General features: G+C 46.4%; 6 protein-coding genes, 1 long non-coding RNA gene and 2 pseudogenes across 7 annotated transcripts in view; 4 read left to right on the forward strand and 5 right to left on the reverse strand.

Annotated features, from left to right (window-relative positions):
- Positions 1–2,270: 2,270 nt before the first annotated feature.
- Positions 2,271–5,452, reverse strand: LOC123170791 (disease resistance protein RGA2-like; annotated as a pseudogene).
- Positions 5,453–24,465: 19,013 nt separating this feature from the next.
- Positions 24,466–29,397, reverse strand: LOC123164201 (uncharacterized; annotated as a pseudogene).
- A 330-nt stretch (positions 29,398–29,727) lies between these two features.
- Positions 29,728–31,020, forward strand: LOC123164202 (uncharacterized). The gene is made up of 3 exons (XR_006482207.1): positions 29,728–30,072; positions 30,158–30,275; positions 30,788–31,020. It is a non-coding gene; the product is annotated as an uncharacterized lncRNA (long non-coding RNA).
- A 705-nt stretch (positions 31,021–31,725) lies between these two features.
- On the forward strand, positions 31,726–33,038 carry LOC123164200 (xyloglucan endotransglycosylase/hydrolase protein 8). Its single transcript, XM_044581621.1, has 2 exons — positions 31,726–32,140; positions 32,239–33,038. The coding sequence occupies exons 1-2, from the start codon at positions 31,874–31,876 to the stop codon at positions 32,815–32,817; spliced, it is 846 nt and encodes a 281-aa protein (XP_044437556.1). The 5' UTR covers positions 31,726–31,873; the 3' UTR covers positions 32,818–33,038.
- Positions 33,039–43,935: 10,897 nt separating this feature from the next.
- On the reverse strand, positions 43,936–45,515 carry LOC123166075 (xyloglucan endotransglycosylase/hydrolase protein 8). The gene is made up of 2 exons (XM_044583838.1): positions 45,022–45,515; positions 43,936–44,941 (listed from the first exon to the last, which is right to left on the reverse strand). The coding sequence occupies exons 1-2, from the start codon at positions 45,286–45,288 to the stop codon at positions 44,363–44,365; spliced, it is 846 nt and encodes a 281-aa protein (XP_044439773.1). The 5' UTR covers positions 45,289–45,515; the 3' UTR covers positions 43,936–44,362.
- Positions 45,516–56,679: 11,164 nt separating this feature from the next.
- Positions 56,680–62,049, forward strand: LOC123165655 (uncharacterized). The gene is made up of 4 exons (XM_044583346.1): positions 56,680–58,205; positions 58,458–58,541; positions 59,538–59,640; positions 60,209–62,049. The coding sequence occupies exons 1-4, from the start codon at positions 56,773–56,775 to the stop codon at positions 61,760–61,762; spliced, it is 3,174 nt and encodes a 1,057-aa protein (XP_044439281.1). The 5' UTR covers positions 56,680–56,772; the 3' UTR covers positions 61,763–62,049.
- A 2,682-nt stretch (positions 62,050–64,731) lies between these two features.
- LOC123165654 (histone H3.2) lies at positions 64,732–65,362 on the reverse strand. The gene has a single exon (XM_044583345.1). It carries the CDS (start codon positions 65,287–65,289, stop codon positions 64,879–64,881), a length of 411 nt encoding a protein of 136 aa, XP_044439280.1. The 5' UTR covers positions 65,290–65,362; the 3' UTR covers positions 64,732–64,878.
- Positions 65,363–69,009: 3,647 nt separating this feature from the next.
- Positions 69,010–70,368, forward strand: LOC543126 (uncharacterized). Its single transcript, XM_044585033.1, has 2 exons — positions 69,010–69,775; positions 69,886–70,368. Exons 1-2 carry the CDS (start codon positions 69,303–69,305, stop codon positions 70,076–70,078), a joined length of 666 nt encoding a protein of 221 aa, XP_044440968.1. The 5' UTR covers positions 69,010–69,302; the 3' UTR covers positions 70,079–70,368.
- A 137-nt stretch (positions 70,369–70,505) lies between these two features.
- The window catches only part of LOC123167200 (uncharacterized), a 2,703-nt gene continuing 2,519 nt past the window's right edge, over positions 70,506–70,689 (reverse strand). Inside the window, exon 3 of the mRNA XM_044585031.1 lies at positions 70,506–70,689. This exon is cut by the window's right edge and continues 419 nt beyond it. The gene's annotated coding sequence lies outside the window, so the exon portion shown is untranslated.

The following is a 70,689-nucleotide window of genomic DNA, read 5'->3' on the forward strand; positions in this document are numbered from 1 at the left end:
TCTCAAGCAAATGACGATGCTTACGTTCGGCAACGCCATTCTGAGCATGAGCACCAGGACATGAGAACTAGGCAAGAGTACCCTGTTCCGCGAGAAAACCACGCAACAGCTGAGAGATATACTCTCCAGCAGAGTCAGCACGAAAAGTACGAATGGGCGTGGAAAACTGGGTACGAACCATGGCAGCAAAATGTTTGTATATAAAGAGAACCTCGCTACGAGATTTTATGAAGTAGAGCCAAGTGTGGCGAGAGAAATCATCAATAAACAAAACATAGTAGCGATGACCACCTTTCGAATCAAAGGGAGCAGGACCCCAGACATCAGAATGAACTAAGTCAAAAGGACGCTGAGATACAGACTCACTAGTAGGATAAGGTAACTGAGTCTGTTTGCCAAGTCTGCAACCATTACAATGTAAGGAGACATCTCCAGATACAGACCCTAAGAGGCCCTGACGAACTAACGAAGACAAGCGAGAGCCACAGATGTGACCAAGACGATGATGCCACTGCTGGAATGACGCAGACGAAGAGGCAGCAAGAGCATGGGAGTAGGCAGAAGTGGTGGCAGCGGAAGGAACACAAAGCCAGTCAACCTCCCAAAGGCCCTCTGACTCACGACGCCAGGGGCCAGCACCAACCAAAGCCTTGGTGCGACGATCCTGAATGGAGCAAGAGTCGGTATCAAGAATGACACGACAACCAGAATCAGTGAGTTGGGCAGCAGAAAAAAGATTCATGGTAAGGCGAGGAACATGGGAAACACTAGGAACAGAAAAGGATGGAGTGGAAAGAAGACCATGACTAGCAACAGGAAGAGGTGTGCCATCGGCGGTAAGAACATTAACAGGTGAATCAAGAGGTCGGAGAGAAGACAACATAGAAGAATCAGAAGACATATGAAAGGAGGCTCCAGAATCCAGAACCCACGAGGATGTACCTGACTGTGTAGAGGCCTGCGGTGATGTAGAAGGGGATGCAGTCATAGCAGCAGCTGAACCAGTCGACGAGGAGCCAGAGGAGGCAAGTAGACGCTTGAGGCGTACAATTTCCTGGTCAGTGAGTGACTGAGTCGAGGAAGACGCAGGAGGGCCACTGGAAGGGGAGCGTCTCTGGTCTCGCTTCTTTTGGCGACAATCAGATTCTGGGTGACCTGACCGGGAGCAGTAACCACAGAAAGTGTCACGGCGCGACGTACTCTTCTCAGCATAAAGAGGACGGCTCACCCCCCGTGAAGGAGTGGGCAAGAGTGGTGGAGCAGTGAGGCGAGCAGATGACACAGGAGCCCGGGTGGCCAACACTGAAGGAACCACAAGTAACCCAGCAGAGCGAAGACGGGTCTCCTCAGCACGAAGCTCAGCAAGTACCTCCGATATAGGAACACGACCACAAGCAAGTAAGTGAGCCCGTCGGGGCTCAAACTCGGAGCGGAGACGAGATAAGAACTCATGAACCCTCTGAAACTCCAAGTCAGACCGCGTAGTCTGACAGCAACGGCAAGTGCCACAAACAACTGTCCTCAGTGAGTCAAGCTGACGCCAGATGGCAGAGCACTGTGAATAGAACTCATCAACAGACGAGTCACCCTGCTGAAGAGCATGCTCCTGACGCACCACAGAGAGGTATAGAGCATCGCCAGAGGGCTGATAGCGCTGACAAAGATAGGACCACATTGCTGCAACTGTGCCGAGGCCCATAAACTCCGAAGCAAACTGAGGAAGGACACTCGCAGTGAGAACAGCAGCAGCCCGAGCATCATCATTGCACCACTGAGTGTAAGCAGACAGATCATCCCGGTAGACAGAAAGAGCATCAGAATATGCGGATACCTGCTGATCATAGGCATCAACTGCAGTGTCATCAAGAGCCTTGGCTGCATCCCGATCAGCCTGAGAAGCATCAGCAGCAAGCACCGGCGGTACCGGTGGAACAGGAGCCACCGGAGCAATAGGGCAGGGCGGACACAGAACCTCGCCGGAGAGAACGCCCCACAGCAGAAGGCCCCGCATATGGATACGCATGAAACCCACAAACTCAGCATAGTTGGTGCCATTGAAGATCACCGAGCACCGAGGAACGGTGACATAGCCCGAAGAAGACATGATGAAGTCTTCCTTCTGCTTCTCTTTTTTTTTGGTCAACGGACGAAAAAGACTGGATCTAGATTGGGCGAGATCGAGGCAAAGGAGCACTCGCTTGCTCCTGCGGCCAGACCAATCGAGCGCCGCCCGCTCGCACCTGCGGCCAGGCCAACCGAGGGCCGCTCGCTCAGGGCGAAGCGGACGAGAGGAGCCCCGCGTGCGCCTGCGGGAACTCCCCAGTAGCAAACCGCGGCGACGACGGGGCCTGGACAGGCGGCTGCCGGACGGGAAAGGGGCAGCGACGGCGGGGCTTGGGGAGGCGGCAGCCGGACGGGAAAAGGGGCGGCGACGGCGCGGCAACTGGGCCGGGTTGACGGCGGCGACGGGGCAGAACAGCTGCTACCGGGGCAGCAGCAGGAAGAAGGCTCGGACGAGCCGGAGACAGCTCCTGCCTGACGGAGAAGGCAACGAAGGAGCGATTCCGGGCCGGGGACTGGAGGAGAGACGGCCGAAGACAGTCCACGGCAGCCAAAGATGGGCAGGCTAGAGACAAGGCGCACCGAGTTGCAGCGTGCGGGAGGAGGAAGAGGCTAGCCTGGCATCTGATACCATGTTGGATAATCAGCAACTAGCTTTACTGAGGGCCAAAGGCCAATACATATACATGTGTGGTAAAGTGCAGGAAACCCCTTATACAATGGGGATAAACAAAAAGAAACTATACACATCTAACAAAATAGAGATATTCTATGGACAATCATCTCCTTTTCAGTTCAGGCATCTATGAGAGTTTTCAGAAACCATTGCTTGTTCATATCTTTACTAACAGTACATTGATTTGGGTCCCAGGTATAGCTATTCGCTAGTCTAATCAACAGAAGTTGAAAATATTTATCCTCAGTACCACCCATCTTTCCCATGCTATATTTGCAATGATGGCTTACAGGTTGCTATGATTTGTTTTTCTAGTAAGCTGTTACAGCTTATTGTGCTGATCCTACAAGAGAGCAATAGTAAACCGATTAGCTTCAACCAACTTACTTTGTTGAAGTGGCAATGTAGAAGAGTTTATGTACTCCCTCTGATCCATTGTACTAAATCAGCGACAATTAATACGGATCAGAGGGAGTACATATTCTGTGCACACTAATTCATTTCAGATGTGTGAAAAGTGAAGACTGACCCCTGATGCCTCCGTAGCACAACCACGTCTCCAGGGCTGTCCAGGTCAACGTATCCCCCACCCATATGCACCTAAAGGGCATCCGAGTGGATGGCAGGACGTGTCTGATCCTCAGGGAGGGGTTGTCTAGGAAGTACTGGCAGCAGCACAATCAAACTAAGCTCATAATGGAATTCTAACCGGATTTTCATCGTTGATTCCCAAATGTTTTCCCGCAGAACAGTACTCTTAATAAAGTTTATAACTGAACAATCAAGTTACTGTCAAAGTTGTGGGCACCAGATTAGAGACTCACTAGTCATTCTAGACACCAGGGGCCACATTGGAGTTATCTGAGCCAGTTTCATGTATATATACCAGGGAAGCAAGACAAGCAAGCAAAGAAAAACAACAACAATACAACTGAAAACAGAGCTTTCAGCTCTGCACGGACCAGTCAATTCCACGGGAACTATTGCATCAGATTCCATGTAAACAAGCGTAATTCCTGTCTGTCTTCACACACATAGATTGGCAAATCTTTTCTTGAGGGGAGTATTATGGGCAAATCTACTTCCTTCAAGTTTGATGTTCTCTGGTGAATAGTCCGGCCTGCGCACACTGCAATGAGCTGTGTAGTACAAAACACTGACTTGCACAACAAGACTTTTGTAAGCTGGATTTCACCATGCGGGGAAGCAGCACTAGCATCAGGACTTGTCTGATACAGATTCTCCAACCTAGGCAGTTCTTTCTGAGAGGGATATGGACTCTTAGAAATGGTCACCATACACATTTCTGTGTGAATCGGTAGCAAATTCTCTGCCAAATCTGCAATGTACCCAATTCCATCGCCCAACAGAGACAAACCCCCTATATTGCTTCTCAGCACCTTGTGCCAGAACCGGGTATTCGGATGAGCCCTCAGCACTCCGCCGACGATTTTTGCTCCGAAGAAATATCCATTTAGCTTCTTCGCAATCGCTCTGCCTTCTGCTAGCATCCTTGGGTCCTCCTCGACATCTCCGCTGGCAAAAGCAGGCGCTTTGGAACCAGTACTCCTGGCGCGGCATAACCTTCAGACTGATCGGCTGCACCGTTCCCATGCTCGCCGCAACGGCCCTGCTGTTTGGGGTGATTATGATCCTGCTTCCATGTTTGCCATGTCTTAAGATCAGCAGTAACTCTTCTAGCATCTGCTTCTTGCCGACATCAACGTCTTCACATACCATCAAGAACCTCTTGGTGAGGTATTTCTCCTTGAGTACATGCAGCAATGAATTCTTTAGCATCTCTAGCTGCGTGTTTGGATCCTATAACAAATGCTGCCTCACCCTGTGCCATTGCTCTGGTGTACGAGACATTGGAATACAAAATTATTGGAAAGTGGTTGCACACCCTCTCATCATCGGAGACATGCTGCACAAGGGTGGTCTTCCCGACTCCCATGTCTCCGACAATGGGAACCATACCCACTTTCCGTCCAGTTGAAGGACCACCATCGTGCAGCAGGAAGTTGATCCTCTCTTTCTCGACATGTCAGCCGAACAACTGCCCCTCGACAAAGATATTACTCCCTCTGTTCCTAAATATTTGTCTTTCTAGAGATTTCAAATGATCACCACATACGGATGTATATAGATATATTTTAGACTGTAGATTCACTCATTTTGTTCCGTATGTAGTCACCATTTGAAACCTCTAGAAAGACACATATTTAGGAACGGAGGGAGTAGTAGCCAAAGGACGATGGATGGGCTGGCAGTTCTGTAGGAGCATCATGAACTCCTTGAGATCCACCGGATATGGTTTCCAAGATCCCCACCACTCTATCTATCTCCTCACCAACACTAACATCATGGCCAGACAATAGGCTCTTGATGGCACACGCCGCTACGCGCACACGCTTTGCAGAATTAACAAGGATAAAGAGAGAGACTATCCAACTACCTTGTCAGCATGCTCATCTTCAAGCTCCTGCTCTCTGGATCAGACCGCGTTGAGCAAGTAGCGGCCCTGGTACACCGTTGTTGAGCTCCGAAAGCCATTCGAGGGTGCCGTAGTTTGTGATCTGCCTCCCTTTGGCCTCCTCTACTGCACTATGAACCTTCATGAGCATACGACAAACCCTTCAGAGCTTTGCTTCGTTGCCCATTGAACTGGTCAACGAGAAGCATGTCTCCAGCCGAGAAGATCACCTCTGCCATGATAAATTCCTCTAGCAACTATGTGAATGTGATGTTCGCAAGTTACGGATTCCCCCCCCCCCTCCCATGTCGCTCCTGCGCGGGCGGCCGGGGAGAAACCCTAGCCGCCGCGGCTCCTCCCACCCTCATACTCCTCCCGTCGCCGCCGGAGGGCGTCGCCCGGCGAAGCCCGTGTGGTGCTGACGGCGGCGGGGACGGTTATTCCTCCTCTCGTATGGGCGTGGCGTGTTTGGTGGCGGGGACTTGCGTGCGACCGCACGCGTACGCCGGTGGGGTTGCGCTATGCAGCGACGTTGGCGGCGCGGAGGCATGGATGGCCGGTCATCGTGGAATCCACCGCTGCTCTGTCCAGGGGTGCTCCTGCGCGAGATTTGGCTCCCTTGGGTCGGCGGCTTCCTCGGCCAGTGGTTCGTGGTCGCGCACGGGAGACGGCAGGTCGACGTGGAGGTGCTGGGAAACGTTGTGCTCTTGCGACGGTGGTCCAGGTTCGCTGCATGGCTCGGTCTGGGGGAACTCTGCTCCTAGATCTGGCTAGCTCTTGGGCGGCGGCTCGCATGGCCATTCGTCATCGGGGCAGCGGCTGGGGGGTCGGCGGGGTCTACTGTGGTGTAGGTGGGGGTGTGGTGGTTGGCGGCGAGGGATTGGATGTTGGTTGTAGCTGGGTCCGACCTGACTCCGGTATGTACAGGTGCTCGAGGTGAGCAACTGTGGCTTCGAACGCCTCCTTCGGTCCTAGCGGGGACGCTCGCCATGGCTTGATTGGAGGGGGTCAATAGCTCCTGTGCGACACATTTCACGTGAATTGGAAGGAGTGGGGCGTGGTTGATGAAAATAGTTGTAGTGCAACACTTCAGAAGCCCAAATAGCCAAAGCCCACTCGGGCGATTAAAATGGTCGTCAACGGGAGTGAGATTATGTTTAAGACATGTGGGTCCCACTTGACAGAGCATCTAGTTACGGCCCCACTTGGCAGTGCATCAGGTGAGATGTGGCTCCATGCTTGTCTGAATCAGGTGAGCAGTGACCTGTTGCTCCCTCCTGTTCGTTCTCGGCGGTGAGCCGGTGACGGCGCCGGAACTTTTTTTCTCGGTGACAGCAGCGGTGGAACTGTCGTTCTCGGCGACGGCGGCGGCTGTGGTGAGTAAATCCTAAACCCTTGTCATGTTCCCCTCCTTGTCGAGTTAGATCTCACCGCATCGCCTTTGTTTCCTCTGTTTTTGGTCGATTTGATCCAGATTTTGGGTGCGGGGGAGGGGGGCTGACCGCGATGGAGCCGCCAGAGACAACAACGTCGACTAGGTATGTGCATCCTTTCCAACCTATGCGATTTGTGCGTCGTCTGCTTCTGCTAGCTCACACTGCCCGCCATTGACAAACAGGGGTAGGACATTCGAATTCACTATCGAATTCTTTCCTTCTAAGGTGAAGCTAGGTGATGGTAGCGTGCGAGACATAGAGAGAGATACAATTGTGAAATGGGAGGTTGAATGTGCAGAGATTAATCCTCAGGAAATACAGAGCATGGAAGAGAGGGCCGTGAGAAATGTCGTGGAGAAAATTGGGGAGAGCATTTTTTGGGGTCCAGAGCAGGAGGTAGCATTGTTACGGTTTGATAATTGGAAGGGTGAGTATGTGAGAATTGAGAATGGTGAAGAGATGGTTGATGAAATCGATCGGCAAGACGGTTGGGCAAGCAAACAGACTACCTTTCATGCAGAGCTCGTTGATCTGAAATCAGATTCTAAGGTTGGATATGTGCCCTCAAAGTTGGCTTCACAGATGGTAGATGATGATTGGGCCTCACAGAGACAGATAACGCCCATGTTTACAGGTGAAGTGACAGTAATAGGGGTTGTTGATCAAGATGTAGAAGAGGGTTGTGATGGTGCTGCAAGGGTTGTTTGTGTTGATTGGAATTCAGTACAATTAGAAGACACTACTGATTTGGTCATTGCACCAATGGCTGACACTGAGATGGCCAAATTTTTTGGCATTCCAGAGATGATCAAGATGAGGAGGGGTGAATCTAGTTTGCCTAATGATGCTAACAGAGATGCTTGTGAAGATGTGGATGGACAGCTGATGAAAGATGCTGCAGATGATGTAGATGATGCACATGAAGATGAGCTTGTAAGTGTGCATGACAAAGAAAATCCTGTTATTGAAGTAGGCAAGTTGTTCCCAAGCATGAAGGAGTTTATGATGTGTTTCAAGACTTATGCAGTCAAACATGAGTTTAATGCCAAGACTATGTGGACTGACAGAAAGAAATTTTATGCAAGGTGCAGAGGTTTCGATGGAAGCGTCAGGCCTTGCAAGTGGTACATATCTGCTAGAATTCAACCTGATGGAGGTACCATTAGGGTTAATCAAATCCCAAATCCACATACTTGTATTACAAGTTCATAGAGAGTATCAACCATGACATCACAGCTTTGGATTGCAAAAAAGATCACTCCAATTTTAGCCAAGAAACCAAACACTACAGCAAAGAAACTTAAAGTGGACTTGGAAAAGCAGTACCCCATTAAGGTGAAGTATACCACAGTGTGGAAAGCAAAACAAAGGGCAATGAAAGAATTATATGGTGAATTGGCAAATACTTTTAGGATGCTTTATAACTTCAAAGCAGAGGTGGAAAAGAGGTCACCTGGCAGTGTTGTGGAGATAGATACTGAGGTAACAGAGGATGGTAGAGTTCTTTTCTCCAAGTTCTTTATGGCTTTAAAGCCTTGCATAGATGGCTTCAAAGCAGGGTGCCGTCCATATTTGAGCATAGACTCATCTTTTTTGACAGGCAAATGGAATGGTCAATTGGCAGCATGCAATGCTTTAGATGGACACAACTGGATGTTCCCTGTTGCTATTGGTTTGTTTCAGTCAGAGACAGAGGTTTCATGGACATGGTTCATGATGCAGTTGAAAAGATGCATAGGGCTAGTATCACCTTTGGCAGTACACACATATGCATGTAAAGGACTAGAAAATGCAGTGAAGAATGTTTTTCCTCATTGTGAGCAGAGGGAGTGCTTTGGCCATATGTGGATGAATTTGATCAAAAAATTCAGAGGGGGAGAATTTGGGAGAATGTGGCCAGCAACAAGATCTTACACCAAACAAACACATTCACATCATCTTGATAAGATAAAAGCATGCAGTGAGTTTGGTCCATGGTTGAACACCTATCATTCTCTATTGTGGTACAGGTCAGGATTTAACGGTGCCATCAAGTGTGATCATATCAACAATAACTTGGCAGAAAGTTTTAACAATAAGATAAAGCAGTTAAAGAACTTGCCTGTGCATGACATGGTTGACCAGATCAGGATCATGATCATGCGCATGTGGGAATTGATAAGAAGCATTGGTGATTGTTTGCAAGGGGATAAGCTTCCTGCAGTGGTACAACAGGTGGTGAACAGGAGCAGGAATCTTACACATTTGTCTGTTGAAAAATCTTCATTGTGCGGTGCTGAAATTAGAGATACCAAGACTGGAAGGAGGCATGTTGTTAACACTGAGTTGCATGAGTGCACTTGCCTCGAGTGGAAACACACTGGGAAACCTTGTGACCATGCCATACTTTTCTTGGCCTCCCAACCCAAGATAAACATGCACCCATACTTGCATGAATACTACTCAGTGGCAAGATTCAAGGCTGCATATGCAACTCCAATTTCAGCACTTACAGATCAGTCTCAGTGGCCTGAAGTGGAAATTGAATTTTCCATGTGTCTCATGTCTGGGTTGGAGCGGTTGTTGGGTGGTCGGTTTGTTAGGTGGTGGCGATGGATGTGACCAGTGGAGGCGACTGGTGCCTTGGTCATCCTGGCAGTAGTAGAAAACTGGGCTTTGGTCACAGGGCAATATTCACATTAGTCCCGGTTCAGTCACGAACCGGGACTAATGTGAGCATTGGTCCCGGTTCGTGCGGCCAGGGGCCTGCCGGGCCTCGTGGGGGCATTGGTCCCGGTTCGTCCGGCCCCTTTGGTCCCGGTTGGTGGGACAAACCGGGACCAATGGGCCTCGCTCCTGGCCCACAACCATTGGTCCCGGGTGGTGGCTTGAACCGGGACCAGAGGCTCACCCTTTAGTCCCGGTTCATACCACAAAACGGGACTAAAGGGTTGGTCCTAGTAGCGGTCAGAGTTTAGTCCCACCTTGCCAACCGAAGGGCGCTCACACCGGTTTATAAGCCCGTCCCTCTCTGCCTTGTTGAGCTCCTCTCAAAGTGAAAATAGATGCCCTTATACAGGGAATTTGACCTAAATTCACAGTAAATTTCTTTGAATTGCATAGAAATTTATTATGAATTTAGGTTGAATTTTCTCTATAGGTGCATCTATGTTCATTTTTTAATAGTAAATAAAATAAATAAACCTTAATAAAATAAATAAAAATAAATAAACCTTAATAAGATAAAATAAAATAAACTATAGTAACTAAAATAAATAAACCTTAATAAATTAAATAAAAATAGCAGCAGTAAAATAAATAAAAATAGCAGCAGTAAAATAAATAAAAATAAAATAAATAAAGTAAAATACATAAGTAATTAGAAACAAAATGGAATAAAATAAATAAGTTTTTTGTTGTAAGTAGAAACAAAACAAAATAAATAAAGCAAAAGAGAAAACAAAAAACAGAGAAAAAAAATTATGCCACCTACTGGGCCACCATGGCCTGAATACGACTTGAAACCCATCCATGGGCCAGGATTCAGGCCCGCAGAAGGCCCAGTAGGCCCCACAGGCAAAGAGAACGGCTAGGCCCGAAAGCCTCCAGTTGAGAGGAGCTCGAGAGGGTGGGCGCAACAGCGCTTATAAACCACTCTCGAGCTCTCTCAACTAGCGAGGTGGGACTAAACTTTTGACGCGGGGCAGCACAAGGCCTTTGGTCCCGGTTGGTGCCACCAACCGGGACTAAAGGGGGGCATTGGTCCTGGTTCGTGGCACCAACCGGGACCAAAGGCCTTTAGTCCCGGTTGGTGCCACGAACCGGGACCAATGAGTTGCCTATATATACCCCATCGCCACAACAGAGCACTCCACAGTGCTCTGTTTTTTCTGGCCGGCGAGGGGAGGGCATTTGGGTGCTCTAGCTCACCTCCTAAGCACATGAGGTGTTCGATGAAATGTCTGAGCCACACTAGTTAATCTTTCTCCTCTCGAAACTCGACCTTCGAGCTCCATTTTCCCCGAGATTTGTCTAGGTTTAGCGGTCCGTCACGTCCCGTCCCCGTCTTCACCGCCGTCGATCGCCCGCGCCGATCTCGTCGCCAGCACCACCGTGGTGAGCCTCTTGTTCTTATCTTCTTTCTGAAAGAAAAAAAATTCTTACTTTAGATAGATACTTGTCTAATTTTGTTATTTTTATTATTCCTTCTTATTACATAGTGCGATGGTTTTGGTATCCGCCCCCGTCGGCCCTCGTCCTGTCTATGATTCGGATGTGGTATATATTATCTTTTTATAACTATTTGGTTCATTTATTGTTTATGAAAAATATGCCGACCAACGTGACATAGATTTTATTTATCTAGGAGGTGGTTGAACCGGAAATTCTACCGACCCTATTGTCGAGAGGTTAAATTTAGTTGAAGAAGAAAACAATTACTTGAAGGAAAAAATAAAAAAAATTGAGGAGGAGAAGATGATATTGGAGTTGCATGTTGCGGATGTCGTTGATGATCACAAGATCAAGATGGATGCAATGCGCTTGAAGATTAGAAAGATTAGAAAATATTCCATTCATACCGAGGCTTGGTATCATTATGCCGTTGGATCAATTGTTACCTTGGTTGTGATTATGATCGCATTTGTTTTCGCATTGAAATGTTTTACATAGTTTCAATGTATGGTTTAATTAATTAGATGCTCTGGAGAGCTATATATATGTTGTTAGATGAGAACTATGTATGTACTTTGGTTTTAATGTGATGATGAACTTCTATTAATTTGGTCACTTAATTATCTATTCATGATGTTCTGTAATGGTTTTTGACACACTTAATTATATGTAATGCACGCAGATGAACCGGCAATGCATGTACGGTGACAGACACACCTCCGAGTACATTAAGGGCGTGCATGATTTTCTCGAATTGCCTGAGGCAAACAAGCAGAATGGTTTTATGTGTTGTCCATGCCCTATATGTGGGAATACGAAGTCTTACTCTGATCGAAAAATCCTTCACACCCACCTGCTTTACAAGGGTTTCATGCCACACTATAATGTTTGGACGAGGCACGGAGAAATAGGGGTTATGATGGAAGACGGCGAAGAAGAAGAGGACGATGACAACTATGTGCCCCCTGAATACGGTGATGCTGCAACGGGGGAAGCTGCTGAAGATCAACAGGAACTAGACGATGTGCCCAATGATGCTGCAAGGGGGGAAGCTGCTGAAGATCAAGAGGAACCAGTGCCCGATGATGACGATCTCCGCCGGGTCATTGTCGATGCAAGGACGCAATGCGAAAGTCAAAAGGAGAAGCTGAAGTTCGATCGCATGTTAGAGAATCACAAAAAAGGGTTGTACCCCAATTGCGAAGATGGCAACACAAAGCTCGGTACCATACTGGAATTGCTGCAGTGGAAGGCAGAGAATGTTGTGCCTGACAAAGGATTTGAGAAGCTATTGAAAATATTGAAGAAGAAGCTTCCAAAGGATAACGAATTGCCCGATAGTACATACGCAACAAAGAAGGTCGTATGCCCTCTAGGATTGGAGGTGCAGAAGATACATGCATGCCCTAATGACTTCATCCTCTACCGCGGTGCGTACAAAGATCTGAACGCATGCCCGGTATGCGGTGCATTGCGGTATAAGATCAGACGAGATGACCCTGGTGATGTTGACGGCCAGCCCCCGAGGAAGAGGGTTCCTGCGAAGGTGATGTGGTATGCTCCTATAATACCACGGTTGAAACGTCTGTTCAGAAACGAAGAGCATGCCAAGTTGATGCGATGGCACAGTGAGGACCGTAAGAAAGACGGGAAGTTGAGAGCACCCGCTGACGGGTCGCAGTGGAGAAAAATCGAGAGAAAGTACTGGGCTGAGTTTGCAGCTGACCCAAGGAACGTATGGTTTGGTTTAAGCGCGGATGGCATTAATCCTTTCGGGGAGCAGAGCAGCAATCACAACACCTGGCCCGTGACTCTATGTATGTATAACCTTCCTCCTTGGATGTGCATGAAGCGGAAGTTCATTATGATGCCAGTTCTCATCCAAGGCCCTAAGCAACCCGGCAACGACATTGATGTGTACCTAAGGCCATTAGTTGAAGAACTTTTACAGCTGTGGAATGGAAACGGTGTACGTACGTGGGATGAGCACAAACAGGAGGAATTTAACCTGCACGCGTTGCTGTTTGTAACCATCAACGATTGGCCCGCTCTCAGTAACCTTTCAGGACAGACAAACAAGGGATACCACGCATGCACGCACTGTTTAGATGACACTGAAAGTATATACTTGGACAAATGCAGGAAGAATGTGTACCTGGGCCATCATCGATTTCTTCCGACCAACCATCAATGTCGAAAGAAAGGCAAGCATTTCAAAGGCGAGGCAGATCACCGGAAGAAGCCCGCCATGCGTACCGGTGATCACGTACTTGCTATGGTCAATGATTTACACGTAATCTTTGGAAAGGGTCCCGGCGGACTAGCTGTTCCGAATGACGCTGAGGGACACGCACCCATGTGGAAGAAGAAATCTATATTTTGGGACCTACCCTAGTGGAAAGAGCTAGAGGTCCGCTCTTCAATCGACGTGATGCACGTGACGAAGAACCTTTGCGTGAACCTGCTAGGCTTCTTGGGCGTGTATGGGAAGACAAAAGATACACCTGAGGCACGAGAGGACCTGCAACATTTGCACGAAAAAGACGGCATGCCTCCGAAGCAGTATGAAGGTCCTGCCAGCTACGCTCTTACGAAAGAAGAGAAAGAAATCTTCTTGCCTGCTCAGTATGAAGGTCCCGATTGGCTTCTCGTCGAATATAAAGGGAATAATAAATATGCCAGAGAAAAAGTTCCAGAACCTAAAGTCTCATGACTGCCACGTGATTATGACGCAACTGCTTCCGGTTGCATTGAGGGGGCTTCTACCGGAAAACGTCCGATTAGCCATTGTGAAGCTATGTGCATTCCTCAATGCAATCTCTCAGAAGGTGATCGATCCAGAAATCATACCAAGGCTAAGGAGTGATGTGGCGCAATGTCTTGTTAGTTTCGAGCTGGTGTTCCCACCATCCTTCTTCAATATCATGACGCACGTCCTAGTTCATCTAGTCGACGAGATTGTCATTCTGGGCCCGTATTTCTACACAATATGTTCCCCTTTGAGAGGTTCATGCGAGTCCTAAAGAAATATGTCCGTAACCGCGCTAGGCCAGAAGGAAGCATCTCCATGGGCCATCAAACAGAGGATGTCATTGGGTTTTGTGTTGACTTCATTCCTGGCCTTAAGAAGATAGGTCTCCCTAAATCGCGGTATGAGGGGAGACTGACTGGAAAAGGCACACTTGGAGGGGACTCAATAATATGCAGGGACGGATACACAGTTCTACAGAACTCTACCTTGGTGACCCCGTATGTCGATGAACACAAGAACAGTCTGCGCTCCAAACACCCGGAGCAGTGTGACGCTGGATTACATGTGAACACATCAGGACTTTCAGCAGTTGGTTGGAAACACGTCTCAGAGGTGACACCACTGTTTGTGATGAGTTGTACTCGTTGTCTAGGGGACCATCTTCGACTGTATTGACTTACAAAGGATACGAGATAAATGGGAATACATTTTACACGATCGCCCAAGATCAAAAGAGCACCAACCAAAACAGCGGTGTCCGCTTTGATGCAGCAACCGAGAGGGGAAAGGACACATATTATGGTTACATAATGGACATATGGGAACTTGACTACGGACATGATTTTAAGGTTCCTTTGTTTAAGTGTAAATGGGTCAATCTGTCAGGAGGCGGGGTACAGGTAGACCCACAGTACGGAATGACAACAGTGGATCTGAACAATCTTGGGTACACTGACGAACCGTTCGTCCTAGCCAATGATGTGGCACAGGTTATCTATGTGAAGGACATGTCTACCAGACCGAGAAAAAAAAGATAAGGAAGCGAATACATCATACGATGAGCCAAAGCGCCACATAGTTCTTTCAGGAAAAAGGGACATTGTGGGAGTGGAGGGCAAGACAGACATGTCTGAAGATTATGAAAAGTTTTATGAAATTCCTCCCTTCAAAGTCAAGGCTGACCCAAGCATCCTGATAAACGATGAAGATTATCCATGGTTACGGCGCAATAAGCAAATGACACAAGCGAAGAAAAAGTGAAGACTTTCTTCCGCAACTATTATGATGATACCATGCCAACTTTGTAACAGACGAGTATGATACCATTGTCCGTTTTGTACACGAAGTGCATCTAGTTTTTGCCGTAACCCTCTCAACTTTCTTTCACATGCTATGTGGATGAAATGATGATACCATGCCAACTTTCAACCTTTTCAGAGTTCATTTGAAATGTTTTTCAATTTTAGGGTCTTATAGCTCAAAATAATTAGTAAATGCATGAAAAATAACAAATGAAGTCAGAAAGGGTTGAAAATTGATGAGATGTGGCTTTGAATGGTGCATTTTGAACACACAAAAAGTCAGGAGTTCAAATAAGTTTTAAAAAATGAAATCCCTTTGTAACAGACGAGTTTCCGTATGAAATCCTGATACTTCGAAAAAGATTGTCCGTTTTGTACACAAAGTGCATCCAGTTTTTACCGTAACCCTCTCAAATTTCTTGCACATGCTATGTGGATGAAATGATGATACCATGCCAACTTTCAACCTTTTCAGAGTTCATTTGAAATGCTTTTCAATTTTAGGGTCTTATAGCTCAAAATAATCAGTAAATGCATGAAAAATGGTGCATGAAAAATAACAAATAAAATAAATAAGTAATTAGAAACAAAATAATATAAACTTTAATAAAATATATAAGTAGAAACAAAATAAAATAAACTTCAATAACATAAATAAAATTTATGAAACTAAAATTATCAAAGTATTTTCTGTTCAAAACATTATAAGCAACCTCTAGTATTATTGAAACTAAAATTATATAAAATTGATGCAACTAAAATTATCGAAGTATTTTGTGTTCAAAATCATTGAAAGCAAAAATAATTTTCATAAAGAACTTTTTTTGTTAGAAACTTTAATAGCAAAAAGAATTATCATAAAGTAAAATAAATAAGTAATTAGAAACAAAATAAAATAAAATAAATAAGTTTTTTGTTGTAAGTAGAAACAAAACAAAATAAATAAAGCAAAAAAGAAAACAAAAAACAGGGAAAAATAAAAATTATGCCACCTACTGGGCCTCCACGGCCTGAATACAACTAGAAACCCATCCATGGGTCAGGATTCAGGCCCGCAGAAGGCTCAGTAGGCCCACAGGCATGTACAGAGAGGTTAGGCCCGTAAGCCTGCTTTAGAGAGGAGCTCGACAGCTCAGGCGCACCGCACCTTATAAACAGGTGCGGCTCTCTCTCAGCTAGCGAGGGGGGACTAAACTCCCACCACCACGCCGCTGTGCAAGGCCATTGGTCCCGGTTGGTGGCACCAACCGGGACCAATGCCCCCTTTAGTCCCGGTTCGTGGCACCAACCGGGACCAATGCCCCCCTTTAGTCCCGGTTGGTGCCACCAACCGGGACCAAAAGCCGCCGCTTCCCGCCCTTTGGGCTGCTGAAAAGAGGCCTTTGGTCCTAAAGGGGGCATTAGTCCCGGTTGGTGCCACGAACCGAGACTAATGCTTGGACTATATATCAAACACTTGTGAAAATTTTCAGTTTTCATCGCCAGTTGCCTCCCCCGCCGTCAGGCTGCTCCACCTCGCCGTCTATGCCGCCGCCAACGCCGTCGCCTCCTCGAGCCCGCGCCGTCCTCGTCGCTGGCATCCCTGAGCCCGCCGTCCTCGTCGCCGCGTGCCTCCCCGAGCCCACCCCTCCACGTCCCTGTCGCCACCTGCCGTCCCGAGACGGCCGTCCCCGTCACCGCGCGCCGCCCCGAGCCCGCCGTCCTCGTCGCCGGACTCCTGCCATCGTCGCCCCCCTCGAAGTGAGCCCCCCTTTCCCATGGTCCCGATCGAGCGCCGCTCTTGCGCCCGAGTGCCCCTTGCTCTCTGCCACCCCTGCTCCATGGTCGCCGCCGGCCCCGACGCATTGAAGAGCAGAAGGAGAGGAGAAGGAGAGGAGAGGAGAAGGAGTGGAGCAGCAGCAAGACACCGTCCAATTTTCTGATTTTTTTACAGATATGAACAGTGCATATAGAGGGTGTTTGATCAAATGCTAGATGGCTTTGGGCATTTTTAGAATTTATGATATTTTTAGAATGTGCTAAATATGTCAAAAAATGTTTTTTTGTTCATATACAGAAAGTTTTTATATATGACTATGGATATATGAGCAATGATGATCCATGGATGTATGCACTGATATATATGAGAAACGATGTTCATAGAATATTTACCAAGTATATATGTATTTTTGTTCATAACATTTTTTTCCATTTATATATGTATGTGGCTATAGATGGATATATATGAGAAATGATGATCCATGGAAAAGTTTTATATATGCAAAAGTTACATTTTTAGAAAAGTTTTATATATCTAGCTAGGAAAGGAAGAAGAAGAAAAAGAAGGAGAGGAAAAAGGAAAATAAGAAGAGGAAGAAAGGAGAAGAAGAGGAGAGGAAGAAGAGGAGAAATAAATAAGAAGAGGAAAAAAGAAGAAAAAGAAGAGGAGAAGAAGAAAGGAATAGAAGAGAAGAAGAAAAGATAGAAAAAATTCTATTTTTTCTTCTTCTCTCCTCTGTTCCTTTCTTCTCCTCTTTTTTTTCTTCGATCTTCTCCTCTATTCCTTTCTTCTTCTCCTCTTTTTATTTCTTCTTCGTTTTCTTATGTTTTATCGGGTCTGTCGTCGTCGATATACCCCTCTCCCGATAACTTCAACACGGGGGGGGGGGGGTCGATATACCCCCTCCCCGATAATATTATTTTCCCATGTACGTATGTTGTCGTTGTCGATATAACCCCCTCCCGATAACTTCAACACGTGGGGGGGGGGGTCGATATACCCCCTCCCCGATAACATTATTTTCCCATGTATGTATGTCGTCATTGTCGATATATATAACTCCCTCCCAGAGAACTTCGACATGATGGACGGTCGATATTTATACCCCCTCCCGCCGCGCCCCTACCCTTGAAGCGTTGTTGAGGCCACCCCAAACTCGGAATAAGCTAGGTCTACGTTTGCACTAATATATCCACCTGCTGTCATGTTTGTGTAATAATTGCCATGTTGTAATATTTGCAGAAACAATGGAGCACGGACGAGACGAGCAAGCAGAAGAGGTGTTGGGGGACATAATCTTAGCCGGAGGTGATATCTTGTCGTATCTTAACGACAATGATGGTCTGGAAGAACAGGGTGAAGAAGCAGGCTACGGTGATCGAAGAATGGAGGAGGAAAGACATGATTATGATGGCTCCGGTGACCCAATGCTGGTGCAAGAAGGAGCCCGTGGTGACGGCTCCGGTGACTGAACAGAGTCCGGCCAGGTAAATATATTAGTTAAGCCTGTGCTGACTAGCTAATTGATGCATTCATTGTTTTGGTATGTACACATATTAATTAACACTCGTCTTTCTTCTTTTTTCTAGCCCTTCGGATCGAGCACAACTTCGGTAAAGAGACGAGGCCCAAAGAGAAAGTTGCGCTCGGATGAAAGGTTTGAGATCACAGCAATCGCGCGCGACGGCCAACCGATTGAACCCCTCCGGACAAAGGATGCATTTGCTGCTCAGTGCGGGGTTCTAGTTAGGGACAAGATCCCGATCAGCATCCATCAATGGTATAAGCCTAAGAAGGAAGACCCTGAGGTGTCTTATGTCAATGATATGTAGAAAGATGATCTTTGGACTGAGCTGAAGGCAAATTTCACCCTACCGCCAGAGGAGGATCCGGAGAAGCCAGTTAAAGAGCAATTAATCAAGTCTCGTGCTCTTAAGAAGATGGCAGACCTATTCAGGAGGTGGAAGAATGAGCTGAAAACGTTTGTCGACAAAGAAGAGACACCAGAATTCATCGGCCGGTATGAGAAGATCAGAGATCACTGGCCCGCATTTGTGGCCCACAAGACATCGGAAAAGAGTAAGAAGATGTCAGCGACAAACAAGAAGAATGCTGCGAAGAAGCTTCACCATCGCACGGGGTCAGGTGGCTACCTCAAAGCCCGGCCTAAGTGGGCCAAGGCTGAGAATGATCTGCTTGAAAAAGGGATCGAACCACAGACAATGAACTAGACAGACCGTTGCCGGACTTGGTTCTTCGGGGCTGGCGGAACATTGGACCCTGTATCAGGGAGGTGCGTTTGGACGAACGAGCTTTTGAGAATACCAGTCAAGAAGATTCAGCAATATATCGATGCAGCGCAGGAAGGGACGTTTGTTCCAGACAGATAGAATGACGAGCTCACAATGGCCCTCGGGAATCCTGAGCACCCTGGACGGAGAGAACACGAGGCACGCCAGGCTCCGTTCCGTGGAAGGCTGGTTTTCCGGACGCAGGCGGTTACAAAAGCAAGGAGAGGAGAAAAAAAATGGAGCAGACCCAGATTCAGAAGCTGCACGAAAGGGTTCAAACGCTAGAGGAACGAGACGGCAATCGACATGCCGAAACTACCCCCGAAGCTACCCCGCCATCTCAGCGGAGAAGCAGCGTGGCTTCCATCGAGCTGCTTCAGCCGGAGCATGTCTTGACGGCTCCTGCTAGCTACCCCGTGGATGCTATCACGGAGTCTCAACATTGCCACCTTATGGAGGAATGGCAGAACTTCAAAGTCAAGGTGGCTGTTGGCTCTATTTTACCTCTTGAACCCGGCGCAACCTACCATTGCCGGCCGATTCCAGAAGGATATGCTAGGGTGATGGTGGATGAAATAACGGAGGGATTTGAGGACCTCCAGCTTGACCACCCTACTGGTGAAGGGGAGACTCGGCTGGGTTTAGCTCTGAAGACTCCATGCCTATGGCGGAAGGAGCTCATTAACCTTCCGAACTGGACGCCTCCGGCGAGTAAGGGCACTTCGCCGCCGCCTCCTCCTCCGGCGAGTGATCAGGGCACTCAGCCTCCTTCTCCGGCGCGTGGCGGCACTCCGCCTCCTCCTCCGGCGAGTGATCAGGCTACTCATCAGCCTCCTTCTCCGGGGCGTGGCGGCACTCCGCCTCCTTCTCCGCCCGCGCCGGCGTGCCTGAGCAGCCAGCCTCCTCCTTCTCCGCCTCGTCAGCAAGGGCGGAAGAGACCCGCCGCCGTTCCGGCTGCTCCGGCGCGTCGTAGTCCTTCTCCTCCGCCTCATAAGCAAGGAAAGAAGACAGCCGCAACTGCTCCATCTGCTCTGCCGGCGTCTAGCAGTACAGCTGCCAGAGGTGGGAGGCAATACAGATTCGGTCCTTCTCTGAAGACTCCAGAGAAGTTATCATACGAGAGGACCGAGGAGGAGAACGCGAAGATCGTGCGAGCCGAAGTGAAGAACTTCTTTGAAGGGGTGAAAGCAAAGAAATATCCACCTCCGGAGGAGAAGGTAGATCCGGTGAAAGCGAAGCGCACTCTGGATGCCCTGACAAAACCACCAAAGTCTCCGCCGAAAGGCAACTATGAGCGCATTATTGCAAAGACATTTGTCGAAGCGGAGCGGTCGGGAAGTACTGTCAGTGATCAAAGGTTAAAAGAACGACGAGCTGGGAAAAAAATTGCCCAGCTCGGCGAACAAGCGAACCAATCGTGCCCCCCGCTCAAGGTGTCTAAAGACATCGTCGCTAATGATCCGAGGATGGTGGCCGGTTATAGCAATCTTGGAGATTACCTGCCCGACGATGTACATTATGAAATCATGGAGGTGGATGAACACAAATACCATTACGGGAAGCCTCTCGTCAAAGATGAAAGATCTCTAACAACGATGATGCGAAGATTACATGATTGGTACATGAAAACCTACAGAGAGTCTGATGGGATGAATACTTTGACGCTGAGAGTTAAACCGGAGCATGACCTCGTTGGAATTGAACTGCTGAATGTTCCATTTGAGGAGTTCTTCCAGTTTTTCAATCAAAAGGCCCTCGATAAATCAACGATCACTTGCTACTGTCTGTAAGTAGTACTACTTCTGTCATTAAGTCTCTCTATATAGGTCAGCTCTTTCATTGCATGTATTTATAATTATCCTCACTATATTATGCAGATTGAAGATCGCCGAATTGAAGAAAAGACAAATCGGTGATATTGGGTTCATTAACACAAATCTCATAGATGCATATACGGTTGAAAAACATGCCAAAGAAGCCGAGGCCAACTTGCTACGATCGTTGGTATTAAATCAAAACAAAGATATAATACTCTTTCCTTACAACTTCAAGTGAGTGTTACTGTCTTGTGCATATTCGGTTTCCCTTAGTAGTCCAGATTATGGTAATGTAATTGATGACTTATGCATGCATGCGCAGCTTCCACTATATTCTCCTAGAGATTAAGCTTGAGCAGGGAGTAGTAACCGTCTTAGACTCGAGACGAAAAGATCCCCAGGACTATGCGGACATGACTCAAATGCTCGAGAAGTAAGTTAAATCGATCATTATCCACCATATCAGCAACTTTGTTCATTTCCTGATATCAAGTAATTGTTTTCTTTGTCTGGCAGGGTTTGGAGAAAATTCACCACAAAAGCTCCGGGACTGCCGAAGAAGCTGCAATTTAGACACCCGAAAGTAAGTACTATAGTAGCATGTTCCGCACATCTCCTAGTGATTCAAACGCTAGTTTCATCAATAACATTTAGCATGCTTGCTTATCAGTTAGATTGATCTCTATTTCTTGTAAAGTGGTTGTGGCAGGAACAAGGGAATGATTTCTGTGGATACTACGTTTGCGAGTCTATCCGCCACACGACCTGTGAGCGGGGCTACTCTGACGAACAATATGAAGTGCGTAAGCAATAATATTCACAATTTTATTTTACTACCATCATTTGTGTCGAGTTTCATTTATTCATATATATATGTATTGACCCCCTTCTTCAAATTAGATGTTTCGGATGCGGGATGAACTCCTAGCAGAAGATCGTATGCGAGCAATTCAAGAGGCATTGGCGGCATTCTTCCTTGACCACATGATCGCTGAAAATGGAGAATACTATGTGGACCCTGTGTTCTTACAATTTAATTAGGAGATTATATTGTAAGAGATAATTATTGTATATATGTAGCTGGTAGTGTCAGATAGATATACGAGAACTTGCTGTTCGACCAATCTCTCGGAGAAGGAGAGGTGGTTGATATCACTTCTCTCTGTATGCATATGTTCATGACGATCTTCTGTTTCCTTCATTTGCTTACTAGCTAGCGTGTCTAGTCCTCTCCATACGTATATAGTACGTAGCGTCGACCAAGCACGGAGATAAGAGAGGACACTTCTCTCTATTAATTAGCTAGCTAACACAATATATGAAACACCTAAATTAACCCCCCAAAACCCCCCAACCCCCCCCTTTAAAAAAAAAACAAAAACCCCAGCCCCTGAAATGCTGACGCGTGGATGCCTATTGGTCCCGGTTGGTGACACCAACCGGGACAAAAGGCCCTGCCTATTGGTCCCGGTTGGTGGCACCAACCGGGACCAAAGGCCCCCCCTGCCTGGGCTGGCAGCAGTGGCCACGTGGAGGGCCTTCTGTCCCGGTTCGTGTAAGAACCGAGACTAAAGGGTTAGGGCTTTAGTAACGACCCTTTAGTCCCGGTTCGAAAACCGGGACAAAAGGCCCTTACAAACCGGGGTAAAAGCCCCTTTTCCTACTAGTGTGGTTCTTAGTGTTGATCTATCTCTTGGGGGCCTGTGGCGGCGGTGAGGTCTCGGGTTTCGGTACACTTTGACGGCGCCTGAGGTTTTGTTGCCTTACATAGTGCTTTGGATCTCCCTATTTGTGATGGTGGCCAGGTGTGGCCTAGAGGAGGTGTAGAGCTGTCTTGGCGGATCTTTGCCCTTCGGCACGGTCTATGGCTCTCTCTGTCGTGACGTGCCTAGGCAGTGGGATGCCCTACGACGGTGTCTGCGACTCTCCTAGCTCTTCAAGTGCAGAGTGACCGCAAAGCAGCTGGTGACTTCTTCTCTTCGTCTTCTCGGTGGCGGATCTCCTTTTGACTGATCCGACAAAGCTAGCTCCCGCTCTTCTCGGTCTATCTAGTGTTGATGGGTGCTAAGTTCTCGGTGTTGGCTGTTTGTCGCGACTCACTCCTAGTTCTCTTTCTGTCGTCTCTGTTGTTCTCTGTATCTTGTGTGAGTTGGGTGCTATCTTTATATCCGATGTGTTGTATCTCATTCTTATTTATAATGAAAATGGTTCAGGCTGGCGCAAGCCCGCTGTAGCACCGTAAAAAAAAAGTTCACAAGTTACCTGGTACCCCAGCCTTTCTAACAATTTTCTAAGGTTCTCACTGAAACCAGAAGTTAAGGTGAGCACCAATGGTTTGTGTGGTGGAGATATATGAATATTAACACGAGAGTGACACGGAAGACTTCAGTTCTCTGACTACTAATTACACTGCAAGTCTACAAAGCGTGTTTTCCATCTATGAAAAAGACTGTCGACAGAGGCTGCAAAAATAGTTATTGCGGTTACGAGTGTTGTACAGACACATTTGAACGAAAAAATTAACAGGGAAATTTTTTCTTTTGGCCATCACTTATTGGTTGTACAATACTAGATAGAAAAATATGTTCTTGGTTCGTCTGATGACTTATGCAGTGAATGGGTCAAATATTATCCTTATGGGTACCAAAAACGAAGGGATTATGTTCTGAGGTCTAGTATTTGTCTTAGAGCATCCACATCCCTAGAAGCTAAGGAGGTGCTACCTGTCTGTATTGTTGCCATAGATTCTAATCACTGGTGCTTGCAGTGCAATGTCATGTCAATTTGTGTTCTGTGTTATCTTCCATTGCCACAATTACTGAGTTGGGTTTCTTTGCTATGATTTCTTACATGTACTCCCGCCGTTCCTAAATATAAGTCTTTGTAGAGATTTCACTATAGACCACATACGGAGCAAAATGAGTGGATCTACACTCTAAAATGCATCCATAGTGAAATCTTTACAAAGACTTATATTTAGGAACGGAGGGAGTACAATTCAAGCTGTCATATGGCATCTGACGTTGCAAAGTACCTGAAAATGCGAAATCCATCAATGAAGATCATCTGTGTGCGGCTGCAGAGAGTGCTCTTGTGTCAGATAAATTTAGGACACTCTCACCTCACCTTGCAAAACAAGTACCTGACAAGTTGGAAGACCAACTGACGGTCCATTTTCTACCTGTGAGAAGCCAGGAACAGGAGAGCTTCCAGGCAGGAAGAGAAGGAGAGGCATTGCCGGGCGGATGCGGAACTGAGCAGGTGCGCATTCCTCTGATATCACGTCACCAGTGTGACCTTGTATTCACTTTTGTTGGTCCTTGCTGTGCAACATGTGCTTCTTTGCGCTAGCGGTTCTATTGAGATATATAGTGGACAATTAACACATTTTTTAAGTAGAAACAACCAGCACTCTTTCAGTTCAGGCAGCTATGGAAATTTTCAGAATCCATTTTTCTGTTCATAACTTTACTAGCAGTGCATGGATTTGTGTCTTTGTTATGGGTACTGGCGATAGATATTTGTGGCTGTTGATCTAGTTGTAGGGATGTGCTTGCTGCTTTGCTTGGTGGTGTTGATATGGGATGTCATCTGCTCGCTTCCGTAACCTTTTTATCATCTGATCCTGCATTTTGTGCTACCAGCTTTCTACATGTTGATCTAGCAAGGGAAAAGAGCTCATGTCCATCCTTTGCGAACACTATTCTCTTTAAATGGGTCACAATTACACTATCCATGGATAATATATTTTGCCCCTGCTTTATGAACGATAATACAAAAAAAATTCTGTACAAATGTAATCATCTATCCATTCCCTCCTGCTTCTTTGCAGGTTTCATGCATAATATCATGATGTTTCTTATGTCTTATCTGATACATAAGACCTGGGCACCAGGGACACCGCTGGCAAGATAAGCGAACATGTTTGCGGCCAGTTGAAGCTGAGGAGGAACGTTATCAGCATCAGGTGTAGAGTGCAGACACAAGCTCCTGAAACGGCAGAACCCAGCAGTGAAGATTATTTGTCTGTTTGTCTGGAGCTGTGAAGAGGTCCCATCATTAGTGTGTTGTTATCGTTTCTTGACGAGTATATGGGCAAATCTACTTCCTTCCATTTTGATGAATTGTGGTGAATAGTCCGGCCGGCGCACACTGCAATGAGCAGTGTAGTACAAGAGTTCGAGTGGCAACATTGACCTGCATAACAAACCTTTTGCAAACCGGATATCAGTTGCCAAACAGGCATGCGGGGCACCAGGTCTTGCCTGATACAGACCCTCCAACAGAGATAAGCCCCTTATATTGCTCCTCAGCACCTTGCACCAGAACCGGGGATTTGAGTGAGCTTTCAGCACCCCGCCGACGATTTTTGCTCCGAAGAATGACCCATTTAGCTTCCTCGCAATCGCGTTGCCTGCTGCTAACATTATTGGGTCTTCCTCGACATCTCTGCCAGCAAACGCGTGCGCCTTGAAGAAGAACCAGTACTCCTGATGCGGCATAACCTTCAGATTGATCGGCTGCACCGTTCCCATGCTCGCTATAGCCCTGTTGTTTGTGGTGATTACGATCCTGCTTCCATGTTTGCCATGTCTTAAGATTGGCAGTAACTCTTCTAGCGTCTGTTTCTTGCCCACATCAACATCTTCGAAGACCATCAGGAACCTCTTGGTGGGGTAACTCCCCTTGAGTATGTGCAGTGACTCAATGAAAGTTTGAGCATCTCTAACTGCATCACTGGATCCTAGAACAAACTCTGCCTCACCCTGGGCCATTGCCCTGGTATATGAGAAATTGGAATACAAGATTATTGGAAAGTGGCTGCGCACCCTCTCATCATCGCAGACATGCTGCGCAAGGGTGGTCTTCCCAACTCCTATGTCACCGACGATGGGAAGCACACCCAGTTTTCCAGCTGACACACCACCATCGTGCAGCAGGAAGTTTATGATCCTCTCTTTTTCGACATGTCGGCCAAACATCTGCCCCTCCATGAATATATTAGAAGCCAAAGAACGATGGATAGGCTGACAGTTCTGTAGGAGCATCAGGAACTCCTTGAGATCACTGGATATCATTTCCAAGGTCTCTACCACTCGATCTATCGCCTCAGGAACACCAACATCATGGCGAGACAATAGGCTCTTCATGGCACATGCCGCTACGCGCACACGCTTTGCAGGATTAAACAAGGAGAAAGAAAAAGGTTGCACCATTACCTTGTCAGCATGGACATCTTCAAGCTCCTGCTCCCTGCATCCGACTGTGTCGAGTAGGTAGTGGCCCTGGTACACGCCGTCGTTGAGCTCCGAAAGCCACTCGAGGGTGCCACAGTTTGTGATCTGCCTCCCTTTGGCTTCCTCTACTGCACTGTGAACCTTGATAAGCATATGGAAAATCCTCCGTAGCTTGGCTTCGGTGCACCCTTGTCCTTTGAACCTGCCAGCGAGAAGCGATATCACCCTGCTGACCATGTCTCCGACAACTGCCGAGAAGATGGCCTCCGCCATGATTAATTGTTCTAGCTACTGTCTGGATGCTGTAGCAATTCTAAGGTTCTGAATGAAATCAGAAGTCAAGGTGAGCACCAATGGTTTTTGAGGTGGAGATATTGGAATATTAGCTTGACAGCGACACGAAAGACTTCATTGCTCTGACTCGATATTAACACTGCAAGTCTACAACATGTGTTTTCCTTCTTTGAAAGGGGCTGCCGATTGAGATTGCACGACCAGTTAATGTGGTTATATTTATAAGTGTCACACGGCAGAACAAAAAATTAACAGGAATAAGTCTCCTTTTGCCATCACTCATTGGTTGAACACTAGATAGAAAAGTATTTTTTAATGGTCAGAAAAGTATATTCTGAGTTTTTCTGTTGACTTATGCAGTAAATTCGCCCAATATTATCCTTACAGGTACCAAAAATGAAGTGATTTTGTTCTGAGAGCTACTCCTTGTCTTGTTGCATCCATATCTAGAAGCCAAGGAGGTGCTACCTGTCTATATTGGAGCTTCCACATCCTTAGCCTAATTGACACGTCGATTATGTCGTGTAATGTACTCATCTTCCATAGCCACTTATGCACAATTGGGTTTCTTACAGGTGTAACACGTGGAGTACATACAATTCAAGCTCAGGTGGTGCAGCATCTTGTCTTGTGAAGTATCTGAAACTGAAAATCCACCAGTGAAGATCATCAGCGTGTGGCTGCAGAGAGTGCTATTCTGTCAGGCAAATTTAGGACACCCTCATCCTCGACAATTTTTTGCAAGACCAATTGACAGTGTCCATCTTGTACCTGTGAGAAGCGAGAACTGAAACCATCAGCGGGCAAATGCGGCCCTGAGCAGGAGCATATTTCCTCGTGTATCACCAAGGTGAAGGCCTCTTCTCTGATACATTTGAGCTTTGCATTGTATTATGCGCAACAAGTGTTCCTGTTTATTTCGATAAAGGCAACAAGTGTTTCTATGTGCTAGCAGTTATATTATAGAGATATGCAGTGGACAATCAGCTCTGTTTCAGTTCAGGCATCTATGGGAGTTTGCAGAAACCTTGTACGGTTTATAACTTTACTACCAGTCTATGGATTTGGGTCCAGGGTATAGGTATCGCTAGTCTAATCAATAGAAAATTGAAAAATGTTTTTTTTCTTAGCATTATCCATCTTTCCCTTGCCATATTTTGCAATGATGGCTTACAGGCTGCAAATGTTCTCCCGCAGAACACTACTCTGGATAATCAAGCTACTGTCACAACTCTGGGAACCAAATAAGATAGTCTCTACTTTTTATTCCACACATCAAGGGCCACGTTACAGTTATCCAAGCTTGCTTACTGTATATACCAGGGAAGCAACAACACAAGCAAGCAAAGAAAAAAGAAATAAACAAGAACTAGTACAACGCAACTCAAAACAGAGTATTCAACTCTGTACTGACGTCAATTCCATGTAAATAGGCATAATTCCTGTCTGATCTTCACACACATATATTACTAATATTAGGAAATCTTTTCTTGAGGGGAGTAAGATGCGCAAATCTACTCCCTTCAAGTTTGGTGAACTCTGGTGAGTAATCTGGCCCACGCAGACTGCAATGAGCAGTGTAGTATAGTGATTGGAGCGGCAACGCTGACCTGCACAACAAGACTTTTGCAAACCCGATATCACCACGCGGGGCAACAACACTAGCACCCGAACTTGCCTGATATACCAACCTGGCCAGTTCTGTCTGACATCGATATGGAGTCTTAGAAATGGTCACCTCACATATGTTTGCGTAGTTTGGTAGCAAATTCTCTGCCAAATCTGCAATGTACCCAATTCCATCGCCCAACAGCGACAGCCCCCCTATATTGCTTCCCAGCACCTTGCACCAGAACCGGGGATTCGGATGAGCTTTCAGCACCCTGCCGACGATTTTCGCTCCGAAGAATGACCCATTTAGCTTCCTTGCAATCGCGTTACCTGCTGCTAACATCCTTGGGTCCTCCTCGACATCTCTGCCAGCAAACGCGTGTGCCTTGAAGAAGAACCAGTACTCCTGATGCGGCATAACCTTCAGATTGATTGGCTGCACCGTTCCCAAGCTGGCGACATCCCTGTTGTTTGTGGTGATTATGATCCTGCTCCCGAATTTGCCATGTCTCAAGATTGGCAGTAACTCTTCTAGCATCTGTTTCTTGCCCATGTCGACATCTTCAAATACCATCAAGAACCTCTTGCTGAGGTATTTCTCCTTGAGTACATGCAGTATTTCGATGAATTTTTTAGCATCTCTAACTGCATTTTTGGATCCTAGAACAAACACCGCCTCACCCCGAGCCATTGCTCTGGTGTATGAGAAATTGGAATACAAAATTATTGGAAAGTGGTTGCGCACCCTCTCATCATCGCAGACATGCTGCGCAAGGGTGGTCTTCCCGACTCCCATGCCGCCAACAATCGGGAGCACACCCAGTTTTCCTCCGGTTGACGGACCACCATCGTGCAGTAGGAAGTTGATGATCCTCTGTTTCTCGACATGTCGGCCGAACATCTGCCCCTCGATGAAGATATTAGTAGCCAAAGGACGATGGATGGGCTGGCAGTTCTGTAGGAGCATCATGAACTCCTTGAGATCACCGGATATGGTTTCCAAGATTTCCACCACTCTGTCAATCTCCTCAGGACCACCAACATCATTGCGAGACAGTAGGCTCTTCACGGCACATGCCGCTACGCGCACACGCTTTGCAGGATTAAACAAGGATAAAGAAAAAGGTTGTGTTCCTACCTTGTCAGCATGGTCATCTTCAAGCTCCTGCTCTCTACATCGGACCGTGTCGAGCAAGTAACGGCCCTGGTACACACCGTCGTTGAGCTCCGAAAGCCACTCGAGGGTGCCGCAGTTTGTGATGTGCCTCCCTTTGGCCTCCTCTACCGCACTGTGAACCTTGACGAGCATATGGCAAATCCTCCGTAGCTTGGCGTCGGTGCACCCTTGGCCTTTGAACTGGCCAGCGAGAAGAGATATCACCCTACCGACCATGTCCCCGACAACCGCCGAGATGATGAGCTCCGCCATGATAAAATCCCCTTGCTTCTGTTTGGATGTGATAGCAATTCTATGGTTCTGAATGAAATCAGAAGTCAGGGTGAGCTTCAATGGTCTGTGTGGTGGAGATATACAAGCAGTAGCATGAGAGCGACACCAAAGACTTGAGTGCTGTGAGTCCACATTACACTGCAAGTCTACAACGCGTGTTTTGCCTCTATGAAAGGGACTGCTGATTGAGGTTGCACAACCAGTTAATGTGGTTATATTTTTAACTTTTAAGTATCACACATCAGAACAAAAAGTTAACAGGAACAAATTTTCCTTTTGCCATCACTTATTGGTTGTACAGTACTACTATATAGAAAGGTATCTTTTTTGAATGGTCAGAAAAGTATATTCTGAGTTTGTCTTGTGACTAGTGCAGTAAATGGTCGATTATTATCCTTACAGGTACCAAAAATGAAGGGATTTTGTTTTGAGAGCTAGTCCTTCCCTTGGAGCATCCACATCTAGAAGCCAAGGAAGGGCTACCGGTCTATATTGGAGCTTCCACATCCATGGCCTAACCACTAGTGCTTGCAGTGCAATTGACATGTCCATAGTGCTGTGTCATGTACTCGTCTTCCATAGCCACTTATGCCGAATTGTTGTTTTTCTTGCAGTTACTTCTTACAGGATTAACACGTGCCGCACATATAATTCAAGCTCAGGTGGTGTGGCATATGGTCTTGTGAAGCAGTATCTGAAACTGGAAATCCATCAGTGAAGATCATCAGTGTGCGACCGCATAGAGTGCTATTCTATCAGGTAAATTTAGGACACCCTCATGGCCTCATCCTTGACAATTTGCAAGCCAATTGACATTGTCCATCTTCTACCTGTGAGAGGCCAGGATGGAAGATCTTTCAGGCAGGAAAAGGAGAGGAAAGGGAATCCTGATCTGCTCTGCTGAAACCATTGGCGGGCGAATGCGGCAACGAACATGAGCACCCTAGCTTGAGATCACCAAGGTGAATTTTTCGTATCCATTTTGTTGGTCCTTGCTGTGCAACAAGTGCTTCTCTGCACTAGCAGTTCCATAGAGATATAGGGTGGACAACCAGTTGTCTTTCGGTTCAGGCATATATGTGAATTTTCAGAAACCATTTCCTGTTCATAACTTTACTAGGAGAGCATGTTTCATCTTTTCTGCACACTGATTCTCTTCAAATATGTGATAATTAAGGCCTGCTGCACAGCTTATGTTTCTTTATGCATGATAATATATACAAGCATCATAAATAAAAATAAACCATCTGTCCGTTCCTTACCCGGTTTGTTCTCAACATGATTCTTTCTCTTCGTGTTTGTGTCAACTTTTTTAGTTCACAGCAAGTTTAAATTCAGCACATTTCTTTTGGTGTACTTGCATTCTAGGGTATTTTAGGCTACTAGCTCTTGGAACTTGTTAAAAATCAGCAACTAAAATTTGAACCGTCTATTAGAAAATCCACCGGTGATGATCAATTTTTTGTGGCTGCAGAGAGTGCTATCCTATCAAGTAAATTTAGGACACCATCAACCTCAACGTTGACAATTTGCAAGACCAATTGACAGTCCCTTCTCCTACCTGCGAGAAGCCAGAACAGAAGAAGTTCTGGGCAGGAAGAGAAGGAGAGGAAAGGGATTCCTGCTCTGCTGAAACCATTGCCAGGCGAATGTGCAACAGCACTATATATAGAGATGTGTAAGGTGGGACAACCAGTTCTCTTGCAGTTGAGGCATCTGTTTTGGTTTTCAGTAACCATTTCCTGTTGATAATTTTACCAGCAGAGCATGGGTTAGGTTCAGGTCCCTGGTACAGTGGTCTAATCATCTTTGCTATCCGTCTTTGCAGTGGTGGCTTACAGGTCGGTATGATGACGTGATCACGATCAGAGCACATTCTGCTAGTGCTGTCACAGCCTATTGTGCTGATACGAGAGAAATGATGCACCTGTTCAGCTTGAGCCAACTTTTTCTTCTTGTTGATGCTGCAGTGGAGAAAGAATTTATGCGCGTACCTCTTTTGTGCGGCCGCGGCCAGACGACGCGTGAACCACCGCCGCCCGCCGTTGCTGTCGGGCACCGCAGCACCCGTGACCGGCCAGGGCAGGGGGTGGGGACTGGGGAGTACACGCTTGCCCATGCCCAGCAAGGAAAGGAAAGGAAGGGAAAGGAGGCATCCATGCTAGGATAAGCAAAAAATCTGAGGTAAGACGGCGACGGCCCCCCATTGATGCGCTTAAGTGGCGAACCGCAATGAATGGCCGGATAATCCCGTCGCCATCACCCGGACGCTTGTTCGATTTGGAGTCGGACTGCGGTGCGCGCGTCAGTCACCACGGTCACCGTCCGACACCGCAAGCTAGTGGGGACGTGCGTGCCCCGCGCATCAGCAGAGCGTCCGCTCTGCCCCGCCGCTGACCTTGCCCAAAGCAGTATAAAACCAGAGCCACCTCCTGTGCCATGCTATGCTACGCTCGGCCGCCGCGCGCACGGCAACGCACTAACCATCCATGCCCGTCTCACTCCACTAGCGCGCGCCTTCACATCTCCACCGAGAAGCAGAGCATTCGCCGCCAGCACCATGGCGAGTCCGGCTGCCGTGTCCGCCGTCGCTGTGGCCCTGGCGCTGCTGGTGGCGTCAGCGGACGCGTGGCTGCACGAGGAGTTCGACACGGAGGGCAACGTGCGGGCCGGCTACGACGCGCGGGGGCAGCAGGTGGCGTCGATCGTCCTCGACCGGCAGTCCGGCGGCGCCTTCCGCTCCCGGCGCAGCTACCTCTACGGCCAGTTCAGCGTCCAGATCAAGCTCGTCCCCGGCAACTCCGCCGGCACCGTCGCCTCCTTCTACGTACGTATTGGATTCGTTTCGATTCGTTTTGAGCACAGAATATACTATATCTATAGTTGACATTCGACTACGCCGGCGTTGCTACTTCGTTGATGCAGCTGTCGTCGGGCGACGGGCCGAGGCACGACGAGATCGACATGGAGTTCATGGGCAACAGCACCGGTCAACCCGTGGCGCTCAACACCAACGTGTGGGCCAACGGCGACGGCAAGAAGGAGCAGCAGTTCTACCTCTGGTTCGACCCGGCCGCCGACTACCACACCTACACCATCATCTGGAACGCCAAGAACGTCATCTTCAAGGTGGACGACCTCTTCCTCCGCTGCTTCACCCGCCACGCCGACCTGCCGTACCCGGGCGCCAAGCCCATGGCGGTGCACGCGACGCTCTGGGACGGCAGCTACTGGGCGACGCAGCGGGGCAAGGTGAAGGTGGACTGGACCACCGCGCCCTTCGTCGCCTCCTACCGCGGCTACTCCGCCGACGCCTGCGTGCCCGCCGGCGCCGGCCGCCCGCTCGCCTGCCCCGCCGGCACCGGCCGCTGGATGCGGCGCCGGCCCAGCGCCGCCGAGCGGGGCACCGTCGCCTGGGCTAAGAAGAATTACATGCGCTACAACTACTGCGACGACGGCTGGCGGTTCCCCAAGGGGTTCCCCGCCGAGTGCTCCCGCGGCTGACCGGTGTTTGCTCGACACCAACCTCTGATCGATCATGGATCATCGATGGACATGACATATTCTTGGTTGCCTCTATCTGCCATTTCTTGCCTCCGATGTATATGTACATTTTGGCATCCATTGATCCATACTCTTCTTGATGATCTCGCCCTCTCTGCTTTCTTACTGCCATAGTGATTGTTACCGAGACGGATTAAAGATAATAAAGGTGAATTCTTCAAGTAAATGTTGGAGCAGCTGTGAATATGCCACTGTAATTAACCTGGCACCTGCACATGGTGTCAGTCTCGGGCAGGTAAAAACGAACCATAAACAATACCCTGTCAGCGATTCAGATTTGAATTGCGTTGAGATTCGCTGTAATCCATGTGGTTGTTTCCTCCCATTTCTCAAAGCTTTGCCTGTATCCGGGTTGGATTGGATTCCTTCCTGTAAAGCATAGATAAATGCCGGCGGCGGCAGTAACTGCGGTGAGGTGAGCGGACGAAGCTTTTTCCCCGACTTTCGGTGTCGTGGTCGTACGCAAGAAAGAAAGAACGGATGCATCTGCAGGACAGCAGCAGGAGTAACTTCACTTGCAACGCGGAGACATCAAGCAATTTAATTCCTCGTCTGCTTTTCGCCTGGATCTTCAAGTACGTACATCCACAAGGTCACGCAGTTTCGGTGGGTGCATGCTGTGTACCATACATTTCCGGTGCCGACTCTGTTCCGTGGCTGTTTAGCGTGCTGTTACAGTTTGTTGTGCTGATCCTCCACGAGAGCAACGATGAACAATTTAGCTTCAACCAGCTTTGTACATTGTTGATCCACTGAGCGGGATGAGTTTGTCTCCATCTTCTGCGCGCACCGTTCTCTCAAAGGTGACACAATCGCACTGCCTATCGGACAATATCTACTCTAACCTTTCCTTGAGTTGAATTATAATGACGATATGAACATATGGAGTAAAGTGCGTCCTAGGTCCTAGAACTATTTCGGTGGTGTCACGTAGGTTTTAGAACTATGAAAATCATCACTTAGGTCCTTAAAGTGCAATATATGTGACATGCCGATCCTCAAACTATTTCAGAAGTGTCACATGGGTCCTCGAACAATTTCTGTGTCATTAAGCACACACTTGTTGCACTTCAAAGGACCTTTGAGGACCTGGATGGCACTTTTCATAGTTTGAGGACCTACATGACACCCCTGAGATAGTTTAAGGACCTAGGACGCGCTTTACTCTAAAATATGGTACTCCCTCACATCAATTTCTCCGACAAGTATTTCCGGACGGAGAGAGTACATATCAAATCATCTCTCCATCCTCAGGCTCCTTTGCAATGCTTCATTTTTTTCCCAACAGTACGCAAAAATACGCACCATATTTTTTGGACTCGGATATCTCGGTAACGTTCGATCTAGGTAGCTCCCGGATCAAACAAATGTTCCTTGGGGGTGATCGTTCCGAAACAAAACATTCGATCCTAGAATGAGTCGCGAATGAACGAGTAGGCTGAGCCCTAATACTGCTGGCCCATCGGTCACGATCCAGGCCGAAACAAAAAAAAAATGCTAGCATAGCCCGTTTGCTACTGTTGCACTATAAAAAAGCTCAAAACCCGAAGAGAACAAACATAACACCCTTGTGAGCAGAACCTGAAAGATTGATTTGCCATCATATATAAAATAGAATTGCCTATTATGTAAAACGCAAATATAACATGTAAAGCTGCCATCAATGTTTAAGATGGATCAAAACTTAAAAGCTTAACAAATATGTATTAAGCCATCTCGGTACAAGCAAATTATGTTTTAACTTAAGATTGCCATTGTTTCATATAAAAGAAAGATGGCAAAAAACCAGAAATTTGAAAACAAAAATGTGAAAGATTCTAATGGATTTTTTTCCATATGATCAAAATTGCGATGGTATACTTTTTTTTACAATGCTCTATTCAACAAATTTGCCATGTTTAAAAAATAAATAATTTATGATGGTGTGCGCGATACAAGTTTCCATGGTGGTATACACATGAAGGTGTAAAACAATAAGTTGCCATGGTTAAAGTAATAAATTTTCCCATGATCTAAACAAAAAAAGTTTACCATTTTAAAAGTAATAAAATGTCCATGGTCAAAAATATATTTTTACCATGGTCTAATAATACAAAAGTATCCATGGTTCAATTTTTTTGCCATGGTGAATACAATAAAGTTTCCATGGTTAAAAAAAAAATTGCCATATTATGAAGTATGAATTTGCCATGGCTAAACCTAAAAATGTGTGAGGAAAATAAATTTCCCATGGTTAAAAAGTAAATTTTCAATGTCCAAACAATCGATTTCCATGGCATGAAGTATGGATTGCCATGGTTCAAACAAATAAGAATGCCATGCTCAGATAAAATAACTTTGCCATGGTTAAAAAAGAGTAAATTTGCCATGGCCAAAAATAAAATTTTCCATGTTACACAGTTAAAATTTGTCATGATATAGTACTAAAAATAGTGATATCTAAAAATAATGTCAAACTTGGAAAAGTTTATGTCATGGTATATTTTAAACAAAGTATGGCAAATTTGTTTCTCTAGAGACAAGAAAATGCATCTTAAGTTGCAATGACGTCGTATTTGTAGTTGCCATGGCAAAACCAAAAATTCAAATGATGCGATGAAAAAAAAACATCTTCGGTAACCATGGAAACATTCTCCGATATAGGTATGGAGAAGATACTATGAAAGTTTCCATCATGGCAATGTATGAAAAACAGTATGGCAAAATTGTTTCTCCAAACACATGGAATTTTTTACAATGGGGATGCATCTTAAGTTGCAGTGATATAGTATTTATAATTGGCATGAAAAACAAATATCAAATGACTATACTTTTTGCCATGGCAAACAAAAATCCAAGATCAAATTTTCCATTTTCTCAAACAAATTTGTAATTGCAATGACAAAACTCTTTGGATGGATATGTCAAAAGACAAAACGAAAGTTGCCATCATGGGAACACATGCTTTTAGTTGTCATGGCCCTAAAAATATTTTCATTTTGCACATGGCAAAATTAAGAGCATTGTTCTTTTGAAACTGACAGAAAATTTTGGGATTTTTGTTCACTAGAAACAACATAAACAACCGATTGAGAAAATAGTGCGTGAATAGTTATTGAAAAAACGTAGAAACCAGTCTAGTAGCTAAAACAAAAAAGAGTAAATTGTCCGAACAATTTTCGAAAAATATAGCAAAATGTTTCTCTAGACACATATAATTTTTGAAATGAAGAATGCATCTTAAGTTGCAATGATATAGTATTTATTATTTCCATGGCAAAGAATTTTCGAATGATTATACTTTTTCCGAATTTTGCTGGGAGCAGGAAATTCAATTAAGCGAGATTCAAAAGCTACAATTTCGCCTCTCCCATGAATAGGTTTAGCCAGAGCATTTATAACACGATCCAAGTTATATACGCTCATGGGCATCTGAGTAATTCTTCATGTTGCTTTTACAAAACTTCCCTCTTGATACTAAACCATAAGTCTAACTGAGTCAAATTCCACAATTTCTCAAAATGAAAGTTGCCGTCATGGCAACACATGCTTTTAGATTCCATGGACCTAAAAATATTTTCATTTTGCACATGGAAAAATTAAGAGCATTGTTCTTTTGAAAATGACAGATAATTTAGGATTTTTGTTCACTAGAAACAACATAAACAACCGATTGAGAAAATAGCGCATGAATAGTTATTGAAAAAAAGTAGAAACCAGTCTGGTAGCGAAAACAAAAAAGAGTAAATTTTCCATTGTTGAAAAATATATAAATTTGCCATATTATGAAGTATGAATTGTCCATGGCTAAACCAAAAAAAATGCCATGGTCAAGAAAATAAATTTTCCATGGTTGAAAAGTAAACTTGCCATGTCCAAACAATGAATTTTTCATGTTTCAAACAAATAAAATGCTATGCTCAGATAAAGTAACCTTGCCATGGTTAAAAAGGAGTAAATTTTCCATTTAAAAAAATAAAACTTGCCATGTTACATAATTAAAATTTGCCATGATATAGTACTAAAACATTAATGATCTCTAAAAATAATGGCAAACATGGAAAAGTTTATGCCGTGGTATATTTTGAACAAACTATGAAAAATCTGTTTCTCTAGACACAAGAAAATGCATCTTAAGATGCAATGACGTTGTATTTGTAGTTTCCAGGGGAAAACAAAAAAATTCAAAGGATGCTATGGCACCATTCTCCGATATAGGCATGATGAAGACAACATGAAAGTTTCCATCATGGCAATATACGAAAAAGTATGGCAAAGTTGTTTCTTAGACACTAATAGAAAAAGGGCCTATTGTCCCGGTTGGTAAGGGCCTTTTGTCCCGGTTTTTGAACCGGGACTAAAGGGTCGTTACTAATGCCCTAACCCTTTAGTCCCAGTTCTTACACGAACCGGGACAGATGGGCCTCCACGTGGCCGCTGCGGCCAGCCCAGGCCGGGGGGCCTTTGGTCCCGGTTGGTGACACCAACCGGGACTAATAGGCATCCACGCGTCAGCATCTGGCTGGAACTGAGGTTTTTTTTGAAAGGGGCTGATTTAGGGGTTTTGGGGGTTAATTTAGGTTGTTATTAGGTAGCTATTAGAGAGAAGTGTCCTCTCTTATATCTCCGTGCTTGGTTTACCAACGCTATGTACTGCTATGCCTAAACATGGCTTAGATTAAAGTGAAGGCAACATGTGGTGCATGTCGAAAGTAATACTAATCCTAACTTGATCAAGTTTGGATTGTACTACTTTCGACATGCACCACATGCATGTTGCCTTCACTTCAATCCAATCCATGTTCATTTCAACCGCTGATATATAATAACTCTTCATGCGCGCATCATGCATCATCATATATAATAACAAGTCCTACTAATCATCATCATACAATTTCTACTCGTTATTAATAACCAGTCATACGATCATCATCCTCATAGTCTTCGAACCAACCCTACTTAATTTTTCTTAGCACATGATCATCAGTATTAGGTAGGACCAAAATACCCTCTTTAAGGTAAAATAGCATAAAATAATATAGACCCTGACTCTCCATTATGGAGAATGGAGATCATCCTGTCTCCAATTCTTGCGCTTCGCTTCCTTTTGCTTTCAAGAACCTCTTTGCGACTGTCCATACATTTTTCCATTCTTTGATTTGCATGTCTCCACTTCTTTTAGAAATCCGGTATGGACAGTTGAGATTCGTAGGATGACCTGGTTGTATGTTCAAAACATCAAGCCTACCTTTCTGATACATCAAATGAGGCACACAATCCTCTGGGATTATCTGTTGAAAAACATAGTAATAACTTCATAGTTAGCAATGATGTACTAGTTTTAGAAGTATGCAAAAGATGCGCGGATGTCGTAATAGTAAGAAATCTTACCAGGGTATCTCCATAGTAGTTACCGTAGTTCAATACGTGCACTAGTGGCACGTATTGACCATAATGTGGAGGAGTTTTACAATAGATATTGTAATTCTCAATATCAGTACAAAATCCGACCAGATGAGTTTTCTCCTTATAAGTTAACTCAGAGCCATCGGTGTAGTAGGTTCTGTCTACCATGTTCCGCACATTGTTTGAACAATCAAAATAAGCTGTCAATGAAAATAAGCTGTCAACTATTTTGAAATGAACAATATAAATTAGCTAATAACTATGTTTGAGAAACTCACATAGCGGTAGAATTGGAGGCGTATCAACAAGGACCCAAATGTCCATATTTTCTTGCTCGATGTCAGGATCACCAAGATCCATGGTGACAAGCATACCCTCATCAAAACCATACATCTTGCAAAATGCTTCCCAATTTTTGCAACCAAAATGGGTTACGCTCTCAGAATTATACAGATTTACTTCAAAATCTATATCATGATGGGTCCTTAGGTGAATTTTCTTTGTTTCCATACTTTCATGGTCTTCAAAACCCATCCTCTTCAAGACGTAGCGTCTTGCATGGCATGGGATAAGCTAGCCGAATTGTAAAAGATGAAAAGTACATGTTGAAATAGTTGAAGTCGTGCTTAATTACGAAAAAATAACACTTGTCGTCGTTGCGTACCGTTTCAACATCGAAGGTCTCCTCCAGCTTAATACTGAAGCACCGATCTTCGTTCAGGTGAGGCCTGTCGCACTGACCTCGGTCGTCGTGGCACCAGTCGCACTCCCCCAGGAGACTTTCGTCGTCCGAGTACGACATTTCCTATGTTCATAATTCAAATATTAAACGTCTACAATTAAATATATGTACTAAAAAACCTAAGTTAGATCATTATTATTCATCACGGGTTGACTATCTGTTTGTCGAGTCTTTTCTTGAAAACTCTCAGCTCACGTGGTGTATACATTCGACCGTTGATGATGGTCGCTCCTCCATTTGTCCCCGAGTGCATTACACCAAAATGTCTAGCACACGGGAACAAAGGAGAAGCGACCCCCACGACAACAGTCGGGATTCTTCGTCCTCTCATATATATATGGTGGAACTCTCCCTCACTGATTCCTCTCTGACATTTGCGACCGTCGGTGATGGTATGGTAGCTCCTCCTTTCGTTCTCGAGTGCATTACACCAAATTGTCTAGCACACGGGAACGAAGGAGAAGCTACCCCCACGACAACAGTCGGGATTCTTCGTCCTCACATATATGGTGGAGACTCGACAGACTTACAGTCAACCCGAAATATCGTTTAATTATCTTTCTAAAAGAGGATTTGGCTAGTCTCACCTCGATGTCGGAGGGGGCGGTGACGGGGACGACGGCGGGGATGATGGAGGGGCCGGGGGCTCCTAGATTTCTGCGAAAACAAAAACCCTATAAGCTATCAACTAATCATATGCATACGCCTTGCATAGTGCTCTCCAATTTTAGCATTCAAAGTAGGAGTAGTTTTCCACTTTGAGCATTCAATAAGCAAAATCAAATCACAAAATAAAGTAGTATTCAAATTAGGATGCATTCAATTATAAGCAAAACTACATCATCTCCATGCGTCCGTACATCGTCGAATATTATCACTAATACACCTCGAATACTATCATACATATAGCATCGCTAGTACAGCTAGAACAGTAGCGCCCGACGGGTATCGGCGCGGGCGGTGGACACCCAAAGGGACGGAACCATCACATGATCATAGCTCCAGTGAGATCCCTGAAGAACCTGCCAGGTATTGTCGAACCTGCCCTCCAACGCAACCATGTAGCGCGGACGTGCTGGTCCTCCTCGCTGACACGGTGACGTACCACCTCCGCGGTGTCTGGAAGCCTCGGCACCGTCACTGGCCCACGCGACCGCCACCAAACAAGGATCGGGTCAACGACGGGCTGGCTCCTCACCAACCTACGCCCACCGGAAGGTAGCACATCCCAAAACTAGCCCGGCGGAGCCCAGTCCCGGACATGGCCCCTCTGATCAAGCCGGCCTCCTCCGCCGAGTCGACGACGAGGATGCGGGATAGGCATCGTCGACGTCGATGCGGGATTAATTGCTTGAACTAAAAAAATAAACTAGTTCTATTAATTTTCTTGCTAAAATAAACTAGTTCAACTACTAAGCACTTACTATAAATAAATAAAATAAAGTAGTTCTTACTAAAAATAAACTACTTCTATATATAGTAAAATAAAGTAGTTTTATTAAATCAACTAGTTCAACTACTAATTAAGCACTTACTATAAATAAAATAAAGTAGTACTTACTAAAATAAACTACTTCTATAGTAAAATAAAGTAGTTTTATTAAATCAACTAGTTCAACTACTAAGCACTTACTAAAAATAAACTTGTTTAACTAGTTCTATTCTATTTAACTAGTTCAACATAATTTTTTTCTAAATATGCACATATATATACATAAATTGACAAAAAAATATCTAATTCAACTAATCTAAAATACATGGAAAAACATCTAATTCAACTAATCTAACTAATTTTATTAAACACTTACTAGTATATATACATGGAAAAAATACATATACAAAAAAATGAAAAAAAGGATTCGGGGCGGCGGCGGCTAACAGCGGGGCCGGCCGACTAGGGCGACGGCGGGGGCAGCGACGGCGTCGACGACGGCGACGGTGGGGGCGGCGGACGGCGTCGGCGTGCAGAGGATCCGGGCGGGCGGGCGGAGCAGGGCACGGGCGACGGCGACGGCGTTGGCGGCGGACGGCGACGGCGTGGGCGGCGGACGGCGTCGGCGTGGGCTCCGGGGCGGGGGCGGCCGACGGCGACGGCGTCGGCGTGGGCTTCGGGGCGGGACGACGGCGACGGCGTCCGGCAGCCTGGCGGCGTCCTCTCCGCGCGCGTCGTCGGGGGCGAACTGCAAGATGCAAACCAAAATTTTCACAAGTGTGCCTTATATACATGAAGCTTTAGTCCCGGTTCTTGTCACGGACCGGGACAAATGCCCCTCTTTGGTCAAAGGCCTCTTTTCAGCAGCCCAAAGGGCGGGAAGCAGAGGGCTTTGGTCCCGGTTGGTGGCACCAACCGGGACTAAAGGATGGGCATTGGTTCCGGTTGGTGCCACCGGCACCAACCGGGACCAAAGGGGGGCATTGGTCCCGGTTCGTGGCACCAACCGGGACCAATGTCCTGCGCCTGCCAAAGTCGCGGTGCGGTGGGATGTTTAGTCCCACCTCGCTAGCTGAGGAGCGGCATGACCTGTTTATAAGCCCCGCCCCGCCAGCTCCATTGAACTCCTCTGAACTGCAGGCCTGTGGGCCTAATCTTGCACTGCTATGCCTGTGGGCCTTCTGTGGGCCTGAATCCTGGCCCATGGATGGGTTTCTAGTCGTATTCACGCCGTGGTGGCCCAGTAGGTGGCATTTTTTTATTTTTTTCCCAGTTATTTTGTTTTCTTTTTTGCTTTGTTTATTTTATTTTGTTTCTACTTACAACAAAATACTTATTTATTTTATTTTATTTTGTTTCTAATTACTTATTTATTTTATTTTATTTTTTTCTAATTACTTATTATTTTACCTTATGATAATTGTTTTTGCTATTAAAATTTCTATCAAAAAAAGTTATTTATGAAAATTCTTTTTGCTTTTAATGATTTTGAACAGAAAATACTTCGATAATTTTAGTTGCATCAATTTTATATGATTTTAGTTTCAATAATACTAGAGGTTTCTTATAATGTTTTGAACAGAAAATACTTTGTTAATTTTAGTTTCATAAATTTTATTAAAGTTTATTTTATTTTGTTTCTACTTATATATTTTAATAAAGTTTATATTATTTTGTTTCTAATTACTTATTTATTTTATTTGTTATTTTTCATGCACCATTTTTCATGCATTTACTAATTATTTTGAGCTATAAGACCCTAAAATTGAAAAGCATTTCAAATGAACTCTGAAAAGGTTGAAAGTTGGCATGGTATCATCATTTCATCCACATAGCATGTGCAAGAAAGTTGAGAGGGTCCCGGCAAAAACTGGATGCACTTCGTGTACAAAACGGACAATCTCTTTCAAAGTATCAGGATTTCATACGGAAACTCGTCTGTTACAAAGGGATTTCATTTTTTAAAACTTATTTGAACTCCTGACTTTTTGTGTGTTCAAAATGCACCATTCAAAGCTTCATTTGTTATTTTTCATGCATTTACTAATTATTTGAGCTATAAGACCCTAAAATTGAAAAGCATTTCAAATGAACTCTGAAAAGGTTGAAAGTTGGCATGGTATCATCATTTCATCCACATAGCATGTGCAAGAAAGTTGAGAGGGTCCCGGCAAAAACTGGATGCACTTCGTGTACAAAACGGACAATCTCTTTCAAAGTATCAGGATTTCATACGGAAACTCGTCTGTTACAAAGGGATTTCATTTTTTAAAACTTATTTGAACTCCTGACTTTTTGTGTGTTCAAAATGAACCATTCAAAGCAGAGACTGATTTTGAATGGTGCATATTTAACACACAAAAAGTTTGTAAAGATCGCCAACCCCAACATAAAAAAATGAGCATAGATGCGCCTATAGAGAAAATTCAACCTAAATTCATAATAAATTTTTATGAATTTTAGAGAAACTCACTATGAATTTAGGTCAAATTCCCTGTATAAGGGCATCTATTTTCATTTTGAGAGGAGCTCAACAAGGCAGAGAGGGACGGGCTTATAAACCGGTGTGAGCGCCCTTCGGTTGGCGAGGTGGGACTAAACTCTGGCCGCAACGAGGACCAACCCTGTAGTCCCGGTTTGTGGCACAAACCGGGACTAATGGTCATGGGCCAGGGGCAAGGCGCATTGGTCCCGGTTCGTGCGTTGAACCGGGACCAAAAGGTCCAGACGAACCGGGATCAATGGCCCACGTGGCCCGGCCAGCCCCCTGGGCTCACGAACCGGGACTAATGCACCCCATGGGTTCCGGTTCGTGCGGAACCGGGACTAATGGGCTGGCCAGGCCCGAACGAAAGCCCTGTTTTCTACTAGTGAGACACATAATTTTTGAAATGAAGAATACATCTTAAGTTGCAATGATATATTATATTTTATTTCCATGGCAAACAATTTTTGAATGATTATACTTTTTCCGAATTCTACTTGGAGCAGGAAATTCAATTAAGCGAGATTCGGAAGCTACAATTTCGCCTCTCCCTTGAATAGGTTTAGCCAGAGCATTTATAACACGACCCAAGTTATATACGTTCACGGCTATCTGAGTAATTCTTTTTGTTGCTTTTACAAAACTTCCCTCTTGATGCTAAACCATAGCTCTAACTGAGTCAAATTCCACAATTTCTAAGAACGATATGCTTTTTTTTTTCATTTTCCACTGCGAAAGCTTCTCTCAAATCCCCCCCCCCCCTTCCTTTCTTTCAAACTCTTTGGATAGATATGGCAAAAAGACACAATGAAAGTTGCCGTCGTGGCAACACATGCTTTTAGTTGCCATGCACCTAAAAAGATTCAGTTTGTCTAACTCACATCTAGATGTTTTTTAAGAATGTCACATCTAAGCTCCCACAAGTATATAATGTAGCAACAAGAAACAAAAAAAACTAGGACAAAAAAATAGACCACAAACAGAGTGGACATCAACTTAGATGTGTCCTAGACAGGCCCAAAAAGATTTTCATTTTGCACATGGCAAAATTAAGATCATTGTTCTTTTGAAAATGATGGAAAGTGTAGGGTATTTGTTCACCAGAGACAACATAAACAACCGAGTGAAAAAATAGCGTGTGAAAAAATGCCGCCGAACAAGTTTTACAGCATCTACTATATATCATCTGTATTGTTCAGATCAAGAGTCAATCGACAGCCACTGTATTGTTTATGCTTCGTTTGTACCTGGCCGAGACTGACATCATGTGCAGTTTTTTTCTTTGGAATGTTACACCATGTGAGGTGCCGGTAGGAGATAAAGAACACCATGGGAGGCAAAATGGCAGATCAGATCAGAGGCAATCAGTGGTGAACCAAGAAACCACAGGTCAATTAGAACAATCGGTACGTAGGGACGACGGCGACGAATCAGTCGGTCATCAGTCGCGGGAGCATTCGGCGGGGAACCCCTGCGGGAACCGCCAGCCGTCCTGGCAGTAGTCGTAGTGCATGTAGTTCCTCCTGGCCCAGGCGACGGTGCCCTGCTCGGCGGCGCTGGGCTGCCGCTTCATCCAGCGGTCGGTGCCGGCGGGGCAGGAGAGCGGGCGGCCGTCGCCGGCGGGCACGCAGGCGTCGGCGGAGTAGCCGCGGTAGGAGACGACGAAGGGCGCGGCGGACCAGTCCACCTTCACCTTGCCCTGCTCCGTCGCCCAGTAGCTGCCGTCCCAGAGCGTGGCGTGCACCGCCATGGGCTGCCCGCCCGGGTAGGGCAGGTCGGCGTAGCGGGTGAAGCAGCGCAGGAAGAGGTCGTCCACCTTGAAGATGATGTTTCGGTCGTTCCAGATGATGGTGTAGGTGTGGTAGTCGGCGGCCGGGTCGAACCAGAGGTAGAACTGCTGCTCCTTCTTGCCGTCGCCGTTGGCCCACACGTTGGTGTTGAGCGCCACCGGCTGGCCCGTGCTGTTGCCCATGAACTCCATGTCGATCTCGTCGTGCCCCGGCCCGTCGCCCGACGACAGCTGCACAGCAATGGCGTCAGAAATCTAAAGTCTCGACTATATATTATTATTATGTGCTCGGACGGGAATGGAATGCGCACGTAGAAGGAGGCGACGGTGCCGGCGGAGTTGCCGGGGACGAGCTTGATCTGGACGCTGAACTGGCCGTAGAGGTAGCTGCGCCGGGAGCGGAAGGCGGCGCCGGACTGGCGGTCGAGGAGGAGCGACGCCACCTGCTGCCCCCGCGCGTCGTAGCCCGCGCGCACGTTGCCCTCCGTGGCGAACTCCTCGTACAGCCACGAGTCCGCGGCCGCCAGCAGCGCCAGCGCCAGGGCCACGGCGGCGGACATGGCCGCCCGGCCCGCCATGATCGACGGCGCTCTGCTTCCCGAGGGAGACGAGGACGAGGAGGCCAGTGGAGCGAGACGGGTGTGGTTAGTGCGGTCGGTTCGGTGCGCGCGGCGGCCAGGCGAGCACGGCACGGCGAGGTGGGCTTTTATAGTGCGCTCGTTCGATGCTCGGCTCTGGGCGGGGGGCAAACGTTTCGTGGATGCGCGAGCGCCGAGTGGCGACGCGTCCCCGTGACGACGACGGGATTATCGCTGGCCGTTGCCATAACCGAGGGAGAGAGTGCGGCTTTCCTTGCTGGGCATGGGCAAGCGTGCACTCATGGTCACGGGAGCAGCGGAGGCGGTGGTTCACGCGTCGTCTGGCCGCCGTCGCTGTCTTTTGCATGGGACATATACTCTCCCTCGCTTTCAGACTTCCCGCGCGCGGATACGGCCGGCAGGAGTCGGTGCCCTGTGCGTGTCAGGTAGACGGTGGCAGCGGGGATAGACCGACGCGCGGTGGACGATAAGGCGCGTGACGTGTACACTGACTACAAGTTGTGTAAATTAATTTTTTTTGAAAAGGAGGAATACCCCCGGCCTCTGCATCTGATCGATGCATACGGCCAAATTTTATTAATTATTAGCACAAAACCTTACAAGGTCGTACAATAGTAAGACCAAAGCCACCATCTTCGCAACCTCTGTCGCTACTCCTATCTAACTGATGAAGGGGCGCTGATGGTCTGGGCCTAATACCAAACAGACCTCGCAGCCAAACCTAACATCTAAGACCTGAGGTCCCAACCTGGACGCCTGCCGGGTATGGGCACCCACCAGTCCGGCGTGCTCCTCAACGAGGCCGCCTGCCGCGTATGAGGCCGCCACAACCACCTACCACTAATCCATCTTCAGAGCTGTACTGTTGCAACGGCCTTGCCCGGTCTCACTGCCGCCGACGCCACCACGACGCCAGACAGCGTCGACCTCCTGCGCGTGTCCGTCACCACACATCTGACGCCAAGCCTCCGCTGCTCCATGCCGCCAAGAGCCGCCGCCAAGAATATGCATAAAGAAACACCGCTCCACCGAAAGGGAGGCAGCACACCCCACCCCTCACCTACAGACCCTTCCATCCGATCCCAATGTCCTTGGCGTCGCCTCCAGGAAGAAAACGGTGCACAGGGCGCCGCCGACGCCCGATCCGCAACGGATCTTGGGCTTTCACCCGGACATGGTTCGGAGAGGAGAAATGGTGCCCTCAGCAGCGCCCCCAAGGAGGAAAACGGCGCCAAAAATCGGCGTCGCCGCTGCCGGCCAGCCAAGGCGGCCAAGGTTTCCCCCGGACACCGATCTGCTCCACCAGAACACACTGGAGGTGGATCCGGAAGATCCAAACCGAACCGGGGACTGGGAATGGATGCATGGAAGGGAGGGGGGCAATACCTCCAGATCTGGCGGCTCGCCGTCACGCCGCACGCCCCGCCGTCGCTAGGCCCCGCTGCCCTGCGGCGAGAGGCTGCCCCGCGAGCAGGCCGAGGCTCCCCACGAGGGGCGCGCCCGACCAGCGCGAGCGCCAGATCCCGCCGCCGCCGGCCGCCAGCACGACGAGCGCCAGATCCCGCCGACGAGCGCCGCCAGATCCCGCCGACGAGCGCCGCCAGATCCCGCCGACGACGAGCGCCAGATCCCGCCGACGAGCGCCGCCAGCACGTAACCCGCCTCGTGCAGCCCTCCACGCCAGCCACCGTGGCAGCCCAGCGTCGCTGCGTCCCGCACCACGCCGCGTTCCGGCCAGGGAAGATCGCCCCACGGCGAGCCCGCCTCGCGAGAAGGAGAGAACGCCCCGCCGCCGCCCATGCCGGGCGGGCTTCGCCCGCCGGCACGCCCTGGCGGCGGCGAGGGGAGGGATGGGGAGAGGGACGCGGTTTGGCGGCGGCTAGGGTTTCCTCCCCTGCCGCCCGTGGGAGCGCCAGAGGAGGCCGAGGGCAGATGGAGTTAGACCTCTCAGCTTACTTCAAGTTGTGTAAATTAATTGATTGTTTTCAATTTCTTTCTTTCTTTCTTCTTGAAGAGTGATATCAATGCCACCAATCTGTTCTTCCTTATAAAACCTCGTTATTTTGATTTCTTATCATTTTTATTCATTTTAAAGGGTAATACAATGCCATTAATTTATTATTCCTTATAAAAACTCATTATTTTGGTTCCACTTTAGTTATTTTTTTCATTATTTAAGTGTAACACCAATGACACTAATCAATTCCTTCTTAGATGCTATTATGCGTAAATTCCGCTATCATATGCTTATTCTTGCATATTTATAAAAAGTGCATATTTATGTATGTGTGCAAATTGTCATTGTTCGATTTACAGTACCTTTATTTTTAAATGGTAAAACCAATGCCGCTACTTCATTCTTCCTTAGAAAACATTATTACGTTCATTTTGCTTTAGTTTTTATTTTATTTTATTTCTTCTTAAAGGGTAATACCAAAGCCGCTAATTCATTTTTTCTTAGTGAACTTCATAATTTTGTTTTTTTTCTAGTTTTTATTTCATTTTTGTTTTTTCTTAACGGTAATGTCAATGCCACTAATTCATTCCTTCTTAGGAAACTTCCTTTTGTGAAAATTTTACTATTATATGATTATTCTTCCATATTATAAAAGAGTGCAATTTCTGTGTAAATTATGTGCAAAAAATTTCATTATTTGTTTATTGTTTTTTCATTTTCTTTTTTTTCTCAAAGGGTAATGCCAATGCCACTAATTCATTCCTTCTTAAGGAAACTTCGTTTTGTGAAAATTTCACTATTATATACTTATTCTTCCATATTATAAAAGAGCACAATTTCCGTGTAAATTATGTGCAAAATTTGTCATTATTTGTTTTTTTCTTTCTTCTCAAAGGGTAATATCAATGCCACTAATTCATTCTTTCTTAGAAAACTTCACTATTTTGATTTTTTTTATTTGTTATTTCATTTTATTTCTTTTAAGGGTAATACAAGTGCTACTTACTCATTCTTCCTTACAAAATTTCATCATTTTGACTATTTTCTTTTATTTATTTTCTTTATTTTTTAGGGTAATACAAATGTCACTTATTCATTCCTTCTGAGGAAACTTTTTTTGCTAAAATCCCGCTATTATATGCTAAATTTTGCATATTATAAAATACTGCAGTTTTTGTGTTAATTTGTGCAAAATTTGTCATTGTTTGTTTAAGACTGTTTTTATTTTCTTTCTTCTTACAGGGTACCAATGCCACTAATCCCTACAAAATTCATTAGTTCTAGTATTAGTATATAGGGGAAGAAGAAGGCTGGGCCTTTGGATCCTGATCGAGTGGTGGAGACGACTTTTTTCCATTATTTTTATTTATGTTCATTTATTCTATAAGGTGACACCACCACAACTATTAGAACTTCAGGCGACTGGACATTTTTCTTCTCTTGGTTATCGGAGTTTCTTTTGGTCGTTATTCTTGTTGCCGAAACACACGAGCAAAAGCCCCGGCCGCCAGCTAGCTTGGTCTCCTCCCGCGCGTCACTGATTGTCCACGGCACCGAGTTCTCAAGTATCTTATGCGGATGAGCTCCTTGGTGGGGAGCATGGAGGTTATATCAGCATGAACTTTCTCTAGAGGGTTAAAAAGACGAGCGACAGGGATCTCACTGCAGTCAAGATTCAGGGGAGCGGCGCCCCATAGAGGGCCACGGACACGGCAGCCATGGTGCTGGCTGCAGGTGCTCTGCTTCTTGGTCGAGATGTGAAGGCTCGCGCTGGTTAGTGCAGTGAGATGGGTATGGTTAGTGCGGCCGGGGCGGCGCAGTGCGCGCGGCGGCCGAGCAGAGCATAGCATAGCACAGGAGGGAGGTGGCGCTGGATTTATACTGCTTTGGGCAAGGTCAGCGGCAGAGCGGACGTTCTGCTGATGCGTGGGGCACGCACGTCCCCACTAGCTTGCGGTGTCGGACGGTGACCGCGGTGACTGACACGCACGGGATTATCCGGCCATTCATTGCGGTTCGCCACTTAAGCGCATCAAATGGGGGGCCGTCGCCATCTTAATCTTATCTTAGATTTTTGCTTATCTTAACATGGATGCCTCCTTTCCTTTCCTCGCTGGGCATGGGCAAGCGTGTACTCCCCACCCCTGCCCTGGCCGGTCACGGGCGCCGCGGTGACCAACAGCGACGGCGGGCGGCGGTGGTTCACGCGTCGTCTGGCCGCCGCCGCTGTCGTTTCCACGGGCCATATTCGCTCGCTTTCAGACTCCCCACGCGCGCAGATGCAGCACGAGTGGATGCCCTGTGCGTGTCAGGATCGAGTTGAAGCAAATATATGTAGGATCAGTACAAGTGTACAACGATGGTCTGTAACAGCACTAGCCGAACATGCTCTTATCCACAACAAGTCATATAGGCTATAGCAACCTATAAGCTAGCCATCGTTGCAAAGTATAGCAATGGAATGGTGGATATCTAGCAAGTTCGGCGATTCTTAGCAAGTTCCAAGAGAGATACTAGACTAAAATACCCTAGAATGCAAGTACACCAAAAGAAACGTGCGGGATTTAAACTTGCGGTAGACTAAAAAAGTTGACACAAACACGACATTTGTTCCGGGGTTCAAATGCTACATCCTCTGACAATTCTCCAAAAGAGAAAGAACCATGCTGCAAACAAACTAGAGAAGGAACAGACAGATGCTTTTTTTTATGATGCTTGTATTACCATGCATAAAAAACATAAGACATGCAGCAGGCTTTGGTTTTATTTATGATGTGTTGTATTATCATGCATAAAAAAACATAAGCTACAGCAGAAATTAATTTTCGCATATTTGAAGAAAATTCATGTGCACAAAAGATGTACATAAACTCTTTTCCAATGCAACGCAGACAAAATAAGTTGGTTGCTCTCATATAGGATTAGCACAATAAGCTGCAACGGCAGTAGCAGAATGTGCTCTCTCTCTCTCATGATGGATCAGCACAATAGGCTGTGACAGCACTGGCAGAATGTGCTCTGATCACTAACAAGTCATCTTAACGACCTGTAAGGCACCATTACAAAGATGGATATGCTGAGAAAGATGATTAGACAATACCACTATACCAGGGATCCGATTATCCGAACCAAACCCATGCTCTGCTAGTAAAGTTATGCGGAGGAAATGGTTTCTGTAAACCCCCATAGATGCCTGAACTGAAACAGAACTGATTGTCCACATTATATCTCTATATATAGGACTGCTAGTGCAGAGAAACACTTGTTGCACAGCAAGGACCGACAAAAATGGATACAGGAAGTTCACCTTGGTGGTATCAGAGGACAGAGGCAGTGTGCTCCTGTGCATTCGCCCGGCAATAGTTTCAGTAGAGCAGAGCAGGAATCCCTTTCCTCTCCTTTTCCTGCCAGGAAGATCTTCCCTTCTGGCTTCTCACAGGTACAAGATGGACACTGTCAATTGGTCTTGCAGATTGTCAAGGATGAGGCCATGAACGTGTCCTAAATTACCTAATAGAATAACACTATATGCGGTCGCACAGTGATGATCTTCACTGATGGATTTTCAGTTTCAGGTACTGCTTCACAAGACCATATGCCACACCACCTGAGCTTGAATTATATGTACTGCACGTGTTAAACCTATAAGAAATAACTGCAAGAAAACCCAATTCCGTATAAGTGACTATGGAAGACGAGTACATGACACAACACTATGGACATGTCAAACTGCAGTGCAAGCACTAGTGATTAGGCCATGGATAGCGCCTCCTTGGCTTCTAGATGTGGATGCTCCTGTCAAACGACACACATATGCATCGTGTTACCCGGCCTAGCCGGCCTCCTTTCCTTATACCAGAAGACTAGAGATAGGGATAGAGATAGGTAGTTTATATTCTCTGTTATCTTGTGTAACTAGATATCTCTTCCCTCTCTCCCAAGATTGTAATCTCAACCTCTTGTACGCTATCCAGGGAGTCGCGCCCCTGGCTATTTAACACGCAGGCGTCGCCCAGAGCTAGGGTACGACATTTCCCACATGGTAATCAGAGCCTAACTCTTCCCATCTAGCGATCTCCTCCTCCTACCACCGAAACCCAGCCATGTCCTCTTCGAGCGCCGCCAACTCCACCCTTTCTGGCCAGATCACCGAGCGCCTCACCCGAACCAACTACGTCCTATGGCGTACCCAGATCACACCACAACTTTGGGGGGCAGGGTTCTTCGGCTACGCGGACGGCAGCATGCCGGAGCCGGCCAAGGTCGTCATCAGCAAGGACAAGGATGACAAGGAGGAGACCATCCCCAACCCGCTTCACTCGGTTTGGATCCGAGAGGATCAGCAGGTGCTTGGTTACCTTCTGAATAACCTCTCCAAAGAAGTGCTTGTGCAGGTGACCTCGATCGCCCACGCGCACGAACTCTGGGCAGCGTTGGCGAGCATGTTCTCGTCCACATCGCTGTCTCGCGTCAACAACATCCGCGCGTCGCTCACGAACGCGCAGAAGGGACAGCAGTCGGTGGCCTCCTACTTCGCATACATGTGGGGTTTCACCGACAAGCTAGCTGCAGCAGGCAAGCCCCTGCAAGATGACGAATTGATCTCCTACGTCCTCAACGGGTTGGACATGGAGTACCAACCGCTAGTCTCCGCCCTCGACGCTCGGGTCATCCCGGTCACCCTTGATGAGTTGTTCTCTATGATGAGTAACTTCGATCAAAGGGTGGCCATCTACCAAGGAGCAAGCGCAGGAGGCGGCTTCAAATCCTCTGCCACCGCTGCCACCCGTGGCCGTGGCGGGGGCTCACGTCATCGAGGCCCTCCACGGAACAGCAAGGGCAAGGGCAGCGGCGGCGGAGGACACAGCGGCGGCAACAACGCTGCATGCAATGGCGGCGGCCGGCCCTCCTACACCAACAACAGGGGTCGGCGCAACGGCAACTCCTCCAACAACAAGTCTCGGCCTGACACGATCAGATGCCAAATATGTGGGAAGCCGGGACACTCTGCCAAGGACTACTGGTATCGCTTTGATGAAGATGATGATGATTCCTCTCAAGATGAGAAGGTGGCCGGGGCTGCTGATGGTTCCTACGACGTCGACACCAACTGGTATGTTGACAGCGGCGCTACAAACCACATCACCGGCGAGCTTGACAAGGTGACTATGCGAGAGAAGTACCGTGGCAAAGATCACATCCACACCGCCAGTGGAGAAGGTATGAAAATTAGTCACATTGGTCATTCAGTTGTTAAAACCCCTCATAGAAATATTCATCTCCGAAAAAAATTGCATGTCCCTAGTGCGTCTAAAAATCTTCTCTCTGTTCATCGCATTGCCATTGACAATCATGTCTTTCTTGAGTTTCACCCCTTCTTCTTTTTGATCAAGGATCAGGCAACGAGGAAGGTGCTATATCGAGGTAGATGCGTTCGTGGGCTTTACCCCTTGATTCCGGAGATTAGAAGATTGAATAAACAAGTTCTCAGTGCCACCAAAGTGTCTTCAACACAATGGCACGATCGATTAGGGCATGCTTCATTTTCTTTAGTTGAAAGATTGCTTAAGAAAAATAACCTCCCATATGTTGGTGAGCGTGATGTTGAAACTATTTGTGATTCATGCCAAAAGGCCAAAAGTCATCAATTACCGTATCCAATTTCCACTAGTGTCTCTACCATGCCTTTGCAACTTATCTTTTCTGATGTGTGGGGGCCTGCACCCTCTTCTGTTGGTAGACATACATACTACATGAGTTTCATTGACGACTATAGCAAATTTTCTTGGATCTATCTTCTTAAGAAACGATCCGATGTTTTCCAAGTTTTTCTCAATTTCCAAGCTTTGGTTGAACGGAAATTCAATAGCAAAATCATTGCTCTCCAGTCTGACTGGGGTGGAGAATACGAAAAATTAAACTCTTTCTTTCAAAAACTTGGAATCCCTCACCACGTGTCTTGCCCACATGCCCATCAACAGAATGGGTCTGCTGAGCGCAAGCACAGGCACATCGTTGAAGTTGGCCTAACACTTCTAGCTGGTGCCTCCATGCCTCTCAAATTCTGGGATGGGGCATTTCTTGCTGCAGTACACATCATCAACATGTTGCCTAGTCGTGTCATAAACAATGAAACTCCCATGGAAAGACTCCTTCACACAAAACCAGACTACACAACACTTCGTGTTTTTGGGTGTGCATGCTGGCCCAATCTTCGTCCCTACAACAATCGCAAGCTTATGTTTCAATCTAAGCAATGCGTGTTCCTTGGTTACAGCAATCAACATAAAGGTGTTAAGTGCCTTGACATCCCTACTGGTCGTGTGTATATTTCCCACGATGTTGTCTTTGATGAAACACAATTTCCATTCTCTAAGCTTCATCCCAACGCCGGTGCACTTCTTCGCCAAGAAATTCTCCTCTTACCACAAAGTCTCACCGGCCTTGATCTAGGGGGAAATAATTCTGGTGATCAATTGTTGACTAACTCTCATAACTGTGAGCATGAGCTTTGTGATGATGCAGCAGAAAACGGTGAAAAAAATGGTGAAGAAAGCGCCTCAAACGTGTTACATTTTATGTGTCCAGCACCGGGGGACAAATCCTCCTCGGGATCGGCAGCGCAGGAATCCCGCAGTCGATCCTCCTCGGGATCGGTGGAGCGACAGGACGGCGAGGCGCTGGAACCCGTGTCGCCCGCCAGGCGTGGCGTCAGCGAACCTGCATGCGGCACGCGGCGCCTCTCCATCGGCTCAGGAGCGGCCTCCAGCCCGCATCAATCCGGCGCGGGCACCAGGCCCGCTGGGAGTCGTTGGGCCTCAAGCGGGCCCTGCCACTACATGCGGCGGCGGCAACAGCCAAGCCCTCCACCACACGGGCGCGAGACAGGCACGGATCCCGGCGTGGATCCTGCTTTGTCCCCTGGCTCGCGGTCCGGCGCTGATTCGCCTGGGCCCAGCCAATCATCGCGGCATGATGGGCACCCTGGCGCAGGATCTTCTGTGCCGCATGCAACTGAACCGGTGGCGTCAGGAGCCACAGAAGATCCCGTCGATCCGTCCCAGGGTGCTACAGCAATGCCGACAGGATCCGCCTCGGGATCGCCTCCTTCTCACGTGGCAGCAGGATCTTCTGCGCCCCCTACAGCTTCTGTCCCGCGTACACGCCTACAAAAAGGGGTAACTAAACCTGTTAATTATAAACAAGTTGTGAAGTTTGGTTTGGCATGTTCGGCGGGTGAACCTAGCACTCCTGAGGAGGCACTCAGCGACACACGGTGGAAGAAGGCCATGGAAGAAGAATACATGGCACTCCACAAAAATCAAACATGGCATTTGGTTCCCCCACGGCGAGGTAAAAGTTTGATTGATTGCAAATGGGTTTTCAGGATAAAGAGAAAATCTGATGGATCCATAGATCGCTACAAGGCCAGACTTGTTGCAAAGGGCTTTAAACAGCGATACGGTATAGACTATGAGGACACCTTTACTCCCGTTGTTAAAGCTGCCACTATTCGCCTTGTATTGTCTATTGCTGTTTTCAGGGGATGGTGCCTTAGACAGCTAGATGTACAGAACGCGTTCCTTCATGATGTTCTGGAAGAGGAAGTATATATTAAGCAACCTCCTGGGTTTGAAAGTAAAAGCAAACCAACCTATGTATGCAAACTTGACAAAGCTCTGTATGGACTGAAACAGGCTCCCAGGGCGTGGTACTCACGACCGAGTCAGAAACTTCAAGCACTTGGTTTTCTTCCTTCAAAATCTGACACATCCTTGTTCATTTACAATAAGTCAAATACCTCCATATTTGTTCTTATTTTACGTTGATGATATCATTGTCACAAGTTCATCCAATAAAGCTGTGCCAGGTCTACTAAAGAATTTGAGTGCTGAGTTTGCCCTTAAGGACCTGGGAGATCTACACTTCTTTCTGGGAATTGAAGTAAAAAGACATGGAGACACTCTGCATCTCTCTCAGGAAAAGTATGCCACTGATCTGGTAAGGAGAGTTGGATTGCAAGGATGCAAGCCTTCACCAACACCACTATCTAGCACAGAAAAACTGTCACTTACTGAGGGAAAACCCTTGAGTCAGGAAGACAGTACCAGATACAGAAGTTTAGTGGGAGCTCTTTAGTACTTAACTTTAACAAGGCCTCACATTTCTTTTGCTGTTAACAAAGTATGTTAGTTTCTTCATGCTCCCACCACAACTCATTGGACTGCTGCAAAACGCACAGTGAGATATGTAAAAGATACTATGAACCTTGGTCTTACTTTCAGCAAGTCCTCTTCAACTCTTGTTAGTGCTTTTTCTGATTCTGACTGGGCAGGATGTCCAGATGACAGACGCTCCACTGGTGGTTTTGCAATATTCTTTGGTCCGAATTTAATATCTTGGTGTGCAAAGAAACAAGCCACAGTGTCACGATCAAGTACAGAAGCTGAGTATAAAGCACTAGTCAATGCCACAGCAGAGATTATATGGGTTCAGTCCATGTTGAAAGAGCTTGGTGTGAAGCACACTCGAATTCCATGTCTATGGTGTGATAATCTTGGTGCTACTTACCTATCTGCTAATCCAGTTTTTCATGCCAGCACAAAACACATTGAGATTGATTTCCACTTTGTTCGAGTAAGGGTAGCTAATAAGCAATTGGAGATTCGTTTTGTGCATTCACGTGATCAGGTTGCAGATGGATTCACAAAAGCATTACCTACAAGGAGTCTTGAGGAATTCAAGCGTAATCTCAACTTGACCAAGTTGTGATTAAGGGAGGGTGTCAAACGACACACATATGCATCGTGTTACCCAGCCTAGCCGGCCTCCTTTCCTTGTACCAGAAGACTAGAGATAGGGATAGAGATAGGTAGTTTATATTCTCTATTATCTTGTGTAACTAGATATCTCTTCCCTCTCTCCCAAGATTGTAATCTCAACCTCTTGTACGCTATCCAGGGAGTCGCGCCCCTGGCTATTTAACACGCAGGCGTCGCCCAGAGCTAGGGTCTAGGGTACGACGTTTCCCACAGCTCCAAGGGAAGGACTAGCTCCCAACACAAAAACCCTTCATTTTTGGAACCTGTAAGGATAATAATCGACCATTTACTGCACTAGTCATCAGACAAACTCAGAATATACTTTTCTGACCATTCAAAAAATAACTTCTCTATATAGTACTGTACAACCAATGAGTGATGGTAAAAGGAAAATTTGTTCCTGTTAATTCCTTGTTCTGCTGCGTGATACTTAAAAGTTAAAAATATAACCACATTAACTGGTCGTGCAATCTCAATCAACAGCCCCTTTCATAGAGGCAAAACACGGGTTGTAGACTTGCAGAGTGTAATATGGACTCACAGCACTGAAGTCTTTGGTGTCGCTCTCATGCTACTGCTTGTATATCTCCACCACACAGACCATTGAAGCTCACCCTGACTTCTGACTTCATTCAGAACCATAGAATTGATATCACATCCAAACAGAAGCAAGAGGATTTTATCATGGCGGAGCTCATCATCTCGGCGGTTGTCGGGGACATGGTCGGTAGGGTGATATCTCTTCTCGCTGGCCGGTTCAAAGGCCAAGGGTGCACCGACGCCAAGCTACGGAGGATTTGCCATATGCTTGTCAAGGTTCACAGTGCGGTAGAGGAGGCCAAAGGGAGGCAGATCACAAACTGTGGCACCCTCGAGTGGCTCTCGGAGCTCAACGACGGTGTGTACCAGGGCCGCTACTTGCTCGACACGGTCCAGTGCAGAGATCAGGAGCTTGAAGATGAGCATGCTGACAAGGTAGTGGGACAGCCTTTCTCTTTATCCTTGCTTAATCCTGCAAAGCGTGTGCGCGTAGCGGCGTGTGCCGTGAAGAGCCTATTGTCTCGCCATGATGTTGGTGTTGGTGAGGACATGGATAGAGTGGTAGAGATCTTGGAAACCGTATCTAGTGATCTCAAGGAGTTCATGATGCTCCTACGCAACTGCCAGCCCATCCATCGTCCTTTGGCTACTAATATCTTTGTCGAGGGGCAGATGTTTGGCCGACATGTCGAGAAACAGAGGATCATCAACTTCCTGTTGCACGATGGTGGTCCGTCAACTGGAGAAAAAGTGGGTGTGCTTCCCATCGTCGGCGACATAGGAGTCGGGAAGACCACCCTTGCTCAGCATGTCTGCGATGATGAGAGGGTGCGCAGCCACTTTCCAATAATCTTATATTCCAATCTCTTATACACCAGGGCAATGGCAAGGGGTGAGGCAGCGCTTGTTCTAGGATCCAGACACACAGTTAGAGATGCTAAAGAATTCATCGAGTCACTGCATGTACTCAAGCAGAAATACTTCACCAAGAGGTTCTTGATGGTATTTGAAGATGTTGACGCGGACAAGAAGCAGTTGCTAGAAGAGATACTGTTGATCTTAAGACATGGAAAACATGGAAGCAGGATCATAATCACCACAAACAGCAGGGCCATTGCGGCGAGCATGGGAACGGTGCAGCCAATCAGTCTGAAGGTTATGCCACACCAGGAGTATTGGTTCTTCTTCAAAGCGCACGCGTTTGCCGGCAGAGATGTCGAGGAGGACCCAAGGATGCTAGCAGAAGGCAAAGCGATTGCAAGGAAGCTAAATGGATCCTTCTTCGGAGCGAAAATCATCGGCGGGGTGCTGAAGGCTCATCCGAATCCTCAGTTCTGGCGCAGGGTGGTGAGAAGCAATATAGGGGGTTTATCTCTGTTGGGCGATGGAATTGAGTACATTGCAGATTTGACAGAGAATTTGCTACCGATCGGCGCAGACATGTGCAAGGTGACCATTTCTAAGAGTCCATATCCCTCTCAGACGGAGCTGGCTAGGTTGGTATATCAGGCAAGTCCTAGTGCTGGTGTTGTTGCATCGCGTGGTGATAACGGGTTTGCAAGAGTCTTGTTGTGCAGGTCAGTGTTGCCCTTCCAATTATTGTACTACACTGCTCATTGCAGTGTCCGCGTGCGGAACTATTCACCGGAGTTCATCAAACTTGAAAGAAGTAGATTAGCCCATCTTACTCTTACTCCCATCAAGAAAAGATTTCCTAAAATTAGTAATATATGTGTGTGAAGATCAGACAGGAATTATGCCTATTTACATGGAATTGACAAGTTGTGTTTTGAGTTGCACTCTGGTTCTTATTTATTTCTGTATTCTAGCTTGCTTGTGTTGCTTCCCTGGTATATTCATAAAGCTAGCTTGGATAACTGTAACCTAGCCCTTGATGTGTGGAATGAAAAGTAGTGAGTCTCTTATGCGGTTCCCAGAGCTGTGACAGTAGCTTGATTATCCAGAGTAGTGTTCTGCGGGAGAACACTTGGGAACTAGTCATGAAAATCGGGTTAGAAGTTCCATTATGAGCTTTGCCGGTAGATTGATTATGTTGTTTCTGGTACTTTCTAGACGACCTTCTCTCAGGATTGGCCGGATCCTGGCATCCACTCACCGAGTATTATAGGCGCATATGGTTTGGGGTTAGGTTGACCCGGGCAGCTCTGGAGAAGTGGTCGTTCTAGAAGTGTTTGGGCATTGGTCTTTAATTTTCAAACATTTGACGAGATGTACAGACATTTCAAAATCAACAAAGAAAGTTGGTTGAAGCTAAATCGGTCAACAATTTATAGGGTCAGCACAATAAGCTGTATCAGCACTAGCAGAATATGTCATCACTAACAAGTCATACCAGCCTATAAGCCATTGTCGCAAAAATATGGCAAGGGAAAGATGGATAACACTGAGAAAAGTATATTCAACTTCCTGTTGATTAGACTAGCCAATACCATACCCGGGACCCAAAACCATCCACTTGCAGTGAAGTTATGGACAAGAAAAGGTTTCTGAAAACTTCCATAGTTGCAATTGTTGCAAAAAGAGATGAATGTACACCGTATATCTCCATAATACAACTGCTTGTGCATAGAAACAATTGTTGCCTTTATCAGAAAGATAAATAGAAACACTTGTGGGGCATCAGACAAGGCATGGAGGCAAAGCTCATATGTATCAGAGAAGAGGCATTCACCTTGGTGATATCTGAGGAAATATGCTCCTGCTCGCTGCTGCATTCGCCCGGCGATGGTTTCAGCAGAGCAGGAACCCCTCTCATCTCCTCCTCTTCCTGCCTGGAAGCTCCTCCCGTTCTCGCTTCCCACAGGCAGAAGATGGACTGTCAATTGGTCTTGCAAATTGTCAAGGATGAGGGTGTCCTAAATTTACCTGAAATAAGAACACTTGTGCAGCAGCACACAGACGGTCTTCACTGATGGATTTTCAATTTCAGATACTTCAGAAGACAAGATGCCACACCACCTGAGCCTGAATTGTACTCTACGTGTTAAACATGTAAGAAATCGCATGGAAACGCAATTCTGCAAATGTGCCTATGGAAGATGACCACACAATTGTCAGGTCAACTGCACTGCAAGCACCAGTGATTAGGCTATGGCAACTGCACTGCAGTACCTCCTTGGCTTCTAGAGATGTTGATGGTCTAAGACAAGGGCTAGGCATTCACCGCATTAGTCATCAGACAAACTCAGAATATATTTTCATATTTAGTATTCCCCTTGTAAACTTTTATAATATCTTTTAGATCAAAAGATCTTATAAAAGTTTACAGAGAGAGTACTGTACAACCAATAAGTAATGGCCAACAGAAAATTAGCCTGTTGCTTTTTGCTCTGCCATGTCCCTGCAGTACTTAAAATATAACCACAATAACTTGTCGTGCAATCTACAACGACAGTTTCTTTCATAGAAGGAAAACACGTGTTATAGACTTGCAGTGCAATATGGAGTCAAAGCACTGAAGTCTTCCATGTCGCTCTCATGCTAATATTTAAATGTCTCCACACAAACCATTGGTGCTCACCTTGACTTATGGTTTCATTCAGAAACTTGGAATTGATAGAAAGGCTGGGGTACCAGGAAACTTGCGAACATCACAAAGTTGCTAGAGGAATTTATCATGGCGGAGGTCATCTTCTCGGCGGTTGTCGGAGACATGGTTGGCAGGATGATATCTCTTCTTGCCGGCCAGTTCAAGGGCCAACAGTGCACCGAAGCCAAACTACGCAAGATTTGCCATATGCTCGTCAAAGTTTATAGTGCAGTAGAGGAGGCCAAAGGGAGGCAGATCACAAACTACGGCACCCTCGAGTGGCTTTCGGAGCTCAACGACACAGTGTACCAGGGCCGCTACTTGCTCGACACGGTCGGATGCAGAGAGCAGGAGCTTGAAGATGAGCATGCTGACAAGGTAGTTGCACAACCTTTCTCTTTCTCCTTGTTTAATCCTGCAAAGCGCGTGCGCGTAGCAGCCTGTGCCATGAAGAGATTACTGTCTGGCCATGATGTTGGTGTTCCTGAGGCGATAGATCGAGTGGTAGAGATCTTGGAAACCGTATCCGGTGATCTCAAGGAGTTCCTGATGCTCCTACAGAACTGTCAGCCGATCCAACGTCCTTTGGCTACTAATATCTTCGTCGAGGGGCAGATGTTCGGTCGACATGTCGAGAAAGAGAGGATCATCAACTTCCTACTCCACGATGGTGGTCCGTCAACCGGAGGAAAACTGGGTGTGCTCCCGATTGTGGGCGGCATGGGAGTCGGTAAGACCACCCTCGCGCAGCATGTCTGCGATGATGAGAGGGTGCGCAACCACTTTCCAATAATTGTGTATTCCAATTTCTCATACACCAGAGCAATGGCTCAGGATGAGGCACCGTTTGTTCTAGGATCCAAACACGCAGTTAGAGATGCGCGAAAATTCATCGAGTCACTACATGTACTTAAGGAGAAATGCCTCACCAAGAGGTTCTTGATGGTATTTGAAGATGTTGACACGGGCAAGAAGCAGATGCTAGAAGAGTTACTGCCGATCTTAAGACATGGCAAACATGGAAGCAGTATCATAATCACCACAAACAGCAGGGCTGTCGCTGCGAGCATGGGAACAGTGCAGCCGATCAGTCTAAAGGTTATGCCGCACCAGGAGTACTGGTTCTTCTTCAAGGCGCACGCGTTTGCTGGCAGAGATGTCGAGGAGGACCCAAGGATGCTAGCAGCAGGTAAGGTGATTGCGAGGAAGCTAAATGGGTCCTTCTTCGGAGCGAAAATCATCGGCGGTGTGCTGAAAGCTCATCCGAATCCCCGGTTCTGGAGCAAGGTGCTGAGGAGCAATATAGGGGGATTATTTCTGTTGGGTGATGGAATTGGGTACATTATGGATTTGGCAGAGAATTTGCTACCAATCTACGCAGGCGTCTGTAAGGTGACCATTTGTAGGAATCCATTTATCTTTCAGACAGAACTGGCTAGGTTGGAGGATCTGTATCAGGCAAGTCCACTTGGTGATAACCGGTTTGCAAAAGCTCTGTTGTGCAGGTCAATGTTGCCATTCGAACTCTTGAACTACGCTGCTGATTGCAATGTGCGTGGGCCGGACTATTCAGCAGAGTTATAAAATTTGAGGAAGTAGCCTTTGCCCATATGCTCCCGTCAAGAAAAGGTCTGCCGATATAGGGATGTGAAGATTAGACAGGAACTATGCCTGTTTACATGGAATCTGATGCACCCGTCCCCATGGAATTGACTGCTTCGTGTAGAGCTGAATGCTCTGTTTTAAGTTGTATTATTGTTGTTTTTCTTGTCTTGCTTAAACTAGCTCCAATAACTGTAACGTGGCCCTTGATGTGTAGAATGACAGTAGTGAGTCATGTCAGTGTTCTACTGTGCATGTCAGTGTTGCCATTCCAACTCTTGTGCTACACTGCTGATTGCAATGTGCGCGGGCTGGACTATCCACCAGAGTTCATAAAAAGTGAAGGAAGTAGATTTGCCGATATTAGCTGTAACGACCCAGCTTGTAAAACCTTGTTGTTGGTAACTTGTGATCAAGTAATTTAATGCATCTCATTTCATGGCATCATCATACAGTTGCATGGTTAAAGCCCCTTTAGGTCAAAACCTTGCAAAATGTTTAAATCTGCCCTCAAATAAATGTTGTGAAGAAAATGTCATCCAAAAGTTGCTGTGGTACTTCCCTAGGCCCTGCATGTCATAAACAACCCCTCTGAAAATTCTCAGATGTCATTGACTAGTTTTAGTATTTGAAGCAAGTGCTAAATGTTCAAATTCAAAAATTGGAAGAACTGCAAAATAAGTTGTTGGCGATGATTCCTGTAGTTAAAATTCATGAAAAAGATATCTGAGGCAAGTATGTTATATTATATCCCCAGTAAAATTCATTATAATCATATTTCACCTACTTGCAGTTCAAACCTGAATTGGGGGCAAAATTGAATTTGAAATTAAATAGCTGTCAAAAACTACATAGACAAATCTGGTAAAATTCATGGTGGTGTGAAATATCTTTCATAACACCTAGGATTTTTTTCTAGATTTTCTTTAGAAAGGTTTGGATCCTTAAATAAATTAAATGTAATGCATTAAAAAAGGAAGGAGAAGAAAAAAAGGCCTAAAAAAACCCTATAGGGGTGCTGAATGCTCATCCAAATTCCCAGTACTGGTGCAAGGTACTGAGAAGCAACATTGGGTGGTTGTCTCTGTTGGGCGATGGAACTGGGTGCATGCAGATTTGGTAGATAATTCTCTAAAGATCCACATAGACATGTGTAAGGTGACCATTTCTAAGACTCCATATTCCTCTCAGATAGAACAGGCTAGCTTGGAAGATCTATATCAGGCAAGTCCTGGTACTAGTGCTGCTGTCCCGCGTGGTGATATCCAGTCTGCCACAGTCTTGTTGTGCAGATCAGTGTTGCCATTCGTGTACAACACTGCGCAGTGAAGTGTGCATGGGCCGAACTATTTATCAGAATTCATCAAACTTGAAGGAGGTAGATTTGCCATTTTACTCCCCTAAAGAAAAGATTTGACAATACATGTGTGTTAAGATTAGAAAGGAATTACGCCTGTTTACATGGAATCTGATGCAATCGTCCCCATGGAATTGACTGGTCCATGCAGAGCTGAATGCTCTGTTTTCATTTGTATTGTTGTTGTTATTTTTCTGTTTTTCTTAGCTTTGCTTGTCTAGAATGAAACTGGCTCGACTAACTGTAACATGGCCCCTGATGTCCAGAATGACAAGTAGCGAGAGTCTAATGTGGTGTCCACAGCTTTGACAGTAGCTTGGCTATTCAGTTGAAATTCTGTTAAGAGTACTGTTCTGTGGGAGAACAATTGGGGGTCAATGATGAAAATCCGGTTAGAATTTCCATTATGAGCTTAGCTTGATTATGCTGCGGCCGGTACTTCCTAGACGACCCCTTCCTTAGGATTGGCCGGGTCCTGCCATCCACTCGCCGGCTCTTTTTAGGTGCATATGGGTGGGTGATACGTTGACCTCCAATAAGCTAAATCAGTTCGCTATTGCTCTCTTGTAGGATCAGCACAATAAGCTGTGACAGCTCACTAATAAGTCATAGAACCTGTAAGCCATCAGTGCAAATATAGCAAGGGAAAGATGGATAATGCTGAGACCGAAATCCATACACTGTTAGTAAAGCCATGAAGAGGCAATGGTTTCTGAATCTCGTAGATGCCTGAACTGAAAGGGGATGATTGTCCACATAATATATCATTTTTTTAAGGATACCGTATATCTACTGCTAGCACAAAAAAGCCTTTCGCACAGCAGACAGCATGAAAGACAAAGCTCGTATGTATCAGAGAAGATGCCTTTACCTTGGTGAAATCTGACGAAATATGCTCCTTCTCAGTGCCACATTTGCCCGGTGATGGTTTCAGCAGAGCAGGAACCCCTTTCCTCTCCTCTTCCTTGCCTGGAATCTCTCCTGTCCTTGACTCCTCACAGATAGAGGATGGACACAGTCAATTGGTCTTGCAAATTGCCTAGTAAGTGCTGTTTGCAAGGTGTTCTAAATTTACCTGATAAAATAGCTATGGGGCCGCACACAGATGATCTTTCCTGATGAATTTTCAATTCCAGGCCCAGATACCACACCACCTGAGCTTGCATTGTGCATGTTAAACCTGTAAGAAATCAATGAAAGAAACACAACTCGGTAAATGTAGCTATGCAAGATAACACAGCACATTTGACATGTCAATTGCAATGCAAGCACCAATTATTTTGTAAGCTTACATACAAGTTGTTCAGATTTTGTTCACAAATATTGAGTCAGTATACAGAGAACAAACCTCTGTCCACACAAACTTCAGATTCACTTCCAAGTTCCAACAGAGCCAAAAGCCCAAATGAGGAGTTCATCATATCCCTGTACAAACAACATGCAAAATTACTGAATCACATGGCAAAATCACAAAATGCTGTGACCCAAACCCCATCACTGCAGCAACACGCACCACGCTACATCCGACTAAAACGCCATAGCAAAATCACAAAGCAATCAAGCAGCAAACAGAGGACAAAATTAACACGAGACGTTAACTGAACTTTTCACTGCCATTTCATTTCAGCATCATGCTACATGGGAATGGGACAAGACGACACATCATATCAACACCACCGAACAGAAGACACCAGACAGGAAGCGCTACAACCCAGTAGCTTGACCGGCGGCGACCGAAAACCTAGGCGCGCTCCCCGCGGATGCGGCGGGCGAGCTGGATGTCCTTGGGCATGATGGTGACGCGCTTGGCGTGGATGGCGCACAGGTTGGTGTCCTCGAAAAGCCCGACCAGGTACGCCTCGGCGGCCTCCTGGAGCGCGGAGACGGCGGAGGACTGGAACCTCAGGTCGGTCTTGAAGTCCTGCGCGATCTCCCGCACCAGCCGCTGGAAGGGGAGCTTGCGGATGAGCAGCTCCGTGCTCTTCTGGTACTTGCGGATCTCCCGGAGCGCCACGGTCCCCGGGCGGAAGCGGTGGGGCTTCTTCACGCCGCCGGTGGCCGGGGCCGACTTGCGCGCCGCCTTGGTCGCCAGCTGCTTCCTCGGCGCCTTGCCGCCGGTGGACTTGCGCGCCGTCTGCTTCGTGCGGGCCATTGGAGCCGGAGGGGTTTGGGTGTGGGTGCTTCGCCGGCGAGGGATTTGAGTTTGGGTGGAATGGGACGGAGGGGGCGGCGAGGGTTAAATAGGAGAGAGTGGTGGGCGGGGATCAGGAAATTTTCGGGGCGAGAAGCCGCGCGGCGTCGGGGTGGTGATGGGAGGCTGGAGGAGGCAGATAAGGTTTGGATCGTTGGATGGGTAGAGAATGGACGGATGGGATGGGTTTCCGGGTTGAGCACGCGGATCGTGGGGAACGGGTCCGTGGGATGGAGGTTGGTGTGACGTGATTGGCTGGTTTTTTCTTTAAGAAACTCGTGATTTTCTTTTTGAGCAACCAAGAAACGATTGGCTGTTCACGGGCCGGGGCGGGCCGGGTTTCGGTCCGGGACTTGCTCAAAATGCAAAGCTGGGACCCACTCTGTCCGGTCCATGGCCCTTATAAATGCCCGTTTACCCCTAAAGACAGATAAATGCCCATTTTCTCATTTGAAAATGATAAATAAAATATATTTGCAATTAAGTAACGCTGCATCTTACATATATTTTATATATTATCCCAACATAGCATGTCTAACTGACTTTCTTTATATCGGGCTCTGGACTGTGAAAAGTAAGGCTTGAACCTGGCCTAAACATCGGTCTCTACCCATTGTTAAGAGGGTCCGTGAGTGGCGTGGGGTATATGCTATGACGATGCATATTATATTTCCTCTTAGAGAATACACACCATACCATTCAACTATGAACACCATTCAATATTCCAATGGAACATACACCATGTGTACATAAAAAAAGCTAAGGAAAAAAAACATGGCCACTTCCATAAGCGGATTGCTACAATCATAAATAATAACCCAAAATGATAAGTGGCAGACGTATGGCATGAAGCACTATGACACCGACTTTTTTACAACTAAAGTTGACATCCGAAAAGAAAAACAAACCCCGAAGAAACTGAAACTTGTCATCCGAAAAGAAAGTTGTCATGCTTGACAATTAAAGTTACCATAAAAAAACATTCGGAGTGCCATGTGTTCGTGCCACACGTGTGGCACACTTATCAGGGTCCAATAATAATTAGTATTACACAAAAGATCGTAAGTTTTTTCCTTGCATTGATTTTGACTCCCACTAGTTCCACTCAACTTGAAACATGTGGTCCTATAGTATAACTATAGTGTAGTCACAGTGTCAGGTATGTGTCACTTCATGTGGGTTAGGCAAAGGCGCCCGGCATTGGACAATATGTTGGCATGGGACCTCTTCACACAAGGACTGTTATTGCGTAGTTGTGGTTGCGGGCTTCAATGCATGGTGGCGCCTTCTAGTAAATTTGTGGCTGCGTTGGAGGGCGGTTTTGTTGGCAACGTGATCTGAATGTGATTTCTCGCATTTGTCGATGCATTGTCACCTACCTGTCCATGCATTGGGCACCGTGACTTTCCTCCAGATTTGGCGATGCTCAAAGTGATTTTCCTCTGGGGTTTTTTTCTGTTGTCATGGTGGTGAAAATGGACTAGTGGGAGAGTTCATTTCGGAATAGCCGTTGTGTCGGAGATGGATTCTGGCGACGGATCTGGAGCGCGCGCAGCTGCTCCGTTCTTGATCTATTCCTCAACGATGCACTGCGGTGAAGTTACGGCGCCCTCCGACGGTTTCGAGCGTTGGTGACTATGCGATGGCCTCAACCAATCCATTGTTCACCTTTGTGGTCGAAGGGCGGCCACATTCCTCCCACAATGAAGCCAAAAGGGAGGCACATCGACCTTGACTCAGCTTCCATCTCTCCTTCCTATGACATGTGCTTGGCGGAGGAGCGATGGTGGAGTCCACTTCCAAGTGGTTGCGGCCCCGGCGAAGTGGAGTTCGGCTTGGTGTCAAATTCTAGGCGAAGGATCGCATTGCAAATTGCAGCTTGTGCCTGGGGTATTTTATGTAAAGTTCCTACACTGAGTTGTTTCCTTTCTTCAAGGGTCCTTGTGAGAGCTTTAATCTTTTGCATAATCAGTGAAGTTGCTCCTCGGTCCTTCTCAACCCGACTACTGTTCAAAAATAATAAAAAGTGTTCGCTGATTCAAAAAAATGATCCTCGTCGTTTGTTTTGTTCTTTTTCACGTTTTTTATTTCATTTTTTTTTGCTTTTTTTACACTTCAAGTATTCAAAATAAATATATACAAAAATCACTCTACATCATACATTTGAAAAATATTGACCAAGCGTTTGAAAAATGTTAAATGTTTATAAAGAAATTTTTTATCATGTATACCAAAAGTGTATAGAAAAGAAACTATGTATGAAACAATTTGATCATGTATTTAAAAATATGTTAATCAATCATTTCAAAAAATGTTGAACAAGTGTTCGAAAATGTTAATCAAGCATTTGGAAAAGGTTAAATGTATATAGGAAAAATGTTGACTATGTTAAAAATGATGAAAACATTTGATCATGTATATATAAGAATGTTAATCAAGCATTTGAAGAAATGTTGAACAAGTATTTAAAAAATGTTAATCATGCTACTTAAAAACGTTAAATGTGTATAGAAAAATGTTGTCCATGTATGGAAAAATGATAGGAAATTTTTATCATGTATATAAAAAATTAGTCAAAAACTTGAAAAACAATGTTGAGCAAGTATTTCAAAAAATTTAATCAAGCATTTAAAAAAAAGTTAAATGTGTCTAAAAAAATGTTGACCATATGTTCAAAAAATATTAATATTTCATTTAAAAATATTAATTAAGCATTTGAAAAATTGTTAACGTGCATAGAAAAATGTTGACCATGTATTATAAAATGTTAATCTTGTATTTGAAAAATGTTAATCAAGCATTTGAAAAAGTTTAAAAGTGTTTATAGGAAAAATGTTGACCTTGTATTCAAAAAATAGTAATCTTGTATTTAAAAAAGGTTAATCAAGCATTTGAAAAATGTTTGAAATGTGCATAGAGAAAAAATTGACAATGCATTACAAAAATTTGTAATTTGTATTGGAAAAATGTTAGACGTGTATTAGAAAAATGTTGTTGACAAAAAATGCAATAAAAACCAAAAGAACAAATAAAATTGAAAAAGAAACAAAATGCAAAAAGGAATAAAAAAGCAAGAAGAAAAAAGAAAATAAAATAAAAGAAAACGAAAATAAGAAGAAAAAACGGAGAAAACTGGCTGGAATCGTCTCAAGTAGGACGCGCCCCTACTAGTTACCACCAACGGGACTTGGGCGGAGTGCTCTATTTATTACTTTAACTGTGGCGCGCGAATGTGCTTATTGCGAGTGGCTGCAACTGCTTGCACGTGTGGTTTTGGGTTGTATCACCTGTTCTTTTTAATCGAAACAAGCCGGTATGTAATTAAATTGTCGAATCACTAACTCGGGCCCATTGTCGAATCCTACTCAGCAATTGTCGAATTCGACTCAGCCGAAAAGGGGGTACTTACGTGCGGAACGAGCCAATCTGGTCTTTGATAATAAAAGAGATAGACGGAGCTGGTATGAAATCAGACGCAAAAAAGGAAAGAAAATAAAAACCAAGCCGGTATATCCTACCCGGCCGCAGTTGCAACAGCCAACAGCTGCCGGAGTGTGCATCGTCGTCGCCAGTTGATGACACGAAGCAGCCCTTATTAAGCCCTGCTCCAAATTTGGCGCCAAGCCTACCCAAACTTAGCGACCACAAACTCATCTTCTATTTTACGTCCTTCCCTTCCATCCCACAAAACCCCCGCCACCATCGCCATTGATCGACCGCCTCCTCCGACCCACAACACCATTAACCCGAAACGGAGGGGGCGCTGCCCATCGCCGCTATCCACCCATCCCGACGATCGAACGGCGCCACGCACGGCGGCGACGGTCACATTGCACATTGCACGCTCCGCCCACGCCGAGGGAGGCCATCCATCGGCCTAGCATATCTCAAGGTCCGACGGCCGCGGTCCCAGCCCCGGCCGTCGGTGCGCATTCGCCTCCGTTCTTGGAGAAGCTAGCTAGCGGCGAGCGAGCATGGCGTTGGGACTCCGGGAAGGCGGCGCCGGCGAGCTGCAGGGCAAGGAGGGTAGCGGTGAGGCCACGGCGGCGGCTCCGGCGTACCGCTACGCCGCGACCGACTCGTTCGCCTACGATGACATGCCGCCGCTGCCGCAGCAGATGGACCGGCAGCCGTCCGTGGTGCTCGGCGGGGAGGGGATGCTCGGCGACGGCCGGATCCCGGCGTCCGTGTTCGAGCGGGACACGTCGGAGACCGGCAGGGACTGGAGCATGATGTCCACCGAGTCGGTGTTCGGGCTCCAGGTCGCGCCCTCCTGCGACTTCACCGGCTACTTCCTCTCGCACCCGGAGCTCATGGACATAGCCACGCCGCCCCGCGACAGCTCCGCCGACGTCGCCCGCCCCTCCGCCACGTCCACGCCGCGGCAGTTCAACGCCGTCCCGGAGCTCGGCGACGCCGCCCCGAGCTACTCCTTCGCCTTCCCCAAGTACGCCACGCCTTTGGTCACTTCTTTGTTCTTTCGCATTACATGCACGTTCGTTCGGTAAAATTCCGAGCTAATGCACAAGCACAACGCTTGCTCGATCATATGTGCAGTCTGATGGAGGACAGGAGGTACAGCTCCAAGAAATCTCGGCAATCTATCGACATGCCGCCGACGCCGAGAACGGCAGAGTCGGGGGAGCCGGCAGCGGAGACGACGGCGCCGGAGAAGGCAAGCAGCAAACCGGAAGCGGAGCCGGAAGCGCCGAAGGGCGGCATGTTCTCGTGGATGCCCTGCTGCTCTTGATAAACACCGTCAATGGATCGCCGGCGGCAAAAACCGGCTAGGAGGGACGCTCATCGTGTCCGGACCGTCACCGGCAACATTAGCTCGAGCAGTCGGAAATGGCGGCCAGAGACAGGAAAAGGAAGTGAGAAATTATGGATCGATTCGAAGGACAAAAAACACAATCAAAACCAGCTTTTAAATTTTTCTTTGCCCCAGAGTGGTGTCTTGTAATAGATTGCTTCCCTTTTTGGTCACAAATGTCGTCCACAACGATGAATTTGAGATTTCTGTGAATCATCCATTTGACATTTCAGATCTTCTGAATGTATATAACCAGAGGAAAAACAGGTTAAATTCATGTAAGGTACTGTATCTACCTAACTAGATGCATGACATTTATCTATGCAAAAGAAACCCCTTCCACAATACGGAAACCAGCACAAAATGCTAGTATCAGATTCGTCACCGGTTCACGACACCCGGAAAACAATCTTAACCTCCTTCAGCAAGTTCGTGTGGAAATACAAGCTAGATTGCAGTGACTGAAATGACGCGAATAAAGGAGCAATTTATACAAGTTCAATGCCAACCCAAGCTCTCCACAGCAGTAAAAGTGTTATCTGCTTGGC

This window comes from Triticum aestivum, chromosome 7D (genome assembly GCF_018294505.1).
Source record: "Triticum aestivum cultivar Chinese Spring chromosome 7D, IWGSC CS RefSeq v2.1, whole genome shotgun sequence".
Lineage (NCBI taxonomy): Eukaryota > Viridiplantae > Streptophyta > Magnoliopsida > Poales > Poaceae > Triticum > Triticum aestivum.

Coding starts and splice junctions, on each gene's coding strand:
- LOC123165654 (XM_044583345.1), bottom strand. CDS start 65,289: ATGGCCCGCACGAAGCAGACGGCGCGCAAGTCCACCGGCGGCAAGGCG.
- LOC123165655 (XM_044583346.1), top strand. CDS start 56,773: ATGGCGGAGCTCATCATCTCGGCGGTTGTCGGGGACATGGTCGGTAGG. Junction 58,542..59,537: donor GATGTGTGGAATGAAAAGTA/GTGAGTCTCTTA, acceptor ACACTTGTGCAG/CAGCACACAGACGGTCTTCA. Junction 59,641..60,208: donor GTACTCTACGTGTTAAACAT/GTAAGAAATCGC, acceptor TGGAATTGATAG/AAAGGCTGGGGTACCAGGAA.
- LOC543126 (XM_044585033.1), top strand. CDS start 69,303: ATGGCGTTGGGACTCCGGGAAGGCGGCGCCGGCGAGCTGCAGGGCAAG. Junction 69,776..69,885: donor TACTCCTTCGCCTTCCCCAA/GTACGCCACGCC, acceptor TCATATGTGCAG/TCTGATGGAGGACAGGAGGT.
- LOC123164200 (XM_044581621.1), top strand. CDS start 31,874: ATGGCGAGTCCGGCTGCCGTGTCCGCCGTCGCTGTGGCCCTGGCGCTG. Junction 32,141..32,238: donor GCACCGTCGCCTCCTTCTAC/GTACGTATTGGA, acceptor TCGTTGATGCAG/CTGTCGTCGGGCGACGGGCC.
- LOC123166075 (XM_044583838.1), bottom strand. CDS start 45,288: ATGGCGGGCCGGGCGGCCATGTCCGCCGCCGTGGCCCTGGCGCTGGCG. Junction 44,942..45,021: donor GCACCGTCGCCTCCTTCTAC/GTGCGCATTCCA, acceptor ATTGCTGTGCAG/CTGTCGTCGGGCGACGGGCC.